This window comes from Somniosus microcephalus, chromosome 11 (genome assembly GCF_052327205.1).
Source record: "Somniosus microcephalus isolate GS21.2 chromosome 11, FLI_Smic_1.0, whole genome shotgun sequence".
Taxonomy (NCBI): domain Eukaryota; kingdom Metazoa; phylum Chordata; class Chondrichthyes; order Squaliformes; family Somniosidae; genus Somniosus; species Somniosus microcephalus.
Genome location: NC_140997.1, coordinates 180528415 through 180599769, shown reverse-complemented (window position 1 = coordinate 180599769; position 71355 = coordinate 180528415). Strand labels below are relative to the sequence as shown.

Genomic DNA, 71355 nt, shown 5'->3' with positions numbered 1-71355 from the left:
CTGAACAAGACTGTGCCCCTGAACTAATCGGTGTGCCTGAACTAGTCTGTGTCCCTGAACTAGTCTGTGTTCCTGAACTAGTCTGTGCCCCAGAACTAGTGTGTGCCCCTGAACAAGTCTGTGTCTCGGAACTAGTCTGTGTCTCGGAACAAGTCTGTGCCCCTGAACTAGTCTGTGTCCCTGAACTAGTCTGTGTCCCTGAACCAGTCTGTGTCCCTGAAATGGTCTATGTCCATGAACTAGTCTGTGCTCCTGAACTAGTCTGTGCCCCTGAACTAGTCTGATCCCCTGAATTAGCCTGTGCCCTGAACTAGCCTGTGACCCTGACCTAGTCTGTGTCCCTGAACCAGTCTTTGCCCCTGAACTAGTCTGTGAACCAGAACTAGTCTGTGCCCCTGAACTAGTCTGTGACCCTAAATTAGTATGTGTCCCTGAACAAGTTTGTGCCCATGAACTAGTCTGTGCCCCTGAACTAGTCTATGCCCATGAACTAGTCTGTGCCGCTGAACTAGTCTCTGTCCCTGAACTAGGTTGTGCCCTGAACTAGTCTCTCTCCCTGAACAAGTCTCTCTCCCTGAACTTGTCTCTCTCCCTGAACTTGTCTGTCTCTCTGAACTAGTCTGTGCCCCTGAACTAGTCTGTGTTCCTGAACTAGTCTGTGTCGCTGAACTAGTCTGTGCTCCTGAACTACTCTGTGTCCCTGAACTAGTCTGTGTCCCTGAACTAGTCTGTGTCCCTGAACTAGTCTGTGCTCCTGAACCAGTCTGTGTCCCTGAACCAGTCTGTGCCACTGAACTAGTCTGTGACCCTGAACTAGTCTGTGACGTTGAACGAGTGTCTGTCCCATAAATAATCTGAGCCCATGAACTAGTCTGTGCCCCTGATCTAGTCTCTCTCCCTGAACTAGTCTCTCTCCCTGAACTAGTCTCTCTCCCTGAACTTGTCTGTCTCTCTGATTCAGTCTGTGCCCCTGAACTAGTCTGTGTTCCTGAACTAGTCTGTGTCCCTGAACTAGTCTGTGTCCCTGAACTAGTCTGTGTCCCTGAACTAGTCTGTGCTCCTGAACCAGTCTGTGTCCCTGAACCAGTCTGTGCCACTCAACTAGTCTGTGACCCTGAACTAGTCTGTGACCTGGAACTAGTGTCTGTCCCATAAATAATCTGAGCCCCTGAACTAGTCTGTGTCTCTGAACTAGCCTATGTCCCTGAACCAGTCTGTGTCCCTGAACTAGTCTGTGTCCCTGAACTAGTCTGTGTCCCTGAACTAGTCTGTGACCCTGAACCACACTGTGCCTCTGAACTAGTCTGTGTCCCAGAACGTGTCTGTGTCCCTGAACTAGTCTGTACCGCTGAACTAGTCTGTGCCACTGAACTAGACTGTGTCCCTGAACTAGCCTGTGTCCCTGAACCAGTCTGTGCCCCTGAACTAGTCTGTGTCCCTGAACTAGTATGTTCCTCTGAACTAGTCTGTGTCCCTGAACTCGTCAGTGCCCCAGAACTAGTCTGTGTCCCTGAACTAGTCTATGCGCATGAACTAGTCTGTGTCCCTGAACAAGACTGTGCCCCTGAACTAATCGGTGTGCCTGAACTAGTCTGTGCCCCAGAACTAGTGTGTGCCCCTGAACTAGTCTGTGTCTCGGAACTAGTCTGTGTCTCGGAACAAGTCTGTGCCCCTGAACTAGTCTGTGTCGCTGAACTAGTCTGTGTCCCTGAACTAGTCTGGGTCCCTGAAATGGTCTATGTCCATGAACTAGTCTGTGCTCCTGAACTAGTCTGTGCCCCTGAACTAGTCTGATCCCCTGAATTAGCCTGTGCCCTGAACGAGCCTGTGACCCTGACCTAGTCTGTGTCCCTGAACCAGTCTTTGCCCCTGAACTTGTCTGTGACCCAGAACTAGTCTGTGTCCCTGAACATGTCTGTGACCCTAAATTAGTCTGTGTCCCTGAACAAGTTTGTGCCCATGAACTAGTCTGTGACCCTGAACTAGTCTATGCCCATGAACTAGTCTGTGCCCCTGATCTAGTCTCTGTCCCTGAACTAGTCTGTGCCCTGAACTAGTCTCTCTCCCTGAACAAGTCTCTCTCCCTGAACTTGTCTCTCTCCCTGAACTTGTCTGTCTCTCTGAACCAGTCTGTGCCCCTGAACTAGTCTGTGTTCCTGAACTAGTCTGTGTCGCTGAACTAGTCTGTGCTCCTGAACTACTCTGTGTCCCTGAACTAGTCTGTGTCCCAGAACTAGTCTGTGCTCCTGAACCAGTCTGTGTCCCTGAACCAGTCTGTGCCACTGAACTAGTCTGTGACCCTGAACTAGTCTGTGACCTTGAACTAGTGTCTGTCCCATAAATAATCTGAGCCCCTGAACTAGTCTGTGCCTCTGAACTAGTCTATGACCCTGAACCAGTCTGTGTCCCTGAACAAGTCTGTGTCCCTGAACTAGTCTGCGTCCCTGAACTAGCCTCTGTCCCTGAACTAGTCTGTGTCCCTGAACTAGTCTGTGTCCCTGAACTACTCCGTGACCCTGAACCAGACTGTGCCTCTGAATTAGTCTGTGTCCCTGAACTAGCGTGTGTCCCTGAACTAGTCTGTACCACTGAACCAGACTGTGCCTCTGAACTAGTCTGTGTCCCTGAACTAGTCTGTGTCCCTGAACTAGTCTGTACCGCTGAACTAGTCTGTGCCCCTGAACTAGCCTGTGTCCCTGAACCAGTCGGTGCCCCTGAACTAGTCTGTGACCCTGAACTAGTCTGTGCTCCTGAACCAGTCTGTGTCCCTGAACCAGTCTGTGCCACTGAACTAGTCTGTGACCCTGAATTAGTCTGTGACTTTGAACTAGTGTCTGTCCCAAAATAATCTGAGTCCCTGAACTAGTCTGTGTCTCTGAACTAGTCTATGTCCCTGAACCAGTCTGTGTCCCTGAACTAGTCTGTGTACCTGAACTAGTCTGTGTCGCTAAACTAGTCTGTGACCCTGAACTAGTCTGTGTCCCTGAACTAGTCTGTGTCCCTGAACTAGTCTGTGTCCCTGAACTAGTCTGTACCGCTGAACTAGTCTGTGCCCCTGAACTAGCCTGTGTCCCTGAACCAGTCTGTGCCCCTGAACTAGTCTGTGACCCTGAACTAGTCTGTGACCTTGAACTAGTGCCTGTCCCTGAAATAGTCTGAACCCCTGAACTACTCTGTATCCCTGAACTCGTCTGTGCCCCAGAACTAGTCTGTGTCCCTGAACTAATCTATGCGCATGAACTAGTCTGTGTCCCTGAACTAGACTGTGCCCCTGAACTAGTCTGTGCACCTGAAATAGTCTGTGTCCCTGAACTACTCTGTGCACCTGAACTAGTCTGTGCACCTGAACTAGTCTGTGCCCCTGAACTAGTGTGTGCCCCTGAACTAGTGTGTGCCCCTGAAATAGTCTGTGTCTCTGAAATATTCCGTGTCTCTGAACTAGTCTGTGCCCCTGAACTAGTCTGTGCCCCTGAACAAGTCTGTGTCTCGGAACTAGTCTGTGTCTCGGAAAAAGTCTGTGCTCCTGAACTAGTCTGTGTCCCTGAACTAGTCTCTCTCCCTGAACTAGTCTCTCTCCCTGAACTAGTCTCTCTCCCTGAACTAGTCTGTGTCTCTGAACTAGTCTATGTCCCTAAACCAGTCTGTGTCCCTGAACTAGTCTGTGCCCCTGAACTAGTCTGTTTCCCTGAACTAGTCTGTGTCCATGAACTAGTCTGTGCTCCTGAACTAGTCTGTGCCCCTGAACTAGTCTGATCCCCTGAATTAGCCTGTGCTCCTGAACCAGCCTGTGTCCCTGAACCAGTCTGTGCCCCTGAACTAGTCTGTGATCCTGAACTAGTCTGTGACCTTGAACCAGTGTCTGTCCCATAAATAATCTGAGCCCCTGAACTAGTCTGTGTCTCTGAACTACTCTATGTCCCTAAACCAGTCTGTGTCCCTGAACTAGTCTGTGTCCCTGAACTAGTCTGTGTCGCTGAACTAGTCTGTGCCCCTGAATGAGTCTGTGTCCCTGAACTAGTCTGTGTCCCTGAACTAGTCTGTACCGCTGAACTAATCTGTGCCCCTGAACCAGTCTGTGTCCCTGAACCAGTCTGTGCCCCTGAACTAGTCTGTGACCCTGAACTAGTCTGTGACCTTGAACTAGTACCTGTCCCTGAAATAGTCTGAACCCCTGAACTACTCTGTGTCCCTGAACTCGTATGTGCCCCAAAACTAGTCTGTGTCCCTGAACTAGTCTATGCGCATGAACTAGTCTGTGTCCCTGAACTTGACTGTGCCCCTGAACTAGTCAGTGTGCCTGAACTAGTCTGTGCCCCTGAACTACTCTGTGTCCCTGAACTAGTCTTTGCACCTGAACTAGTCTATGCCCCTGAACTAGTGTGTGCCCCTGAACTAGTGTGTGCCCCTGAACTAGTCTGTGTCCCTGAACTGGTCTGTGCCCTGAACTAGTCTCTCTCCCTGAACTAGTCTCTCTCCCTGAACTAGTCTCTCTCCCTAAACCAGTCTGTGTCCCTGAACTAGTCTGTGTCCCTGAACTAGTCTGTGGCCCTGAACTAGTCTGTGTCCATGAACTAGTCTGTGCTCCTGAACTAGTCTGTGCCCCTGATCTAGTCTGATCCCCTGAATTAGCCTGTGCTCCTGAACCAGTCTGTGTCCCTGAACCAGTCTGTGCCCCTGAACTAGTCTGTGACCCTGAACTAGTCTGTGACCTTGAACTAGTGTCTGTCCCATAAATAATCTGAGCCCCTGAACTAGTCTGTGTCTCTGAACTACTCTATGCCCCTGAACTAATCTGTGTCCCTGAACTAGTCTGTGTCCCTCAACTAGTCTCTGTCCCTGAACTAGTCTGTGCCCCTGAACGAGTCTGTGTCCTTGAACTAGTCTGTGTCCCTGAACTAGTCTGTACCGCTGAACTAGTCTGTGCCCCTGAACTAGACTGTGTCCCTGAACTAGCCTGTGTCCCTGAACCAGTCTGTGCCCCTGAACTAGTCTGTGTCCCTGAACTAGTCTGTGCCCCTGAATGAGTCTGTGTCCCTGAACTAGTCTGTGTCCCTGAACTAGTCTGTACCGCTGAACTAGTCTGTGCCCCTGAACTAGACTGTGTCCCTGAACTAGCCTGTGTCCCTGAACCAGTCTGTGCCCCTGAACTAGTCTGTGACCCTGAACTAGTCTGTGACCTTGAACTAGTACCTGTCCCTGAAATAGTCTGAACCCCTGAACTACTCTGTGTCCCTGAACTCGTCTGTGCCCCAAAACTAGTCTGTGTCCCTGAACTAGTCTATGCGCATGAACTAGTCTGTGTCCCTGAACTTGACTGTGCCCCTGAACTAGTCGGTGTGCCTGAACTAGTCTGTGCCCCTGAACTAGTCTGTGTCCCTGAACTAGTCTGTGCACCTGAACTAGTCTATGCCCCTGAACTAGTGTGTGCCCCTGAACTAATGTGTGCACCTGAACTAGTCTGTGTCTCTGAAATAGTCTGTGTCTCTGAACTAGTCTGTGCCCCTGAACTAGTCTGTGCCCCTGAACAAGCCTGTGTCTCGGAACTGTTGTGTATGTACCTTTAAGAGAATAACTGGTCTCAGACTGCAGTACCGGCAGTGACCACCCCTGTATAAAAGGCGCTAATGAGCCTCTGTTGTTTTAGTTTCACTATTGACTTCCACCAGTAAAGACTTGTTTTTGTTCAACTCCTGCTGTCCGTGTCTCAATCATTCACGGACATAATACTGGCGATGAGCAGATACGAACCTACCTACAATCTGCACCACCTCCTGGGATCCATTCCTACAGCGAAGTGAGCAGAGGTCGAGGCCAGAAAGAAAAGAAAGTAAGAGGCAGTAGAAACGGTCGTCGACCGTGGGCATCCGCCCTGTGTTGCAGAGTTGAAGATTGCTGGAGAAGCTGTCGGATGCGGGGCCTGGTTCCTGTCGACGGTGCTTCAGCTAATCGGGCTGGTGGCAGGTAGTGCACTGATCTTTCCTGGGCTGCGGCGGTCGCGAACTCGAGCGGGTGGTTTGCAACGGGGCCGAGCAGCGTTGTCGGGAAGAAGAGAGAGAGAGGATGGAGCACACAGGGCGCGGCCGGTGCTACGAAGCCGGGCTGTGTATAGACCCGCGAAGAGGGAGGCAAGAGTCCCACAGGGTTGTTCCACGACGGGAAAATAATTTTAAAAAAAATATTAAACGCGTAAGAAACCGCGAGGAGCTGCAGGTTGGAACGGGAACCACGGAAAGCAGCGCTAACAACAGTGGGGAAGAAGGCAAAGCGCGGGAGGCGCCATTTTGTTAAATCAGGGAAGAAGGCAAAGCGCGGGAGGCGCCATTTTAGATTTGCAAGATGCTGAAGACTGGCTGTATCACTGCCTTTGATAATACAATGGAGGACTGGACCACGTATGTGCAAAGAGTCGAGGTATATTTCGAGGCAAACGAAATAGCGGAGGAGAAAATGGCATCGATATTGTTAAACTTAATGGGCGCTAGAACATACGGCCTATTGCGGGACCTGATTACTCCAGCCAAACCGAAGGCGAAGAGTTTTAACGAAATTGTTGATGTCCTACAGGAACACCTAAACCCTGCACTGCTGTTGATAGCAGAAAGATTTAAATTCCACAGGAGAACTCAGCAAAAAGATGAGAGCAATGCTGAGTATCTTACGGAACTACGCAAGCTATCAAAGCACTGCCAGTTCGGAGCAGGACTGGCAGATACCCTACGGGACAAATTTGTCTGTGGACTCCTGAGTGAAGGAACACAGAAGAAGTTACTCTCAGAGAAAGAGCTGACGCTAGATAAGGCTTTCAGCGTGGCAGTATCGTATGAAGCAGCAGCCAGGGGAGCTGCAGAAATTCAACAAAAACCACAGGAATACGGCACCCACGAAATGACACGGGGATTTGCAAAATGTTATCGCTGCGGCAGAACTAACCATGACCAGATGGACTGCTGGTCCAAAGACAAAATATGCAGGCAATGCGGGAAGATGCGACACATTGCACGAGTTTGCAGGTCTGGGAAGAAGACCTGCGACAACAAAAAGGCTACTAAGGAACCGTACAAGAAAGTACAAAAGATGACGGACAGTAGTTCCGAAGACCAGATGAGCGATAGTGAATCCGGGAACAGGAGACTAAGCTGTCTCAAACTACACAATGTAATCACAAAAGAGGATCACCGAACCATTTGGGTCACCCTCACGATAGCAGGGTCCAAAGTTTAAATGGAATTGGATACAGGATCAGCGCTAACCGTCATGAATCGACGAGACTACGAGCGGCTATTTTCACACATACCCTTGAGAGAGACATCCATCGTCTTGATGACCTATACGGGGCAAAAAGTACACCCCAGAGGAAAAATAAGAGTGCCTGTCGAATACAACGGCAAGAAAACACGGAAATTGTAGCTCTACATACTGCCAAATGGTGGACCACCGTTATTGGGACGGGAATGGATCAGGAAGATAAACTTAGATTGGCACTCCATTCATGCAATGACGGTGGATGGTAAAAAAGATGAAGACGTCACTCCTGGACGATTGTCAACAATCTTAGCTAACACCAAAGAGGTATTTCAACAAGAACTGGGCACGCTTAAAGGCGTAACTGCCTCGATAAAAATAGAAGAGAATGCAGTTCCCAAGTTTTTCAAAGCAAGACCGGTACCATATGCAATTCGCCCAGCCGTCGAGGCAGAGCTGGAGAATCTGGAGAAGGCAGGCGTTTTGTCTAAGGTCGACTTGAGCGAGTGGGCGACACCCATCGTTCCTGTCATGAAGAAAACGTTAAGCAATAAGTCCGGGGAGCCAAGGAAGATTCGCATCTGTGGGGATTTCAAGGTGACGGTGAACCCAGTCCTTCACACAGTACAATATCCTCTTCCAAGGATAGAAGACATCTTCGCCTCACTGTCTGGAGGGAAGCGTTTTACAAAAATTGACCTAGCACAAGCATATTTGCAGATGGAGGTTGAAGAGTCCTCTAGGAAGTATCTCACGATAAACACTCACAAAGGTCTTTACCAGTATCATCGATTGGTATTCGGAGTAGCATCGGCTCCGGCGATATGGCAAAGAGCGATGGAACAAGTCCTGCGAGGGATTCCGGGGACTCAGTGTTACTTGGACGACATCCTTGTGACAGGTGAAGATGACAGTGAACACCTTAACAACCTAGAACAGGTGCTCACTAGACTACGGGAACATGGGCTGCGAGCCAACCGCCCCAAGTGCGAATTTTTTAAGAAACAGATATCGTATTGTGGCCACGTGATTGATGAAGAGGGGTTACATAAGTCCCCTGACAAAATTGAAGCGGTTGTTAAGGCCCCAGCGCCTGAAAATGTGTCGCAACTGAGGTCATTCCTCGGATTGGTGAATTACTATCATAAGTTTTTGCCAAATTTGTCGACAATTCTGCACCCACTGAACGCTCTGCTACGAATGGGGGTAGCATGGAAATGGAGCGATGATTGTAAGCGTGCTTTTCAGAAGAGTAAGGACTTAATCGCTTCAAGGGAAGTATTGGCTCACTACAACCCAGCACTGCCGATCAGACTGGCGTGTGATGCGTCTCCCTACGGCATTGGGGCGGTACTGTCACATAAATTCCTTGATGGTTTAGAGAGGCCGATAGCTTTTGCATCACGCTCGTTAACTTCTGCCGAGCGTAACTACGCCCAGATTGACAGAGAGGCCCTCAGCCTAGTGTGGGGGGTGAAGAAGTTCAATCACTACCTGCACGGTCAAAAATTTACTCTACTAACCAATCATCAACCTCTTGTCTCCATTTTCAACCCTCAGAAGGGCGTACCGATAATGACAGCACAACGGCTGCAGAGATGGTCCCTTTTCCTAGGGGCACACCAATATGACATTGAGTACAAAGGAACTAAACAGCATGGAAATGCTGATGGATTGTCACGCCTACCGTTGCCGACGGTGGAAGAAGAAGACCTTGCAGTGGATCCAATGGAGTTATTCCACTCGACCATAGTCGAATGTCTCCCTGTGACGAATGCAAACATAGAAAAGGAAACACGGAATGACCCGACACTATCACGGGTCTATGATTTAACGGTGAAGGGATGGCCAGCACATGGCGAACCACTGCTGCCAGCATTCTCGCCGAGAAGAGAACAGCTGTCAGTGTGCAGAGGAACCTTGATGTGTGGATCCAGAGTAGTAATTCCACCTAAGTTGACGGATAGAGTGCTCAATGAGCTTCATGAGGGTCATCTGGGTGGGGTAAAAATGAAGAACTTAGCCAGAGCGTTTGTGTGGTGGCCGGGAATCGATAGAGAAATCGAAGAGATGACCAAGAGCTGTGCAGGATGCCAGAAGGTTCAAAACGCCCCACCACAAGCTCCTCTGCATCCATGGGAGTGGCCCTCATCTCCATGGCAAAGGGTGCACATTGATTTTGCTGGTCCCTTCATGGACTCAATGTTTTTAATTGCGGTGGATGCACATTCAAAGTGGCCAGAGGTAATAAAAATGTCCTCAACCACCACGGAAAAAACTATCACTGTTTTACGAACCATATTCACCAGGAATGGGCTGCCTGAACAGATTTGCTCTGACAATGTACCACAGTTTGTGTCTGAAGATTTCCGGAGGTTCTTAAGGAACAATGGTGTTAAGCATTACACATCTGCCCCATATCATCCAGCCACTAATGGATTGGCCGAGAGGTTTGTCCAAACATTCAAGAAGGCTATCAAGGCAATGTGTAATGAAGATATACCCCTACAACACAAGGTGGACAACTTCTTGTTTGCCTACCGGAATGCGACACATGCGGTTACTGTAGTGTATGTGACCGTTCCACCTTTAAGAGAACTATTGTATGTAATCGTCCACCTTTAAGAGAACTATTTTAAGAGTTGCACTACTTTATCTTGGCTGCTGTATACTGTAATACCGGCGGTGACCACACCGGTATATAAGTGCTGTGTAATGATTTATTGGGCAGTTCCGCCCTGACCTTCAACCAGTAAAGTCCTGTTAAAGTTTACTCTTGTGGTCTGTGTAGTAATTCGCAATATAACGCACAGACTTAACAGTTACCAACCAAACTCCAGCCATGATGTTCTTCAATCGAAGATTACGATGCTGCTTGGATTTGGTTAAGCCAAACGTCCGAAGAGATGTGGAGAACAGGCAGTTTCAGAATATGAATGAAAGGCCGACCAGGAGTTTTAAGATAGGTCAACCAGTTTTGGCCCGGGACTACCGCACTGAGAAATGGCAGCCAGGAACGATTTGTACACGACAAGGACCTCTCATGTATACCGTGGACGTTGGGGAGAGCATTGTAAGACGCCATGTTGACCAGATTCTAGAGTCACTGGAAAGCGTCAACTCCACACCACAATCTGATACACCTGGTAATGAAATAGACGTTCCAATTGCAGCTACCGCAGAACCGGTAATATTGGAAGCAGATGAACCAAACAACGACATTGATCCTGACTCAACATTGCCAGAAGAACCTGATACCCCAAAGAGGCGTTATCCAGACAGAATCAGGAAGCCTCCTCAAAGACTGAACTTATAATTGCTTAAACTTAAACAATGTATCTTGCAACAGGAATTGTGATTGTAATTAGTTATCAGTTAGTTGTTAAATGAATGTTATGTACTGTTTATCTAAAAGGGGAGGAATTGTTGTGTATGTACCTTTAAGAGAATAACTGGTCTCAGACTGCAGTACCGGCAGTGACCACCCCTGTATAAAAGGCGCTAGTGAGCCTCTGTTGTTTTAGTTTCACTATTGACTTCCACCAGTAAAGATGTGTTTTTGTTCAACTCCTGCTGTCCGTGTCTCAATCATTCACGGACATAATAGGAACGAGTCTGTGTCTCGGAACAAGTCTGTGCCCCTGAACTAGTCTGTGTCCCTGAACTAGTCTGTAGCCCTGAACTAGTCTGTGACCCTGAACTAGTGTCTGTCCCTGAAATAGTCTGAGCCCCTGAACTACTCTGTGTCCCTGAACCACTCTGTTTCCCTGAACTAGTCTGTTCCCCTGAACTAGTCTGTGTCCCTGAACTCGTCAGTGCCCAGAACTAGTCTGTGTCCCTGAACTAGTCTATGCGCATGAACTAGTCTGTGTCCCTGAACTAGACTGTGCCCCTGAACTAATCGGTGTGCCTGAACTAGTCTGTGTCCCTGAACTAGTCTGTGTTCCTGAACTAGTCTGTGCCCCAGAACTAGTGTGTGCCCCTGAACAAGTCTGTGTCTCGGAACTAGTCTGTGTCTCGGAACAAGTCTGTGCCCCTGAACTAGTCTGTGTCCCTGAACTAGTCTGTGCCCCTGAACTAGTCTGTGTCCCTGAAATGGTCTATGTCCATGAACTAGTCTGTGCTCCTGAACTAGTCTGTGCCCCTGAACTAGTCTGATCCCCTGAATTAGCCTGTGCCCTGAACTAGCCTGTGACCCTGACCTAGTCTGTGTCCCTGAACCAGTCTTTGCCCCTGAACTAGTCTGTGACCCAGAAATAGTCTGTGCCCCTGAACTAGTCTGTGACGCTGAGCTAGTCTGTGTCCCTGAACAAGTCTGTGATCCTAAATTAGTCTGTGTCCCTGAACAAGTTTGTGCCCATGAACTAGTCTGTGCCGCTGAACCAGTCTATGCCCATGAACTAGTCTGTGCCCCTGAACTAGTCTCTGTCCCTGAACTAGTCTGTGCCCTGAACTAGTCTCTCTCCCTGAACAAGTCTCTCTCCCTGAACTAGTCTCTCTCCCTGAACTTGTCTGTCTCTCTGAACCAGTCTGTGCCCCTGAACTTGTCTGTGTTCCTGAACTAGTCTGTGTCGCTGAACTAGTCTCTGCTCCTGAACTGGTCTGTGCTCCTGAAGCAGTATGTGTCCCTGAACCAGTCTGTGCCACCCAACTAGTCTGTGACCCTGAACTAGTCTGTGACTCTGAACTAGTCTATTTCCCTGAACCAGTCTGTGTCCCTGAACTAGTCTGTGTCCCTGAACTAGTCTGTGACCCTGAACCAGACTGTGCCTCTGAACTAGTCTGTGTCCCTGAACTAGTCTGTGTCCCTGAACTAGTCTTTACCGCTGAACTTGTCTGTGCCCCTGAACTAGAATGTGTCCCTCAACTAGGCTGTGTCCCTGAACTAGCCTGTGTCCCTGAACCAGTCTGTTCCCCTGAACTAGTCTGTGACCCTGAACTAGTCTGTGACCTTGAACTAGTGCCTGTCCCTGAAATAGTCTGAACGTCTGAACTACTCTCTATCCCTGAACTCGTCTGTGCCCCAGAACTAGTCTGTGTCCCTGAACAAATCTATGCGCATGAACTAGTCTGTGTCCCTGAACTAGACTGTGCCCCTGAACTAGTCGGTGTGCCTGAACTAGTCTGAGCCCCTGAACTAGTCTGTGCCCCTGAACTAGACTTTGTCCCTGAACTAGCCTGTGTCCCTGAACCAGTCTGTGCCCCTGAACTAGTCTGTGACCCTGAACTAGTCTGTGACCTTGAACGAGTGCCTGTCCCTGAAATAGTCAGAACCCCTGAACTACTCTGTATCCCTGAACTCGTCTGTGCCCCAGAACTAGTCTGTGTCCCTGAACTAATCTATGCGCATGAACTAGTCTGTGTCCCTGAACTAGACTGTGCCCCTGAACTAGTCGGTGTGCCAGAACTAGTCTGTGCCCCTGAACTAGTCTGTGTCCCTGAACTAGTCTGTGCACCTGAACTAGTCTGTGCACCTGAACTAGTCCGTGCCCCTGAACTAGTGTGTGCCCCTGAACTAGTGTGTGCCCCTGAAATAGTCTGTGTCTCTGAAATAGTCTGTGTCTCTGAACTAGTCTGTGCCCCTGAACTTGTCTGTGCCCCTGAACAAGTCTGTGTCTCGGAACTAGTCTGTGTCTCAGAACAGGTCTGTGCCCCTGAACTAGTCTGTGTCCCTGAACTAGTCTGTGTCAATGAACTAGTCTGTGCTCCTGAACTAGTCTGTGCCGCTGAACTGGTCTGTGCCCTGAACTAGTCTCTCTCCCTGAACTAGTCTCTCTCCCTGAAGTAGTCTCTCTCCCTGAACTAGTCTGTGTCTCTGAACTAGTTTATGTCCCTAAACCAGTCTGTGTCCCTGAACTAGTCTGTGCCCCTGAACTAGTCTGTGTCCCTGAACTAGTCTGTGTCCCTGAACTAGTCTGTGTCCATGAACTAGTCTGTGCTCCTGAACTAGTCTGTGCCCCTCAACTAGTCTGATCCCCTGAATTAGCCTGTGCTCCTGAACCAGTCTGTGTCCCTGAACCAGTCTGTGCCCCTGAAATAGTCTGTGCCCCTGAATTAGTCTGTGACCCTGAACTAGTCTGTGACCTTGAACTAGTGTCCGTCCCATAAATAATCTGAGCCCCTGAACTAGTCTGTGTCTCTGAACTACTCTATGTCCCTGAACCAGTCTGTGTCCCTGAACTAGTCTGTGTCCCTGAACTAGTCTGTGTCCCTGAACTAGTCTGTGCCCTGAACGAGTCTGTGTCCCTGAACTAGTCTGTGTCCCTGAACTAGTCTGTACCGCTGAACTAGTCTGTGCCACTGAACTAGACTGTGTCCCTGAACTAGCCTGTGTCCCTGAAGCAGTCTGTGCCCCTGAACTAGTCTGTGTCCCTGAACTAGTCTGTGCCCCTGAATGAGTCTGTGTCCCTGAACTAGTCTGTGTCCCTGAACTAGTCTGTACCGCTGAACTAGTCTGTGCCGCTGAACTAGACTGTGTCCCTGAACTAGCCTGTGTCCCTGAACCAGTCTGTGCCCCTGAATTAGTCTGTGTCCCTGAACTAGTCTATGCGCATGAACTAGTCTGTGTCCCTGAACTTGACTGTGCCCCTGAACTAGTCGGTGTGCCTGAACTAGTCTGTGCCCCTGAACTAGTCTGTGTCCCTGAACTAGTCTGTGCACCTGAACTAGTCCGTGCCCCTGAACTAGTGTGTGCCCCTGAACTAGTGTGTGCCCCTGAAATAGTCTGTGTCTCTGAAATAGTCTGTGTCTCTGAACTAGTCTGTGCCCCTGAACTTGTCTGTGCCCCTGAACAAGTCTGTGTCTCGGAACTAGTCTGTGTCTCAGAACAGGTCTGTGCCCCTGAACTAGTCTGTGTCCCTGAACTAGTCTGTGTCAATGAACTAATCTGTGCTCCTGAACTAGTCTGTGCCGCTGAACTGGTCTGTGCCCTGAACTAGTCTCTCTCCCTGAACTAGTCTCTCTCCCTGAAGTAGTCTCTCTCCCTGAACTAGTCTGTGTCTCTGAACTAGTTTATGTCCCTAAACCAGTCTGTGTCCCTGAACTAGTCTGTGCCCCTGAACTAGTCTGTGTCCCTGAACTAGTCTGTGTCCCTGAACTAGTCTGTGTCCATGAACTAGTCTGTGCTCCTGAACTAGTCTGTGCCCCTCAACTAGTCTGATCCCCTGAATTAGCCTGTGCTCCTGAACCAGTCTGTGTCCCTGAACCAGTCTGTGCCCCTGAACTAGTCTGTGCCCCTGAACTAGTCTGTGACCCTGAACTAGTCTGTGACCTTGAACTAGTGTCCGTCCCATAAATAATCTGAGCCCCTGAACTAGTCTGTGTCTCTGAACTACTCTATGTCCCTGAACCAGTCTGTGTCCCTGAACTAGTCTGTGTCCCTGAACTTGTCTGTGTCCCTGAACTAGTCTGTGCCCTGAACGAGTCTGTGTCCCTGAACTAGTCTGTGTCCCTGAACTAGTCTGTACCGCTGAACTAGTCTGTGCCCCTGAACTAGACTGTGTCCCTGAACTAGCCTGTGTCCCTGAACCAGTCTGTGCCCCTGAACTAGTCTGTGTCCTTGAACTAGTCTGTGCCCCTGAATGAGTCTGTGTCCCTGAACTAGTCTGTGTCCCTGAACTAGTCTGTACCGCTGAACTAGTCTGTGCCGCTGAACTAGACTGTGTCCCTGAACTAGCCTGTGTCCCTGAACCAGTCTGTGCCCCTGAACTAGTCTGTGTCCCTGAACTAGTCTATGCGCATGAACTAGTCTGTGTCCCTGAACTTGACTGTGCCCCTGAACTAGTCGGTGTGCCTGAACTAGTCTGTGCCCCTGAACTAGTCTGTGTCCCTGAACTAGTCTGTGCACCTGAACTAGTCTATGCCCCTGAACTAGTGTGTGCCCCTGAACTAGTGTGTGCCCCTGAACTAGTCTGTGTCTCTGAACTAGTCTGTGCCCCTGAACTAGTCTGTGCCCCTGAACAAGCCTGTGTCTCGGAACTGTTGTGTATGTACCTTTAAGAGAATAACTGGTCTCAGACTGCAGTACCTGCAGTGACCACCCCTGTATAAAAGGCGCTAATGAGCCTCTGTTGTTTTAGTTTCACTATTGACTTCCACCAGTAAAGACTTGTTTTTGTTCAACTCCTGCTGTCTGTGTCTCAATCATTCACGGACATAATACTGGCGACGAGCAGATACGAACCTACCTACAATCTGCACCACCTCCTGGGATCCATTCCTACAGCGAAGTGAGCAGAGGTCGAGGCCAGAAAGAAAAGAAAGTAAGAGGCAGTAGAAACGGTCGTTGACCGTGGGCATCCGCCCTGTGTTGCAGAGTTGAAGATTGCTGGAGAAGCTGTCGGATGCGGGGCCTGGTTCCTGTCGACGGTGCTTCAGCTAATCGGGCTGGTGGCAGGTAGTGCACTGATCTTTCCTGGGCTGCGGCGGTCGCGAACTCGAGCGGGTGGTTTGCAACGGGGCCGAGCAGCGTTGTCGGGAAGAAGAGAGAGAGAGGATGGAGCACACAGGGCGCGGCCGGTGCTACGAAGCCGGGCTGCGTATAGACCCGCGAAGAGGGAGGCAAGAGTCCCACAGGGTTGTTCCACGACGGGAAAATAATTTTTTTTAAAATATTAAACGCGTAAGAAACCGCGAGGAGCTGCAGGTTGCAACGGGAACCACGGAAAGCAGCGCTAACAACAGCGGGGAAGAAGGCAAAGCATGGGAGGCACCATTTTGTTAAATCGGGGAAGATGGCAAAGCGCGGGAGGCGCCATTTTAGATTTGCAAGATGCCGAAGACTGGCTGTATCAATGCTTTTGATAATACAATAGAGGACTGGACCACATATGTGGAAAGAGTCGAGGTATATTTCGAGGCAAACGAAATAGCGGAGGAGAAAATGGCATCGATATTGTTAAACTTAATGGGCACTAGAACGTACGGCTTATTGCGGGACCTGATTACTCCAGCCAAACCGAAGGCGAAGAGTTTTAACGAAATTGTTGATGTCCTACAGGAACACCTAAACCCTGCACCGCTGTTGATAGCAGAAAGATTTAAATTCCACAGGAGAACTCAGCACAAAGATGATAGCAATGCTGAGTATCTTACGGAACTACGCAAGCTATCAAAGCACTGCCATTTTGGAGCAGGACTGGCAGATACCCTACGGGACAAATTTGTCTGTGGACTCCTGAGTGAAGGAACACAGAAGAAGTTACTCTCAGAGAAAGAGCTGACGCTAGATAAGGCTGTCAGCGTGGCAGTATCGTATGAAGCAGCAGCCAGGGGAGCTGCAGAAATTCAACAAAAACCACAGGAATACAGCACCCACGAAATGACACGGGGATTTGCAAAATATTATCGCTGCGGTAGAACTAACCATGACCAGAAGGACTGCTGGTCCAAAGACAAAATATGCAGGCAATGCGGGAAGATGCGACACATTGCACGAGTTTGCAGGTCTGGGAAGAAGACCTGCGACAACAAAAAGGCTACTAAGGAACCGTACAAGAAAGTACAAAAGATGACGGACAGTAGTTCCGAAGACCAGATGAGCGATAGTGAATCCGGGAACAGGAGACTAAGCTGTCTCAAACTTCACAATGTAATCGCAAAAGAGGATCACCGAACCATTTGGGTCACCCTCACGATAGCAGGGTCCCAAGTTAAAATGGAATTGGATACAGGATCAGCGCTAACCGTCATGAATCGACGCGACTACGAGCGGCTATTTTCACACATACCCTTGAGAGAGACATCCATCGTCTTGACGATGTATACGGGGCAAAAAGTATACCCCAGAGGAAAAATAAGGGTGCCTGTCGAATACAACGGCAAGAAAATACAGAAATTGTAGCTCTACATACTGCCAAATGGTGGACCACCGTTATTGGGACGGGAATGGATCAGGAAGATAAACTTAGATTGGCACTCCATTCATGCAATGACGGTGGATGGTAAAAAAGATGAAGACGTCACTCCTGGACGATTGTCAACAATCTTAGCTAACACCAAAGAGGTATTTCAACAAGAACTGGGCACGCTTAAAGGCGTAGCCGCCTCGATAAAAATAGAAGAGAATGCAGTTCCCAAGTTTTTCAAAGCAAGACCGGTACCATATGCAATTCGCCCAGCCGTCGAGGCAGAGCTGGAGAATCTGGAGAAGGCAGGCGTGTTGTCTAAGGTCGACTGGAGTGAGTGGGCGACACCCATCGTTCCTGTCATGAAGAAAACGTTAAGCAATAAGTCCGGGGAGCCAAGGAAGATTCGCATCTGTGGGGATTTCAAGGTGACGGTGAACCCAGTCCTTCACACAGTACAATATCCTCTTCCAAGCGTAGAAGACATCTTCGCCTCACTGTCTGGAGGGAAGTGTTTTACAAAAATTGACCTAGCACAAGCATATTTGCAGATGGAGGTTGAAGAGTCCTCTCGGAAGTATCTCACGATAAACACTCACAAAGGTCTTTACTAGTATCATCGATTGGTATTCGGAGTAGCATCGGCTCCGGCGATATGGCAAAGAGCGATGGAACAAGTCCTGCGAGGGATTCCGGGGACTCAGTGTTACTTGGACGACATCCTTGTGACAGGTGAAGATGACAGTGAACACCTTAACAACCTAGAACAGGTGCTCACTGGACTACGGGAACATGGGCTGCGAGCCAACCGCCCCAAGTGCGAATTTTTTAAGAAACAGATATCGTATTGTGGCCACGTGATTGATGAAGAGGGGTTATATAAGTCCCCTGACAAAATTGAAGCAGTTGTTAAGGCCCCAGCGCCTGAAAATGTGTCGCAACTGAGGTCATTCCTCGGATTGGTGAATTACTATCGTAAGTTTTTGCCGAATTTGCCGACAACTCTGCACCCACTGAACGCCCTGCTACGAACGGGGGTAGCATGGAAATGGAGCGATGATTGTAAGCGTGCTTTTCAGAAGAGTAAGGACTTAATCACTTCAAGGGAAGTATTGGCTCACTACAACCCAGCACTGCCGATCAGACTGGCGTGTGATGCGTCTCCCTACGGCATTGGGGCGGTACTGTCACATAAATTCCTTGATGGTTTAGAGAGGCCGATATCTTTTGCGTCACGCTCGTTAACTTCTGCCGAGCGTAACTACGCCCAGATTGACAGAGAGGCCCTCAGCCTAGTGTGGGGGGTGAAGAAGTTCAATCGCTACCTGCACGGTCAAAAATTTACTCTACTAACCGATCATCAACCTCTTGTCTCCATTTTCAACCCTCAGAAGGGCGTACCGATAATGACAGCACAACGGCTGCAGAGATGGTCCCTTTTCCTAGGGGCACACCAATATGACATTGAGTACAAAGGGACTAAACAGCATGGAAATGCTGATGGATTGTCACGCCTACCGTTGCCGATGGTGGAAGAAGAAGACCTTGCAGTGGATCCAATGGAGTTATTCCACTCGACCATAGTCGAATGTCTCCCTGTGACGAATGCAAACATAGAAAAGGAAACACAGAATGACCCGACACTATCACGGGTCTATGATTTAATGGTGAAGGGATGGCCAGCACATGGCGAACCACTGCTGCCAGCATTCTCGCCGAGAAGAGAACAGCTGTCAGTGTGCAGGGGAACCTTGATGTGTGGATCCAGAGTAGTAATTCCACCTAAGTTGACGGATAGAGTGCTCAATGAGCTTCATGAGGGTCATTTGGGTGGGGTAAAAATGAAGAACTTAGCCAGAGCATTTGTGTGGTGGCCGGGAATTGATAGAGAAATCGAAGAGATGACCAAGAGCTGTGCAGGATACCAGAAGGTTCAAAACGCCCCACCACAAGCTCCTCTGCATCCATGGGAGTGGCCCTCATCTCCATGGCAAAGGGTGCACATTGATTTTGCTGGTCCCTTCATGGACTCGATGTTTTTAATTGCGGTGGATGCACATACAAATAGGCCAGAGGTAATAAAAATGTCCTCAACCACCACGGAAAAAACTATCACTGTTTTACGAACCATATTCGCCAGGGATGGGCTGCCTGAACAGATTTGCTCTGACAATGGACCACAGTTTGTGTCTGAAGATTTCCGGAGGTTCTTAAGGAACAATGGTGTTAAGCATTACACATCTGCCCCATATCATCCAGCCACTAATGGATTGGCCGAGAGGTTTGTCCAAACATTCAAGAAGGCTATCAAGGCAATGTGTAATGAAGATATACCCCTACAACTCAAGGTGCACAACTTCTTGTTTGCCTACCGGAATGCGACACATGCGGTTACCAACCAAACTCCAGCCATGATGTTCTTCAATCGAAGACTACGATGCCGCTTGGATTTGGTTAAGCCAAACATCCGAAGAGATGTGGAGAACAGGCAGTTTCAGAATATGAATGAAAGGCCAACCAGGAGTTTTAAGATAGGTCAACCAGTTTTGGCCCGGGACTACCGCACTGAGAAATGGCAGCCAGGAACGATTTGTACACGACAAGGACCTCTCATGTATACCGTGGACGTTGGGGAGAGCATTGTAAGACGCCATGCTGACCAGATTCTAGAGTCACTGGAAAGCGTCAACTCCACACCACAATCTGATACACCTGGTAATGAAATCGACGTTCCAATTGCAGCTACCGCAGAACCGGTAATATTAGAAGCAGATGAACCAAACAACGACATTGATCCCAACTCAACATTGCCAGAAGAACCTGATACCCCAAAGAGGCGTTATCCAGACAGAATCAGGAAGCCTCCTCAAAGACTGAACTTATAATTGCTTAAACTTAACCAATGTATCTTGCAACAGTAATTGTGATTGTAATTAGTTATCATTTAGTTGTTAAATGAATGTTATGTACTGTTTATATAAAAGGGGAGGAATTGTTGTGTATGTACCTTTAAGAGAATACCTGGTCTCAGACTGCAGTACCGGCAGTGACCACCCCTGTATAAAAGGTGCTAGTGAGCCTCTGTTGTTTTAGTTTCACTATTGACTTCCACCAGTAAAGACGTGTTTTTGTTCAACTCCTGCTGCCTGTGTCTCAATCATTCACGGACATAATAGGAACTAGTCTGTGTCTCGGAACAAGTCTGTGCCCCTGAACTAGTCTGTGTCCCTGAACTAGTCTGTAGCCCTGAACTAGTCTGTGACCCTGAACTAGTGTCTGTCCCTGAAATAGTCTGAGCCCCTAAACTAATCTGTGTCCCTGAAACACTCTGTTTCCCTGAACTAGTATGTTCCCCTGAACTAGTCTGTGTCCCTGAACTCGTCAGTGCCCCACAACTAGCCTGTGTCCCTGAACTAGTCGATGCGCATGAACTACTCTGTGTCCCTGAACTAGACTGTGCCCCTGAACTAATCGGTGTACCTGAACTAGTCTGTGTCCCTGAACTAGTCTGTGTTCCTGAACTAGTCTGTGCCCCAGAACTAGTGTGTGCCCCTGAACTAGTCTGTGCCTCAGAACTAGTCTGTGTCTCGGAACAAGTCTGTGCCCCTGAACTAGTCTGTGTCCCTGAACTAGTCTGTGTCCCTGAACTAGTCTGTGTCCCTGAAATGGTCCATGTCCATGAACTAGTCTGTGCCCCTGAACTAGTCTGTGCCCCTGAACTAGTCTGATCCCCTGAATAAGCCTGTGCCCTGAACTAGCCTGTGACCCTGACCTAGTCTGTGTCCCTGAACCAGTTTGTGACCATAAATTAGTCTGTGTCCCTGAACAAGTCTGTGCCCATGAACTAGTCTGTGCCCCTGAACTACTCTGCGTCCCTGAACTAGTCTCTCTCCCTGAACAAGTCTCTCTCCCTGAACTAGTCTCTCTCCCTGAACTTGTCTGTCTCTCTGAACCAGTCTGTGCCCCTGAACTAGTCTGTGTTCCTGAACTAGTCTGTGTCGCTGAACTAGTCTGTGCTCCTGAACTACTCTGTGTCCCTGAACTAGTCTGTGTCCCTGAACTAGTCTGTGTCACTGAACTAGTCTGTGCTCCTGAACCAGTCTGTGTCCCTGAACCAGTCTGTGCCACTCAACTAGTCTGTGACCTGAACTAGTCTGTGACCTTGAACGAGCGTCTGTCCCATAAATAATCTGAGCCCCTGAACTAGTCTGTGTCTCTGAAGTAGTCTATGTCCCTGAACCAGTCTATGTCCCTGAACTAGTCTGTGTCCCTGAACTAGTCTGTGTCCCTGAACTAGTCTGTGACCCTGAACCAGACTGTGCCTCTGAACTAGTCTGTGTCCCTGAACTAGTCTGTGTCCCTGAACTAGTCTGTACTGCTGAACTAGTCTGTGCCCCTGAACTAGACTGTGTCCCTGAACTAGAGTGTGTCCCTGAACTAGCCTGTCTCCCTGAACCAGTCTATGCCCCTGCACTAGTCTGTGACCCTGAACTAGTCTGTGACCTTGAACCAGTGCCTGTCCCTGAAATAGTCTGAACCCCTGAACTACTCTGTATCCCTGAACTCGTCTGTGCCCCAGAACTAGTCTGTGTCCCTGAACTAGTCTATGCGCATGAACTAGTCTGTGTCCCTGAACTAGACTGTGCCCCTGAACTAATCGGTGTACCTGAACTAGTCTGTGTCCCTGAACTAGTCTGTGCCCCAGAACTAGTGTGTGCCCCTGAACTAGTCTGTGCCTCAGAACTAGTCTGTGTCTCGGAACAAGTCTGTGCCCCTGAACTAGTCTGTGTCCCTGAACTAGACTGTGTCCCTGAACTAGTCTGTGTCCCTGAAATGGTCTATGTCCATGAACTAGTCTGTGCTCCTGAACTATTCTGTGCCCCTGAACTAGTCTGATCCCCTGAATAAGCCTGTGCCCTGAACTAGCCTGTAACCCTGACCTAGTCTGTGTCCCTGAACCAGTCTGTGCCCCTGAACTAGTCTGTGACCCAGAACTAGTCTGTGCCATTGAACTAGTCTGTGACCCTGAGCTAGTCTGTGTCCCTGAACAAGTCTGTGACCCTAAATTAGTCTGTGTCCCTGAACAAGTCTGTGCCCATAAACTAGGCTGTGCCCCTGAACGAGTCTCTGCCCATGAACTAGTCCGTGCCCCTGAACTAGTCTCTGTCCCTGAACTAGTCTTTGCCCTGAACTAGTCTCTCTCCCTGAACAAGTCTCTCTCCCTGAACTAGTCTCTCTCCCTGAACTTGTCTGTCTCTCTGAACCAGTCTGTGCCCCTGAACTAGTCTGTGTTCCTGAACTAGTCTGTGTCGCTGAAATAGTCTGTGCTCCTGAACTACTCTGTGTCCCTGAACTAGTCTGTGTCCCTGAACTAGTCTGTGTCCCTGAACTAGTCTGTGCTCCTGAACCAGTCTGTGTCCCTGAACCAGTCTGTGCCACTCAACTAGTCTGTGACCCTGAATTAGTCTGTGACCTTAAACTAGCGTCTGTCCCATAAATAATCTGAGCCCCTGAACTAGTCTGTGCCTCTGAACTAGACTATGTCCCTGAACCAGTCTGTGTCCCTGAACTAGTCTGTGTCCCTGAACTAGTCTGTGTCCCTGAACTAGTCTGTGACCCTGAACCAGACTGTGCCTCTGAACTAGTCTGTGTCCCTGAACTAGTCTGTACCGCTGAACTAGTCTCTGCCCCTGAACTAGACTGTGTCCCTGAACTAGACTGTGTACCTGAACCAGCCTGTGCCCCTGAACTAGTCTGTGACCCTGAACTAGTCTGTGACCTTGAACTAGTGCCTGTCCCTGAAATAGTCTGAACCCCTGAACTACTCTGTATCCCTGAACTCGTCAGTGCCCCAGAACTAGTCTGTGTCCCTGAACTAATCTATGCGCATGAACTAGTCTGTGTCCCTGAACTAGACTGTGCCCCTGAACTAGTCGGTGTGCCTGAACTAGTCTGTGCCCCTGAACTAGTCTGTGTCCCTGAACTAGTCTGTGCACCTGAACTAGTCTGCGCACCTTAACTAGTCTGTGCCCCTGAACTAGTGTGTGCCCCTGAACTAGTCTGTGCCCCTGAACTAGTCTGTCTCTCTGAAATAGTCTGTGTCTCTGAACTAGTCTGTGCCCCTGAACTTGTCTGTGCCCCTGAACAAGTCTGTGTCTCGGAACTAGTCTGTGTCTCGGAACAAGTCTGTGCCCCTGAACTAGTCTGTGCCCCTGAACTAGTCTGTGTCCCTGAACTAGTCTGTGTCAATGAACTAGTCTGTGCTCCTGAACTAGTCTGTGCCCCTGAACTGGTCTGTGCCCTGAACTAGTCTCTCTCCCTGAACTAGTCTCTCTCCCTGAACTAGTCTCTCTCCCTGAACTAGTCTGTGTCTCTGAACTAGTATATGTCCCTAAACCAGTCTGTGTCCCTGAACTAGTCTGTGCCCCTGAACTAGTCTGTGTCCCTGAATTAGTCTGATCCCCTGAATTTGCCTGTGCTCCTGAACCAGCCTGTGTCCCTGAACCAGTCTGTGCCCCTGAACTAGTCTGTGACCCTGAACTAGTCTGTTACCTTGAACTAGTGTCTGTCCCATAAATAATATGAGCCCCTGAACTAGTCTGTGTCTCTGAACTACTCTATGTCCCTGAACCAGTCTGTGTCCCTGAACTAGTCTGTGTCCCTGAACTAGTCTGTGTCCCTGAACTAGTCTGTGCCCCTGAATGAGTCTCTGTCCCTGAACAAGTCTTTGCCCTGAACTAGTCTCTCTCCCTGAACAAGTCTCTCTCCCTGAACTAGTCTCTCTCCCTGAACTTGTCTGTCTCTCTGAACCAGTCTGGGTCCCTGAACTAGTCTGTGTCCCTGAACTAGTCTGTGTCCCTGAACTAGTCTGTGCTCCTGAACCAGTCTGTGTCCCTGAACCGTCTGTGCCACTCAACAAGTCTGTGACCCTGAACTAGTCTGTGACCCTGAACCAGACTGTGCCTCTGAACTAGTCTGTGTCCCTGAACTAGTCTGTGTCCCTGAACTAGTCTGTACCGCTGAACTAGTCTCTGCCCCTGAACTAGACTGTGTCCCTGAACGAGACTGTCTACCTGAACTAGCCTGTGTCCCTGAACCAGCCTGTGCCCCTGAACTAGTCTGTGACCCTGAATAACAACAGAAAATGCTGGAAAAACTCAGCAGGTCAGGCAACATCTGTGGAGAGAAATTTGAGTTGACGTTTCGGGTTTGACCCTTCTTCAAAACTAGTCTGTGACCCTGAACTAGTCTGTGACCTTGAACTAGTGCCTGTCCCTGAAATAGTCTGAACCCCTGAACTACTCTGTATCCCTGAACTCGTCTGTGCCCCAGAACTAGTCTGTGTCCCTGAACTAATCTATGCGCATGAACTAGTCTGTTCCCCTGAACTAGACTGTGCCCCTGAACGAGTCGGTGTGCCTCAACTAGTCTGTGCCCCTGAACTAGTCTGTGTCCCTGAACTAGTCTGTGCACCTGAACTAGTCTGCGCACCTTAACTAGTCTGTGCCCCTGAACTAGTGTGTGCCCCTGAACTAGTCTGTGCCCCTGAACTAGTCTGTCTCTCTGAAATAGTCTGTCTCTCTGAACTAGTCTGTGCCCCTGAACTTGTCTGTGCCCCTGAACAAGTCTGTGTCTCGGAACTAGTCTGTGTCTCGGAACAAGTCTGTGCCCCTGAAGTAGTCTGTGCCCCTGAACTAGTCTGTGTCCCTGAACTACTCTGTGTCAATGAACTAGTCTGTGCTCCTGAACTAGTCTGTGCCCCTGAACTGGTCTGTGCCCTGAACTAGTCTCTCTCCCTGAACTAGTCTCTCTCCCTGAACTAGTCTCTCTCCCTGAACTAGTCTGTGTCTCTGAACTAGTATATGTCCCTAAACCAGTCTGTGTCCCTGAACTATTCTGTGCCCCTGAACTAGTCTGTGTCCCTGAACTAGTCTGTGTCCCTGAACTAGTCTGTGTCCATGAACTAGTCTGTGCTCCTGAACTAGTCTGTGCCCCTGAATTAGTCTGATCCCCTGAATTAGCCTGTGCTCCTGAACCAGCCTGTGTCCCTGAACCAGTCTGTGCCCCTGAACTAGTCTGTGACCCTGAACTAGTCTGTGACCTTGAACTAGTGTCTGTCCCATAAATAATCTGAGCCCCTGAACTAGTCTGTGTCTCTGAACTAGTCTATGTCCCTGAACCAGTCTGTGTCCCTGAACTAGTCTGTACCGCTGAACTAGTCTGTGCCCCTGAACTAGACTGTGTCCCTGAACTAGAGTGTGTCCCTGAACTAGCCTGTGCCCCTGAACCAGTCTATGCCCCTGCACTAGTCTGTGACCCTGAACTAGTCTGTGACCTTGAACCAGTGCCTGTCCCTGAAATCATCTGAACCCCTGAACTACTCTGTATCCCTGAACTCGTCTGCGCCCCAGAACTAGTCTGTGTCCCTGAACTAATCTATGCGCATGAACTAGTCTGTGTCCCTGAACTAGACTGTGCCCCTGAACTAATCGGTGCACCTGAACTAGTCTGTGTCCCTGAACTAGTCTGTGTTCCTGAACTAGTCTGTGCCCCAGAACTAGTGTGTGCCCCTGAACTAGTCTGTGCCTCAGAACTAGTCTGTGTCTCGGAACAAGTCTGTGCCCCTGAACTAGTCTGTGTCCCTGAACTAGTCTGTGTCCCTGAAGTAGTTTGTGTCCCTGAAATGGTCTATGTCCATGAACTAGTCTGTGCTCCTGAACTATTCTGTGCCCCTGAACTAGTCTGATCCCCTGATTAAGCCTGTGCCCTGAACTAGCCTGTGACCCTGACCTAGTCTGTGTCCCTGAACCAGTCTGTGCCCCTGAATTAATCTGTGACCCAGAACTAGTCTGTGCCGTTGAACTAGTCTGTGACCCTGAGCTAGTCTGTGTCCCTGAACAAGTCTGTGACCCTAAATTAGCCTGTGTCCCTGAACAAGTCTGTGCCCATGAACTAGTCTGTGCCCCTGAACTAGTCTATGCCCATGAACTAGTCTGTGCCCCTGAACTAGTCTCTGTCCCTGAACTAGTCTTTGCCCTGAACTAGTCTCTCTCCCTGAACAAGTCTCTCTCCCTGAACTAGTCTCTCTCCCTGAACTTGTCTCTCTCTCTGAACCAGTCTGTGCCCCTGAACTAGTCTGTGTTCCTGAACTAGTCTGTGTCGCTGAAATAGTCTGTGCTCCTGAACTAATCTGTGTCCCTGAACTAGTCTGTGTCCCTGAACTAGGCTGTGTCCCTGAACTAGTCTGTGCTCCTGAACCAGTCTGTGTCCCTGAACCAGTCTGTGCCACTCAACTAGTCTGTGACCCTGAACTAGTCTGTGACCTTGAACTAGCGTCTGTCCCATAAATAATCTGAGCCCCTGAACTAGTCTGTGTCTCTGAACTAGTCTATGTCCCTGAACCAGTCTGTGTCCCTGAACTAGTCTGTGTCCCTGAACTAGTCTGTGTCCCTGAACTAGTCTGTGTCCCTGAGCTAGTCTGTGACCCTGAACCAGACTGTGCCTCTGAACTAGTCTGTGTCCCTGAACTAGTCTGTACCGCTGAACTAGTCTCTGCCCCTGAACTAGACTGTGTCCCTGAACTAGACTGTGTACCTGAACTAGCCTGTGTCCCTGAACCGGCCTGTGCCCCTGAACTAGTCTGTGACCCTGAACTAGTATGTGACCTTGAACTAGTGCCTGTCCCTGAAATAGTCTGAACCCCTGAACTACTCTGTATCCCTGAACTCGTCTGTGCCCCAGAACTAGTCTGTGTCCCTGAACTAATCTATGCGCATGAACTAGTCTGTGTCCCTGAACTAGACTGTGCCCCTGAACTAGTCAGTGTGCCTGAACTAGTCTGTGCCCCTGAACTAGTCTGTGTCCCTGAACTAGTCTGTGCACCTGAACTAGTCTGCGCACCTTAACTAGTCTGTGCCCCTGAACTAGTGTGTGCCCCTGAACTAGTCTGTGCCCATGAACTAGTCTGTGTCTCTGAAATAGTCTGTGTCTCTGAACTAGTCTGTGCCCCTGAACTTGTCAGTGCCCCTGAACAAGTCTGTGTCTCGGAACTAGTCTGTGTCTCGGAACAAGTCTGTGCCCCTGAACTAGTCTGTGCCCCTGAACTAGTCTGTGTCCCTGAACTAGTCTGTGTCAATGAACTAGTCTGTGCTCCTGAACTAGTCTGTGCACCTGAACTGGTCTGTGCCCTGAACTAGTCTCTCTCCCTGAACTAGTCTCTCTCCCTGAACTAGTCTCTCTCCCTGAACTAGTCTGTGTCTCTGAACTAGTCTATGTCCCTGAAGCAGTCTGTGTCCCTGAACTAGTCTGTGTCCCTGAACTAGTCTGTGTCCCTGAACTAGTCTGTGACCCTGAACCAGACTGTGCCTCTGAACTAGTCTGTGTCCCTGAACTAGTCTGTGTCCCTGAACTAGTCTGTACCGCTGAACTAGTCTCTGCCCCTGAACTAGACTGTGTCCCTGAACTAGACTGTGTCCCTGAACTAGCCTGTGTCCCGGAACCAGCCTGTGCCCCTGAACTAGTCTGTGACCCTGAACTAGTCTGTGACCTTGAACTAGTGCCTGTCCCTGAAATAGTCTGAACCCCTGAACTACTCTGTATCCCTGAACTCGTCTGTGCCCCAGAACTAGTCTGTGTCCCTGAACTAATCTATGCGCAAGAACTAGTCTGTGTCCCTGAACTAGACTGTGCCCCTGAACTAGTCGGTGTGCCTGAACTAGTCTGTGCCCCTGAACTAGTCTTTGTCCCTGAACGAGTCTGTGCACCTGAACTAGTCTGTGCACCTGAACTAGTCTGTGTCCCTGAGCTAGTCGGTGTGCCTGAACTAGTCTGTGCCCCTGAACTAGTCTGTGTCCCTGAACTAGTCTGTGCACCTGAACTAGTTTGCGCACCTTAACTAGTCTGTGCCCCTGAATTAGTGTGTGCCCCTGAACTAGTCTGTGCCCCTGAACTAGTCTGTGTCTCTTAAATAGTCTGTGTCTCTGAACTAGTCTGTGCCCCTGAACTTGTCAGTGCCCCTGAACAAGTCTGTGTCTCGGAACTAGTCTGTGTCGCGGAACAAGTCTGTGCCCCTGAACTAGTCTGTGCCCCTGAACTAGTCTGTGTCCCTGAACTAGTCTGTGTCAATGAACTAGTCTGTGCTCCTGAACTAGTCTGTGCCCCTGAACTGGTCTGTGCCCTGAACTAGTCTCTCTCCCTGAACTAGTCTCTCTCCCTGAACTAGTCTCTCTCCCTGAACTAGTCTGTGTCTCTGAACTAGTATATGTCCCTAAACCAGTCTGTGTCCCTGAACTAGTCTGTGTCCCTGAACTAGTCTGTGTCCCTGAACTAGTCTGTGACCTTGAACTAGTGTCTGTCCCATAAATAATCTGAGCCCCTGAACTAGTCTGTGTCCCTAAAGCAGTCTGTGTCCCTGAACTAGTCTGTGTCCCTGAACTAGTCTGTGTCCCTGAACTAGTCTGTACCGCTGAACTAGTCTCTGCCCCTGAACTAGACTGTGTCCCTGAACTAGACTGTGTCCCTGAACTAGCCTGTGTCCCGGAACCTGCCTGTGCCCCTGAACTAGTCTGTGACCCTGAACTAGTCTGTGACCTTGAACTAGTGCCTGTCCCTGAAATAGTCTGAACCCCTGAACTACTCTGTATCCCTGAACTCGTCTGTGCCCCAGAACTAGTCTGTGTCCCTGAACTAATCTATGCGCATGAACTAGTCTGTGTCCCTGAACTAGACTGTGCCCCTGAACTAGTCGGTGTGCCTGAACTAGTCTGTGCCCCTGAACTAGTCTTTGTCCCTGAACGAGTCTGTGCACCTGAACTAGTCTGTGCACCTGAACTAGTCTGTGTCCCTGAGCTAGTCGGTGTGCCTGAACTAGTCTGTGCCCCTGAACTAGTCTGTGTCCCTGAACTAGTCTGTGCACCTGAACTAGTTTGCGCACCTTAACTAGTCTGTGCCCCTGAACTAGTCTGTGTCTCTTAAATAGTCTGTGTCTCTGAACTAGTCTGTGCCCCTGAACTTGTCAGTGCCCCTGAACAAGTCTGTGTCTCGGAACTAGTCTGTGTCGCGGAACAAGTCTGTGCCCCTGAACTAGTCTGTGCCCCTGAACTAGTCTGTGTCCCTGAACTAGTCTGTGTCAATGAACTAGTCTGTGCTCCTGAACTAGTCTGTGCCCCTGAACTGGTCTGTGCCCTGAACTAGTCTCTCTCCCTGAACTAGTCTCTCTCCCTGAACTAGTCTCTCTCCCTGAACTAGTCTGTGTCTCTGAACTAGTATATGTCCCTAAACCAGTCTGTGTCCCTGAACTAGTCTGTGTCCCTGAACTAGTCTGTGTCCCTGAACTAGTCTGTGACCTTGAACTAGTGTCTGTCCCATAAATAATCTGAGCCCCTGAACTAGTCTGTGTCTCTGAACTACTCTATGTCCCTGAACCAGTCTGTGTCCCTGAACTAGCCTGTGTCCCTGAACTAGTCTGTGTCCCTGAACTAGTCTGTGCCCCTGAACGAGTCTGTGTCCCTGAACTAGTCTGTGTCCCTGAACTAGTCTGTACCGCTGAACTAGTCTGTGCCCCTGAACTAGACTGTGTCCCTAAACTAGCCTGTGCCCCTGAACTAGTCTGTGTCCCTGAACTAGTCTGTGCCCCTGAACGAGTATGTGTCCCTGAACTAGTCTGTGTCCCTGAACTAGTCTGTACCGCTGAACTAGTCTGTGCCCCTGAACTAGACTGTGTCCCTGAACTAGCCTGTGTCCCTGAACCAGTCTGTGCCCCTGAACTAGTCTGTGACCCTGAACTAGTCTGTGACCTTGAACTAGTACCTGTCCCTGAAATAGTCTGAACCCCTGAACTACTCTGTGTCCCTGAACTAGTCTGTGTCCCTGAACTAGTCTGTACCGCTGAACTAGTCTGTGCCCCTGAACTAGACTGTGTCCCGAAACTAGCCTGTGTCCCTGAACCAGCCTGTGCCCCTGAACTAGTCTTTGTCCCTGAACTAGTCTGTGCCCCTGAACGAGTCTGTGTCCCTGAACTAGTCTGTGTCCCTGAACTAGTCTATGCGCATGAACTAGTCTGTGTCCCTGAACTTGACTGTGCCCCTGAACTAGTCGGTGTGCCTGAACTAGTCTGTGCCCCTGAACTAGTCTGTGACCCTGAACTAGTCTGTGACCTTGAACTAGTGCCTGTCCCTGAAATAGTCTGAACCCCTGAACTACTCTGTATCCCTGAACTCGTCTGTGCCCCAGAACTAGTCTGTGTCCCTGAACTAATCTATGCGCATGAACTAGTCTGTGTCCCTGAACTTGACTGTGCCCCTGAACTAGTCGGTGTGCCTGAACTAGTCTGTGCCCCTGAACTAGTCTGTGACCCTGAACTAGTCTGTGACCTTGAACGAGTCTATGCCCCTGAACTAGTGTGTGCCCCTGAACTAGTGAGTGCCCCTGAACTAGTCTGTGCCCCTGAACTAGTCTGTGCCCCTGAACAAGCCTGTGTCTCGGAACTGTTGTGTATGTACCTTTAAGAGAATAACTGGTCTCAGACTGCAGTACCGGCAGTGACCACCCCTGTATAAAAGGCGCTAGTGAGCCTCTGTTGTTTTAGTTTCACTATTGACTTCCACCAGTAAAGACGTGTTTTTGTTCAACTCCTGCTGTCCGTGTCTCAATCATTCACGGACATAATAGGAACTAGTCTGTGTCTCGGAACATGTCTGTGCCCCTGAACTAGTCTGTGTCCCTGAACTAGTCTGTAGCCCTGAACCAGTCTGTGACCCGGAACTAGTGTCTGTCCCTGAAATAGTCTGAGCCCCTGAACTACTCTGTGTCCCTGAACCACTCTGTTTCCCTGAACTAGTCTGTTCCCCTGAACTAGTCTGTGTCCCTGAACTCGTCACTGCCCCAGAACTAGTCTGTGTCCCTGAACTAGACTGTGCCCCTGAACTAATCGGTGTGCCTGAAATAGTCTGTGTCCCTGAACTAGTCTGTGTTCCTGAACTAGTCTGTGTCCCTGAACTAGTCTGTGTCCATGAACTATGTCTATGCTACTGAACTAGTCTGTGCCCCTGAAAAAGTCTGATCCCCTGAATTAGCCTGTGCTCCTGAACACGTCTGTGTCCCTGAACCAGTCTGTGCCCCTGAACTACTCTGTGACCCTGAACTAGTCTGTGACCTTGAACTTGTGTCTGTCCCATCAATAATCTGAGCCCCTGAACTAGTCTGTGTCTCTGAACTAGTCTATGTCCCTGAACTAGTCTGTGTCCCTGAACTAGTCTGTGACCCTGATCCAGACTGCGCCTCTGAACTAGTCTGTGTCCCTGAACTAGTCTGTGCCCCTGAACGAGTCTGTGTCCCTGAACTAGTCTGTGTCCCTGAACTAGTCTGTACCGCTGAGCTAGTCTGTGCCCCTGAACTAGACTGTGTCCCTGAACTAGCCTGTATCTCTGAACCAGTCTGTGCCCTTGAACTAGTCTGTGACCCTGAACTAGTCTGTGACCTTGAACTAGTATCTGTCCCTGAAATAGTCTGAACCCCTGAACTACTCTGTGTCCCTGAACTCGTCTGTGCCCCAAAACTAGTCTGTGTCCCTGAACTAGTCTGCGCGCATGAACTAGTTGGTGTGCCTGAACTAGTCTGTGCCCTTGAACTAGTCTGTGTCCCTGAACTAGTCTGTGCACCTCAACTAGTCTATGCCCCTGAACTAGTGTGTGCCCCTGAACTAGTGTGTGCCCCTGAACTAGTCTGTGTCTCTGAAATAGCCTGTGTCTCTGAACTAGTCTGTGCCCCTGAACTAGTCTGTGCCCCTGAACAAGTCTGTGTCTCGGACCTAGTCTGTGTCTCGGAACAAGTCTGTGCCCCTGAACTAGTCTGTGTTCCTGAACTAGTCTGTGTCGCTGAACTAGTCTGTGCTCCTGAACTACTCTGTGTCCCTGAAATAGTCTGTGTCCCTGAACCAGTCTATGCCACTGAACTAGTCTGTGACCCTGAACTAGTCTGTGACCTTAAACTAGAGTCTGTCCCATAAATAATCTGAGCCCCTGAACTAGTCTGTGTCTCTCAACTAGTCTATTTCCCTGAACCAGTCTGTGTCCCTGAACTAGTCTGTGTCCCTGAACTAGTCTGTGTCCCTGAACTAGTCTGTGACCCTGCACCAGACTGTGCCTCTGAACTAGTCTGTGTCCCTGAACTAGGCTGTGTCCCTGAACTAGTCTGTTTGCTGAACTAGTCTGTGCCCCTGAACTAGACTGTGTCCCTGAACTAGACTGTGTCCCTGAACTGGCCTGTGTCCCTGAACCAGTCTGTGCCCCTGAACTAGTCTGTGACCCTGAACTTGTCTGTGACCTTGAACTAGTGCCTGTCCCTGAAATAGTCTGAACCCCTGAACTACTCTGTATCCCTGAACTCGTCTGTGCCCCAGAAGTAGTCTGTGTCCCTGAACTAATCTATGCGCATGAACTAGTCTGTGTCCCTGAACTAGTCTGTGTCCCTGAACTAGTCTGTGTCAATGAACTAGTCTGTGCTCCTGAACTAGTCTATGCCCCTGAACTAGTCTGATCCCCTGAATTAGCCTGTGCCCTGAACTAGCCTGTGACCCTGAACCAGTCTGTTCCCCTGAACTAGTCTGTGACCCAGAACTAGTCTGTGACCCTGAACCAGTCTGTGCCCCTGAACCAGTCTGTGACTGCACTGGCCGCGCTAGACGTGTTCCTATCTAGTTATCCAGCCAGTTAAACACTTATTCAAAAATAATTCTTCGTGAAATGGTTGCTGTTTTGAAGCTTTAGTTGAACAAATTTGTGAAACTGTAAACAAAGTCAAAGTATGTTTTGTACATAACTGAGTACTATACATTCGATATTACATAATATATAAACATATTTACAACAGTAGAATAGACTAATTGTATAACTAACTAACATTTGGACTAACTTCTATAACTATCAAATATTAACCTTTTATAAACATAGTGTTATCAAAATATTACTCTGACAATGTTGCTATTATGCTAAGGAACAAAGATACACACAGATGTTGCGCTTGGCCTAATATATGAAATCAGATTACATTGGATTGTAAAACCCTTATGGAATCCTCCATTACTGCCAGGTTCTTCCTGGAATTCTACTTCCTGTGTTACACAGTAAGAAATGAACAAAGGTCAAATGACCTCACACAGGAAGAAAGATCAGATGACCTTTCCAGCATACAAACTGTTAACACAATCACCACCACCAGAGGGTGCTATCTGCACACAAAAAATGTTCCCTGCATGTAAAAAGTCCATTGGTCCAGAACAGTGACACAGAACTAGTCTGTGTCCCTGAACTAGTCTGTGTCCCTGACCTAGTCTCTGCCCCTGAACTAGTCTGTGTCCCTGAACTAGTCTGTGCCCCAGAACTAGTGTGTGCCCCTGAACAAATCTGTGTCCCTGAACTAGTCTATGCCCCAGAACTAGTTTGTGCCCCAGGACTACTCTGTGCCCATGAAGTAGCCTGTGCCCCTGAACTAGTCTGTGCCCCTGAAATGGTCTGTGCCCTGAACTAGTCTCTCTCCCTGAACTAGTCTCTCTCCCTGAACTAGTCTCTCTCCCTGAACTAGTCTGTGTCTCTGAACTAGTCTATGTCCCTAAACCAATCTGTGTCCCTGAACTAGTCTGTGTCCCTGAACTAGTCTGTGTCCCTGAACTAGTCTGTGTCCATGAACTAGTCTGTGGTCCTGAACTAGTCTGTGCCCCTGAACTAGTCTGATCCCCTGAATTAGCCTGTGCTCCTGAACCAGTCTGTGTCCCTGAACCAGTCTGTGCCCCTGAACTAGTCTGTGACCCTGAACTAGTCTGTGACCTTGAACTAGTGTCTGTCCCATAAATAATCTGAGCCCCTGAACTAGTCTGTGTCTCTGAACTAATCTGTGTCCCTGAACTAGTCTGTGAACCTGAACCAGACTGTGCCTCTGAACTAGTCTGGGTCCCTGAACTAGCCTGTGCCCCTGAACGAGTCTGTGTCCCTGAACTAGTCTGTGTCCCTGAACTAGTCTGTGCCGCTGAACTAATCTGTGCCCCTGAACTAGTCTGTGACCTTGAACTAGTATCTGTCCTTGAAATAGTCTGAACCCCTGAACTACTCTGTGTCCCTGAACACGTCTGTGCCCCAGAACTAGTCTGTGTCCCTGAACTAGTCTATGCGCATGAACTAGTTTGTGTCCCTGAACGAGACTGTGCCGCTGAACTAGTCGGTGTGCCTGAACTAGTCTGTGCCCCTGAACTAGTCTGTGTCCCTGAACTAGTCTGTGCACCTGAACTAGTCTGTGCCCCTGAACTAGTGTGTGCCCCTGAACTAGTGTGTGCCCCTGAACTAGTCTGTATCTCTGAAATAGTCTGTGTCTCTGAACTAGTCTGTGCCCCTGAACTAGTCTGTGCCCCTGAACAAGTCTGTGCTCCTGAACTAGTCTGTGCCCCTGAACTACTCCGATCCCCTGAATTAGCCTGTGCCCTGAACAAGCCTGTGTCCCTGAAACAGTCTGTTCCCCTGAACTAGTCTGTGACCCAGAACTAGTCTGTGACCCAGAATCAGTCTGTGCCCCTGAACCAGTCTGTGACCCAGAACTAGTCTGTGTCCCTGAACTAGTCTGTGTCCCTGACCTAGTCTCTGCACCTGAACTAGTCTGTGTCCCTGAACCAGTCTGTGCCCCAGAACTAGTGTGCCCCTGAACCAATCTGTGTCCCTGAACTAGTCTATGCCCCAGAGCTAGTTTGTGCCCCAGAACTACTCTGTGCCCATGAACTAGCCTGTGCCCCTGAACTAGTCTGTGCCCCTGAACTGATAGGTGCCCTGAACTAGTCTCTCTCCCTGAACTAGTCTCTCTCCCAGAACTAGTCCCTCTCTCTGAACTAGTCTGTGTCTCTGAACTAGTCTATGTCCCGAAACCAGTCTGTGTCCCTGAACTAGTCTGTGTCCCTGAATTAGTCTGTGTCCCTGAACTACTCTGTGTCCCTGAACTAGTCTGTGTCCATGAACTAGTCTGTGTCCATGAACTAGTCTGTGCTCCTGAACTAGTCTGTGCCCTTGAACTAGTCTGATCCCCTGAATTAGCCTGTGCCCTGAACTAGCCTGTGACCCTGAACCAGTCTGTGCCCCTGAACCAATCTGTGACCCAGAACTAGTCTGTGTCCCTGAACTAGTCTGTGTCCCTGACCTAGTCTCTGCCCCTGAACTAGTCTGTGTCCCTGAACTATTCTGTGCCCCAGAACTGGTGTGTGCCCATGAACTAGTCTGTGCCCCTGAACTAACCTGTGCCCCTGAACTCGTCAGTGCCCTGAACTAGTCTCTCTACCTGAACTAGTCTCTCTCCCTGAACTAGTCTGTGTCTCTGAACTAGTATATGTCCCTAAACCAGTCTGTGTCCCTGAACTAGTCTCTGCCCCTGAACTAGTCTATGTCCCTGAACTAGTCTGTTCCCCAGAACTAGTGTTTGCCCCTGAACAAATCTGTGTCCCTGAACTAGCCTATGCCCCAGAACTAGTTTGTGCCCCAGAACTACTCTGTGCCCATGAACTAGTCTGTGCCCCTGAACTAGTCTGTGCCCCTGAACTCGTCAGTGCCCTGAACTAGTCTCTCTCCCTGAACTAGTCTCTCTACCTGAACTAGTCTCTCTCCCTGAACTAGTCTGTGTCTCTGAACTAGTCTATGTCTCTAAACCAGTCTGTGTCCCTGAACTAGTCTGTGTCCCTGAACCAGTCTGTGTCCCTGAACTAGTCTGTGCCCCAGAACTAGTCTATGCGCATGAACTAGTCTGTGTCCCTGAACTAGACTGTGCCCCTGAACTAGTCGGTGTTCCTGAACTAGTCTGTGCCCCTGAATTAGTCTGTGTCCCTGAATTGGTCTGTGCCCCTGAACTAGTCTGTGTCCCTGAATTGGTCTGTGCCCTGTAATGATATCAGCAAATAGTGATGTTATCTGCCTGTTTGATTATCATGCCATACCAGCATAATTGCATGTATTGATTGCTTGTGCCTGACCAGCAGAGGGCATGTGACCGAGACAAGCAAGGCAGTTTGGTTACACCATGATGTCAGAAGTGATTGAAAGAGATGAAGAGGAAAAATCTGAAGTTAAATCAGCTCTCCACAAATTAGCAAGCCAAAAGAGAACATCGTTGCTTACCATTGGAGAATAGATAACGAAGTGAAAAAATGGAAGGTTTACACCCACCGGCGACGCTTCAGTTGACAGGTAATGCGGCTGAAAATTGGAGGAGATTCAAACAACGTGTGGGGTTGTATTTAGCGGCAATCGGAGCTGACGAGGAAAGTAATAAAAAGAAATCGTCACTGTTCTTACATGTCGTGGGTGATGAAGCGCTGAAGGTGTATAATAACTTCACATTCACTGCTGATGGAGACAAAATGAAGCTAGCTAAATAATGGAACAGTTTGAGGCCTACTGCATACCTAAAAGTAAAGTGACGTTTGAGAGGCACAGATTTTTCACATGTGTACAGAAAACGGGTGAGACTATTGATCAGTATGTGACTGAACTGAGAAACAGAAGCAAATCGTGTGAATTTGGGGGACTGACAGGCTCGCTGATAAAAGACAGACTGGTGTGTGGTATTCCGGATAATGGTCTAAGGGAAAGACTGCTAAGAGAGCAAGATCTAGACCTGGGAAAAGCCATAGCACTGTGTAGGGCTACAGAGACTGTGAAGTTGCAGGCAAAGGAGCTGTTTAGTGACAATAGCTGCAACGTGGATGCAGTGAGAATGAACGGACATAAACCGTTTAACAAAAAGAGCGCCAATGTGAAAAAAGAGGCGTGGCCAGCGAACGAAAATGAAAGGGACAATCGAAAGTCATGTAGTCGCTGCGGTACACAGCATCCACCAAAAAAGTGTCCAGCATATGGCAAAACATGCAATAGTTGCAACAAGAACAACCATTATGCCCGTTGCTGCTGGAACCAAGCGCAACAAAGCAAGGTCCATACAGTAGATGAAAGTGAGATAGAGGAGTTCTATGTAGATGTTGTGTCTGAAAACAAAAAAGAAGAAAGAGACTGGATGTTGACACTAAAAGTGAATGACATACACATTCCATTTAAATTGGATACTGGAGCACAAGTTAATGTGATATCACAGACTGATTTTAAGAAAATTAGGCCCAGACCAAAGATACATGGAATAAAAGTGAAAGTGACAGGATACACAGGTACTGATATACCAGTGAAAGGAAGATGCATTGTCAAAGTAACACACAAGGACAGAGAGCACACGCTAGCATTAATCATGGTGCCAAAGGATGTGCAAGCCATACTAGGTTTAAAAGCCTGTGAGAGACAGAACCTGGTAAAGAGAGTCCTCGTTGTGGAAAGCGAAGGAGAGACAGTCTATGATGAACTGAATGTTGCGTACACACCGGGTAAGCTGATGTATACAGCAGACACGTTGTCCAGAGCTGTTGACCCAGGAGAGCCCGCAAACACAGTGAAAAGACTGATGTACAAGGCAAAAGACAGTGGAACTGACTTCTACCAGAGCATGCTTGTATACCGCACAACGCCGCTCGAGTGTGGTATGTCACCAGCCCAACTCCTTATGGGACGTATGCTAAGGTCAAACCTACCCATCCCGGAGAACCTCCTGAAAAAAAAGAGGGGGAGAAAGTGAGGAACTTCAAAGAACAACAGAAAGAAAAGCAAAAGTACTACTATGACAGAGGAACACAAAACCTACCTGAACTCCACACTGGTGACCAAGTAAGGTTCAAAGACAAAACAAACACATGGACTCAGAAGGGAACTGTCCTGAGTGAAGTTCAACCAAGATCATACACCATTCAGACAGATGAGGGTGCTGTTCTGAGAAGAAATCGTCGAGATCTTCTCATGGGACCAGACACAGCAGGTCAAGAGACTGATACTGTTGAACAACCTGATCACACAGATGAGAGCCAATCATCTGAGGCAACAACTCAGATTCAAGGACAATCAATCAGAAAATCCTCAAGACACGTGAAGCCTCCTGAGAGACTCATTGAGCAAATTTAAGGACTATTGTTATAGAAGGAAGTAAGGTTATCTTATTCTTTCTTCAAGTTCTAGTGTATTGACATATTTCATGTGAACACAAAAAGCAAGGTTAAAAAACCTTGATCATGATAATGATAATGTAAGTTCATTAAGTGTTACAGTTAAAATGCAGATTAATACAAAGAAAACATGTTGTTAGTTAAAAGTAAAATACTTTTGTTTTAAGAAAGGGAGATGTAATGATATCAACAAATAGTGATGCTATTTGCCTGTTTGATTATCATGCCTTACCAGCATAATTGCATGTATTGATTGCTTGTGCCTCACCAGCAGAGGGCATGTGACCGAGACAAGCAAGGCAGTTTGGTTTAGTTTCAGTTTCGTTCTAGATGCATCACTAGCATCGTGTCTCCTGTAAAGCTCTATATAGAGTTGAACAGATTTTAGATTAAAAGACATTCTCTTTCATAAATGTCTTGTCATTGAACCAACAAAGAAATCAATACATGCCCCTGAACTAGTCTGTGCCCCTGAATTAGTCTGTGTCCATGAACTAGTCTCTGTCCCTGAACTAGTCTCTGTCCCTGAACTAGTCTCTGTCCCTGAACTAGTATCTTTCCCTGAACTAGTCCCTGTCCCTGAACTAGTCTCTTTCCCTGAACTAGTCTGTGCCCCTGAACTAGTCTGTGCCCCTGAACTAGTCTGTGCACCTGAACGAGTCTGTGCCCCTGAACTAGTGTGTGCCCCTGAACTAGTCTGTGTCTCTGAACTAGTCTGTATCTCTGAAATATTCTGTGCCCCTGAACTAGTCTGATCCCCTGAATTAGCCTCTGCCCTGAACTAGCCAGTGACCCTGAACCAGTCTGCTCCCTGAACTAGTCTGTGACCCAGAACTAGTCTGTGACCCTGAACCAGTCTGTGCCCCTGAATCAGTCTGTGACCCAGAACTAGTCTGTGTCCCTGACCTAGTCTCTGCCCCTGAACTAGTCTATGTCCCTGAACTAGTCTGTTCCCCAGAACTAGTGTGTGCCCCTGAACAAATCTGTGTCCCTGAACTAGTCTATGCCCCAGAACTAGTTTGTGCCCCAGAACTACTCTGTGCCCATGAACTAGTCTGTGCCCCTGAACTAGTCTGTGCCCCTGAACTTGTCTGTGCCCTGAACTAGCCTCTCTCCCTGAACTAGTCTCTCTCCCTGAACTAGTCTCTCTCCCTGAACTAGTCTGTGTCTCTGAACTAGTCATGTCCCTAAACCAGTCTGTGTCCCTGAACTAGTCTGTGTCCCTGAACCAGTCTGTGTCCCTGAACTAGTCTGTGCCCCAGAACTAGTCTATGCGCATGAACTAGCCTGTGTCCCTGAACTAGACTGTGCCCCTGAACTAGTCGGTGTGCCTGAACTAGTCTGTGCCCCAGAACTAGTGTGTGCCTCTGAACTAGCCTGTGCCCCTGAACTAGTCTGTGCCCCTGAACTAGTCTGTGTCTCAGAACTAGTCTGTGACCCAGAACTAGTCTGTATCCCTGAACCAGTATGTGCCCCTGAACTAGTCTGTGACCCAGAACTAGTCTGTGTCACTGAACTAGTCTGTGTCCCTGACCTAGCATCTGCCCCTGCACTAGTCTGTGTCCCTGATCTAGTCTGTGCCCCAGAACTAGTGTGTGCCCCTGAACTAGTCTGTGCCCCACAACTAGTCTGTGTCCCTGAACTGGTCTGTGCTCCTGAACCAGTCTGTGTCCCTGAACCAGTCTGTGCCCCTGAACTAGCCTGTGACCCTGAACTAGTGTCTGTCCCTGAACTAGTCTGTGCCCCTGAACTAGTAGTCTCTGCCCCTGGACTAGTCTGTGCCCCAGAACTGGTGTGTGACCCTGAACTAGTCTCTCTCCCTGAACTAGTCTGTGCCCCTGAACTAGTCTGTGCCCCTGAACTAGTCTGTGCCCCTGAATTAGTCTGTGCCCCTGAACTAGTCTGTGCCCCTGAAATCATCTGTGCCCCTGAATTAGTCTATGTCCCTGATCTAGTCTGTGTCCCTTGATGTGCCATCAATAACTCAAGGACAAGAAGTTAAAGGATTCAACTGAAGGCTTTTAATCGCTAAGAACATTGCACGTCATTCCACATCGGATTCGTCTGGCAGAATGACTCATACAGCTCTTGAGACCTTTATATGACAAAAGACAGGGGCGGAGCCAATACACACAATAGGGGGAAAGGGGGCGGTACACACAATACAATGCAGGTAAAACACAGGGGCTGATGAAGACATATATTTCATCACATTCACCCCTTCTACAGATTTAGTCTGTCCGGGGGTGTGATAGTCCTTCCTGAACGTCGCAACAGTACCTCGGGTTCCGACCGGGAGTCCGTGGTGCCCTCCTGGGCATACCCATGTGCTGGGGGTGTTGCAGGTACTTCTGGGGGTGGTGAGGATACCTCTGGGGATGGTGGAGGTTCTTCTGGGGATGGTGAGGATGGGTCGTCGTCGCTTCCTGCCGAGGCGAGGTCCTTTATGGACACGGTGTCCTCACGCCCATCAGCATGCTTGACGTACGCGTACTGTGGGTTTGCGTGGAGTAGGTGTACTGCCTCCACGAGGGGATCCGTTTTGTGGCCCCTCACATGCTTCCGTAATAGGACTGTCCCTGGGGTGGAGAGCCACAAAGTTAGGGACACTCCCGAGGTTGATTTGCGGGGAAAAACAAACATCTTCTCGTGAGGAGTGGCATTAGTAGCAGTACACAGTAGCGACCATATCGAGTGGAGTACGTCTGGGAGGACCTCTTGCCAGCGGGAGGTAGGGAGGCCTTTAGACCTTAGTGCTAAGGTGACCGCCTTCCACACCGTCGCGTTCTCCCTCTCCACTTGTCCATTACCCCGGGGGTTATAACTAGTGGTCCGACTCGTGGCTATCCCCTTCGACAGCAGGTATTGGCGCAGTTTGTCACTCATGAACGACGCCCCCCTGTCAGTGTGGATGTAGTTCGGCATGCCGAACGTGCAAAACAGGCTGCCGAGGCATTTGATGACCGTGGCACTGGTCATGTCTGGGCAGGGGTAGGCGAATGGGAAGCGGGAGTACTCGTCCACAATGTTGAGAAAGTACACATTGCGGTCGGTGGAGGGGAGTGGTCCCTTGAAATCTAAGCTCAGGCGCTCGAATGGCCGTGTAGCTTTGATCAGGTGGGCTCGGTCGGGCCTGTAAAAACGGGGCTTGCATTCCGCACAGGTGCGGCAGTCCCTGGTCATAGACCGGACCTCCTCGATGGAATAGGGCAGGTTACGGGATTTTATAAAGTGAAATAGCCGGGTGACCCCCGGGTGGCAGAGGCCATTGTGGAGGCCCTGTAGCCTGTCCCCCTGGATGCTGGCACACATCCCTCATGATAGGGCATCGGGGGATTCGTTGAGGGCCCCTGGCCTATATATTATGTCGTACTCAAATGTGGAGAGTTCGATCCGCCACCTGAGAATTTTGTCGTTCTTGATCTTCCCCCTCTGTTTGTTGTTAAACATGAAGGCTACCGACCGCTGGTCGGTAAGCAGGGTGAAGCGTTTGCCGGCTAGGTAGTGCCTCCAGTGCCGCACTGCCTCCACTATGGCCTGGGCCTCCTTCTCTACCGAGGAGTGCCTGATCTCGGGCCCTTGGAGGGTTCTTGAGAAAAAGGCTACGGGCCGCCCATCCTGGTTGAGGGTGGCTGCTAAAGCGAAGTCGGACGCATCGATTTCGACCCGGAAAGGGATGTTTTCGTCCACTGCCCACAGCGCGGCCTTCTCAATGTCATGTTTAATGCTGTTGAAGGCGGCGTGGGCCTCGGCCGTGAGCGGGAAGGACGTTGATTTCAGGAGGGGACGGGCCTTGTCGGAATAATTGGGGATCCATTGGGCGTAATAGGAGAAAAACCCCAGGCACCTTTTCAGGGCCTTGGGAGTGTTTGGTAGGGGTAGCTCCCGTAGGGGGCGCAATCGGTCAGGGTCCGGACCGATTTCCCCGTTTTCCACCACGCAGCCCAGGATACAGAGGCGCGTGGTGCTAAAGACACACTTATCCTCGTTGTAGGTGAGATTGAGTCTGAGGGCGGTTTTCAGAAATCTCGCGAGGTTCGAGTCGTGGTCTTGCTGGTCGTGGCCACAGATGGTGACGTTGTCTAGGTATGGATAGGTGGCTGTTAACTGGTTCTCATCGACCATGCGGTCCATCTCCCGCTGGAAGACCGAGACCCCATTCGTTACCCCAAAGGGGACTCTGAGGAAGTGGTAGAGGCGTCCGTTCGCCTCGAAGGCGGTGTATGGACGGTCCTCCGGCCTAATGGGGAGCTGGTGGTATGCCGATTTTAGGTCGATGGTGGAAAACACCCGGTATTGCGCAATTTGGTTAACCATATCCGCTATGCGGGGCAGAGGGTAGGCGTCTAGCTGGGTGTATAGATTAACCGTCTGGCTATAATCTATCACCATCCGCTTCTTTTCGCTACCCTTAACTACTACTACCTGGGCGCGCCACGGGCTGGTACTGCATTCGATGATACCCTCCCGCTTGAGTCTTTCTACTTCAGACGCAATGAACCGTCTGTCCTCCCAGCTGTACCGCCTACTCTTGGTCGCTATGGGTCAACAGTTGGGTGCGAGGTTGGCGAACAGAGAGGGCGGCTTGACCTTCAGGGTAGCCAGACCGCACACTGTGGGGGGCGGCTGGGACCCACCGTAGGTAAGCGTGATACTTCGGTGGTGGCACTGGAAGTCCAGACCCAAGATCACGCTCACACAGAGATCTGGCATTATCAACAGTTTAAAATCTCTGTAATCAGTGCCTTTTACCGACAACATAACCGCGCAGAAACCTGTAATTTTTGAGGTATGAGTCTTATCAGCCATGGCGATTTTGCCCTGTGTAGGGACTATCGTTAGTGAAAGTCGTTTTACCAGGCTAGGATGAATAAAGCTTTCGGTGCTCCCGCAGTCAATCAAGCATTTAACCTTGTTCCTGTTTACCTCTATGTCCATCATCGATCTAGACAACGGATGCGGCCTGGATTGATCCACTGTGATTGAGGCCACCAGTGGGTCCTGGGGGTCCATGTAGTCGGGACAAGATGGTGGACTCCATGAGGGTGGACAAGATGGTGCCCAAGATGGCCGCCCCCACGGCGCGCACGCGGCGGTGGCGGAGTTGGAGGCGGGGTTCCCTCTGCAGACTTTACTGAAATGTCCTTTCTTCCCGCATTTAAAACAGGTGGTGCCCTTCGCTGGGCACAAATGCCTGGAGTGTTTGTCCTGGCCGCAGAAGTAGCATTTCGGGCCCCGATGTGTCGCGGCAGTAGTGGGGCTCCTGGGTGGAGGCTGGGGTTCCGACGGTGTTGGGCTGGCCTGAGACCTGGGAGGTGAAGATGGCTTCCAAGATGGCAGCCCCCACGGCGCGCACGAGGCCGAGTGGGCCGCGTGGCCTGAGGAACAGGATTCAGAGTTCCTCTGGGCCATATCCAGCGATCGCGCTATGCCCATAGCCTGTTTTAAGTCCAGTCCCTCCTTTTCAAACAGTTTCTGCCGAATGTAATTTGAACTGAGGCCCGCAATAAAGGAGTCTCGGATCAGCTCCTCCGTGTACACGGTGGCAGACACGGCCTTACAGTTACAGTCTCTGCCCAGTACTTTTAGGCTTAGCGTGAAGTCCTCTAGTGACTCACCATGCCGCTGCGTGCGAGTAGTCAGAAGATGCCTGGCGTACACCTCGTTTATTGGCCGCACATAGTGGGCCTTCAGAATGGTGCAGGCATCCTCCTAGCTGGTGGCATCTCGGATGAGAGGGGAGACCCGATGACTCACCCGGTTTCGCAGGATTCCCAGTTTCACGTCTCCGGTGGCGGTCGCAGCTGCTGTGGCGGTGGCTGAGGTTTCGATGAAAAATTCAAAGCATTGGAACCAGTGTCCGAACTGTGTGGCTGCGTCTGTGGCATGGGGGTCCAGATCCAAGCGCTCTGGTTTCAGGAGTCGATCCATCTTGGTGTTTTAGCGATTAAAATTGATGTGCCATCAATAACTCAAGGACAAGAAGTTAAAGGATTCAACCGAAGGCTTTTAATCGCTAAGAACATTGCACGTCATTCCACATCGGATTCGTCTGGCAGAATGACTCATACAGCTCTTGAGACCTTTATATGACAAAAGACAGGGGCGGAGCCAATACACACAATAGGGGGAAAGGGGGCGGTACACACAATACAATGCAGGTAAAACACAGGGGCTGATGAAGACATATATTTCATCACATCCCTGAACTAGTGTGTGCCCCTGAACTAGTCTGTGCCCCTGAATTAGTCTGTATCCCTGAACTAGTCTCTGTCCCTGAACTAGTCTCTTTCCCTGAACTAGCCTGTGCTCCTGAATTAGTCTGTGTCACTGAACTAGTCTGTACCCCTGAACTAGCCTGTGCCTCTGAACTAGTCTCTGCCTCTGAAATAGTCTGATCCCCTGAATTAGCCAGTGCCCTGAACTAGCCTGTGACCCTGAACCAGACTGTGCCTCTGAACTAGTCTGTGTCCCTGAACTAGTCTGTGCCCCTGAACTAGTCTGTGTCCCTGAACTAGTCTGTGTCCCTGAACCAGTCTGTGCCGCTGAACCAGTCTGTGACCCTGAACTAGTCTGTGACCCTGAACTAGTGTCTGTCCCTGAAATAGTCTGAACCCCTGAACTACTCTGTGTCCCTGAACTCATCTGTGCCCCAGAACTAGTCTGTGTCCCTGAACTAGTCTATGCGCATGAACTAGTCTGTGTCCCTGAACTAGACTGTGCCCCTGAACTAGTCGGTGTGCCTGAACTAGTCTGTGCCCCTAAACTAGTCTGTGTCCCTGAACTAGTCTGTACCCCTGAACTAGTCTGTGCCCCAGAACTAATGTGTGCCCCTGAACTAGTCTGTGTCTCAGAACTAGTCTGTGTCTCGGAACTAGTCTGTGCCCCTGAACTAGTCTGTGCCCCTGAACTAGTCTGTGTCCCTGAACTAATCTATGTCCATGAACTAATCTGTGCTCCTGAACTAGTCTGTGTCCCTGAACTAGTCTATGTCCATGAACTAGTCTGTGCCCCTGAACTAGTCTGATCACCTGAATTAGCCTGTGCTCTGAACTAGCCTGTGACTCTGAACTAATCTGTGTCCCTGAACCAGTCTGTGCCCCTGAACTAGTCTGTGACCCAGAACTAGTCTGTGACTGTCGAGGAAATTAATTATCAGACGGAGACTTCGAGGTTCGCTTTAGGAATTTATTACGTGATATCACGGAGAGTCTGCAGCAGTCCCTACTGCCCACCAGCACTCTAAATTACTAATGTACAGCGCTCATAGTTATACAGCAAGGTAAACAACTTCAGGTGATTAGCTTACATTACATTTCAACATAAGATTTCATAGGTTCCATTGTTCTCAAGAAACAGATTAACATGTTCACATTTTATCACCAGATGTCCTAAGCCAAAAGGTCAGCTTGACTTCATTATGGCAGTCAGCAGTTCTTTTAGTTTTAACTAGTTTAGTGTCCTTTGTTCAATTAGTAAAGTGGTCAAGTATCCCAGCATGCCTTAATGTTTAATACGTTTTCTCCCACAATTCCCTCCTTGTTGATCTTTACTGATCAACACTGCTTTACGGCATTGTATTCAGTTCGTTTTCATAGGGAGGATAATATCCCTTTGGGAAAGGACGCATTTTTAGACAATCTTCTTCATCATAGTCATCCTGGTTTGCTCTTTTTCTTTCCTTTCTCTCTAGTACTTTCGTAGCTCTTTTTACAGATGCTACTGATTCTACTGTTTGCGCTAGCAGATATCTCACTCTTATCCACATTATACAAATTAATATAAATAAAACTCCTGTCACTACACAAAATATAACCATCGGGTGAACAAACAATTCCAGCACTGCGGATGCTTTAGGTGACCACCCTTTAAACACATCCCACCAGAGGTGTACCGTCAAATCTGTTATTTGCGTAGCTATTTGAATCAAACCTTGCTCATCATAATCCATCACTGCTTTTAAATGGTGCAGATCTCTTCCTCTTTTCGCTAAGGCTTCTGCTATCTTTGCATTGTTTTTCAAAAATTTCGTCAGATTAGCCAAATTAACTGTAGGGGGGGCATTTTCTATCCCCAATACAGTTCTTCTTTGCATTACCGTAGCCCATTTTCCCAACTGATATGTCTTGTTGGTATGTGGGTCAAACACAGTATAAACATCTTTTATGCAAGTGTTTAAAGGGGGCCTTTTCAAAATCCCGTCTACATATATAGGCCAGGCACTGCTAATACACAGATAGTTCTGGCCTATCTCATGCAAGGTAGTATCATTACAAGGTTTCAAATTCCAAATACATGTACCTCTACTATGTTGCAATGAGCAAGGTTCATATATAGGGGTATGCAATGGGCATACTTTTCCAAACGGCCAATCTTGGCAATCCGAGGCATCGTGGGTCTTATTCCCCTGATCTATCCATTTACCATGAAATTCAGGATACCAAAAGTTTTCTCCAAACAGTTGGGGCAATACCAAGAACTGACACCAGGTTTTGGCTTTTGTCACATTTACCACTTTCATTGTAAAATTACATCCCTTAAGGTCACATTTAGTATATCTTCGATCAGGTTTTACTTCTAGATTATTTCCTTCAAATCCGAAAATTCTCATCCAACTAGGAGCATGTCCTGACATAGCGATTCGCTCTAGCTCAGCCCTCAGTGACTGCTTGGTAATTTCTTTAAACATACATTGAGTATGATTATTGACTTTCTCTTGTCCCTTTGCAACATTCTCTTGTTCCTTTTCTACCTTATTTACTTGCTTCCAACTCATTGTATCTGATATCCACTGTGTTAACATCGCTGCTGTCAGTCCATTGTCCCAAGCATTTCTTAATTTTATAGCATCTCCTGTCAGCCCTCCTACTTGCTGTATTTTATTCTGCAATGTTTCAATATCTATTGCATTAAGGGCTCCCATACCAGTTCCTACTCCTCCCAAGACCGTTGCTAAGTCCCTTCTCCTTCTCCCGATCCTAACTCTCTTATTCAATTTGGCTTGTATAGTAGTAATATTACATCCAGTATCTTTTTTATCCTCATATTGTACCTGTACTGTCAAATTTAGAGTATATGGGGAGATCAAGACCGGGGTACAGGTAGAATGCAATCTTTGCAAATGGTCCATAGGACTTTCTATCTGTTTCGTTTTCTTTGCGAAGAATGTTTCCCCATACCAGTGAGGTCTTCCTTCTATAAGAGTTGCATTTATGCATCCGTACGCCTGACCGTCTTTCAAATATATCGGTTGTTCCATGTCTCCGGTTCTTGTGTCATTTTTATACCATTTCCATAATTTAGTATAATTGTTTAGTATGTCAGTGTCATTCTCTATCCTACAACTTATGTTCACTCCTTTTTCCCATTTTATACTTAGAGTTATATTAGATCCTTGGCTAAATACTATTTTATCCATCCCAGATTTCATTTCGAACATCCCACAGGCTTCGCAATTAATCGTCCAATTAGCAATTACACAAATGGTGCCATTGTTACAAGTGTAAGTTCCCTGCGATTGGTTACTGTCTCTCGCCTTCCATCCTAACTGGCCTGCCCATTCTGTTTTTTCAGTAGGCAGGATGGTCCAGGCAGCTGTCCTTATTGCACATAGGCCGATTATTATTATCTGGTTTAACATATTTCCTGATTTATCCTAGAAATCTTTAAATTATCCTAATTATTGTTATACAGCATTAAATATAAACATATATAGCAATCCGAAAGTAATCAGTCCTTCAATGGAGTGCCAAATTATGGTGGGCACGGATCTTTTCCCGTTTCTGAAGTGGTGTCTGGTGCAGTATGTTTATACTCCACCTCCGGTGTTTCCTCCGGATGATGCAACTTGCACCTTGTAGCGTGTACCCAATCAGGTTTTTCTTTCAATTTGAGAGCTGTTCGAGTTGTAAGCAGCACCAAATATGGTCCTTTCCACCTAGGAGAAAAAGATTCTTTATTTAGCACTTTCACATAAACTTGATCTCCGGGTTTAAAGGGGTGCATGTTTCCTTCTGTGGGGCGCGTCTGGGCCTGTCTCACTTTCTCATGTATTCTTCCTGCTGTTTCACACATGGCCTGAGCATATTTTAATGATTTTTCATCATTCCAAATTAATGCCACCTTCTCTGGAGTCATGGGTGGGCGTGTGCCTGTTGTCATAGGCCAGCCCATCAAGATCTCATGTGGTGTCAGACCTGTGTTTCTATTTTTCTGATTTCTCAGGGCATACATTACTACTGGCACGGCATCCGACCATTGCAACCCATTTTGCTGGCATACTTTGGTTAGGGCGGCCTTGATTTCCCCATTCACTCTTTCCACTATTCCTGAGGATTGTGGCTGGTAAGGTATGTGCAATTTCCATTGAAATCCAAGGGCTTCAGTTAAGTTTTTTATCAGTTTGCTGTTGAAATGAGTTCCTCTGTCACTGTTTATTCCCATAGGTATTCCAAATCTAGGTATTATTTCTTTTAGCAGAATGCTTACTACTGTTCTGGCATCATCCCTCCTAGTGGGGTATGCCTCTACCCATCTGGAGAACATATCTACTATTACCAGTATGTACTTAAATCCTTTTACTGCGAGCATATGTACAAAATCTATCTGTAGATTCTCAAAGGGCAGCTCTGGTTGGGGTAGGTGATCAAAATTTGCGGGCGATTTCCCTCTATTGTTCTGCTGACATACTAAACACGTTCTGGCAACTTTTTCAATTGTTACCGTTATTCCTGGTGCATACCATTGTTGGGACAATGCATGTGCCATCCCGCCTTTGCCCATGTGAGCCTGTCCATGTGCCAGGCGAGACAGGGGCAAAAACAAGCTTCGTGGGCAAACCACTCGGCCATCAGGATGCATCCATATATCATGATCTTGATAGCAATCTGCCTTACTCCAAGTACGTTTTTCTTGGACTGTTGCCTGACTTTGGGCCTGTCGTAGTAGATCAGCATCAATGCTACTAGGAAGTTCTGGAGGAAAGTTACTAACGGTATTTTTGGCGGCTTGAAGCTGTGGGGCCTGCCTCAGTGCGACCTCTTTAGCCGCACTATCAGCAAACCTATTTCCACACGAGACTTCATCACCTGCCATGGTGTGGGCCTCACATTTTAGTACTGCAATTTTACTTGGCAACTGAATAGCCTCCAACAAATTTAACACCATTTGCGCATGCTTAATAGATTTTCCTGAGGATGTAATAAAACCTCTGTTTTTCCATAATTGTCCAAAATCATGCGCTACCCCAAATGCATAACGGGAGTCAGTATAGATATTGACGCTTTGATCTTTAGCCAAAATACAGGCTCTGGTTAATGCATATAGTTCAGCTGCTTGTGCAGGTGTGCCAGGTGGCAACGCATAAGCTTCCAATAATTCATGAGGAGTCACCACCGCATAACCTGCTAATAGTTGATCATCACTAGGTCGATGCGAAGAACCATCTGTGAAGAGGATCAAGTCAGGATTATCAATAGGATCACTTAGTAAATCTGGCCTGGGTGTAGTGGTGGCTTCAACAGTTAACAAGCAGTCGTGTTCTGGTTCACCTGGATGTTCAGTTGGTATTGGCACAAAGGTCGCCGGGTTGACAGCTGGTGATCGCCGGTAGGTGTAATTAGAGTGTGACAAGAGGATTATCTCATACCCAGTCCTTCTTGCCGCCGTAAAGTGCTGAGTAGCTGCTGAATTTAATAATAGCAGCACTGCATGGGGAACAATTACCACACAAGGGTGATCAAGCACAATAGGGATGGATTTTTCCACTATTGTGGCGGTTGCAGCAACGGCTCGTAAGCAGGCTGGCATGCCTCTCACTACGGCTGGTAAGGCTACAGAGTAATATGCTACAGGCCTTTTTCCTCCCCCATGCTCTTGTGCCAGTACTCCTGTTGCAAAGCCTTCTCTTTCATTGACGTATAACTGAAAAGGCTTATTATACTTAGGTAGTCCTAACGTGGGAGCACTGACCATAGCTTTTTTAAGATCACTGAATGCCTTATCTCGTTCTGGCGTCCATTCGACTATGGGGGGCTCTGTCTGCAGCGTAGCTGATCGTAAGACTGCATCCATTTCTCTGTCGTCATATATCCATTGTCTACAATAACCCACCATTCCCAGAAACGACAAAATGTCCTTCTTTGTTCGCGGGATCAGCACTTTATCCACTGCTCTTATTCTTTCCAGTCCCAATCTTCGCTGTCCATACTCCAACTGAAAACCCAAATACTGGACGGATGTTTGGCAAAACTGCAACTTCTCGGAGGACACCCTGTGTCCCCTGCTAGCCAGATGCTGGAGCAATTTTATAGTATCTTCTTGGCAGTCTGGCCCCATTCGGGAGGCAACCAAAAGGTCATCTGCGTACTGGATTAAGGTGGACTGATCCGATAACTGACATTCCTCCAAGTCATTTTTAACCGCTGCCGCATACACCGCAGGACTTTCAGTATACCCCTGGGGCAACCTGGTCCAGGTATATTGCTGATTTTTATAAGTAAAGGCAAACAGATATTGACTGTCCTTATACAGTGGTATGGAGAAGAAAGCAGAACACAAATCGATAACCGAAAAGGTAGTTGCATCAGCTGGTATAGAGGAGAGGATGATGTTGGTATCTGGCACCAAGGGAGCAATGGGAATGACTATTTTATTGATCGCCCGGAGATCTTGCACAAAACGCCAGTCATTTGGTCTTCCTACTTTCAGGATGGGCAAAATAGGAGTATTGCAGGGGCTCTGTGTTTTGACTAAAACCCCTTGCGGCAGTAAAGAATGTATTACCGCTGCTATTCCTTCCTCGGCCTCTGGGGCCAGGCGGTACTGCTTTAGACAGGGCAAAACAGCATTCTTCTGTAGCTGGACCCTATGTTCAGGTGCCGAATGCACCTTTCCCACATGATTCTTGTGCTTTGCCCATAATTCAGAAGGTACTTTAGTCAATGCCCATGGTAACAATTGCGGATTTTCCTTAGGGGGCTGCTGTCTTTCAAAAATAGTATCCCATTCTTTTCTTAACCAGCGAATTTTTCCCTCTGTTCCATTAAAGAATTCTATCTCCAACTTTCCAGCTTGAATTGGCAACGTGATGGAATAGACTGGCTTGTGGTGTTGTATTCTTTTTATCATCTCCCCCACTTCCTTCGCCTTAGCCTGGGCTCTGACTGCTATAGTCAGGTGGGGTTCGGATGTGTGATGCATCCTAAATCTTTCTTTTTGTTCGTGTGTAAGGTGAACCAACATTCCCAGGCCTTTATCTCCAAAGAATAAATAAGGTGAAATCTGCAGCAATTCTGGCTGGTTTAAGTATGAGCAAACCAATTCTTGATAATTGGGTGTTTCTTTATGCGTGTGCCATGCCGTACAATGGGTCCGTTTCTTTTCTCTTCTGGTTTCAATTAGATATTGTAAATACTGCCCCTGAGGATCTTCCAATTCCTGCAAGGCTTGGTATACATTTTTTACCAATTGGCAATAAGGATTGCTATTCAGCTGCCAGCAGTACAAAATGGGGGCTCCTTCTACTTGCTTTTCCTCTATCATTAAATTCATTAGCTGATGAGTTTGTATTTGAGGCAGTTCCATGAACATGCCGTCTCGAGTGCAGTATATAACTGCTCCCAATTTACATAAAGCCTGTCTTCCCAACATAGGGAGAGGGGCGGTCTGAGAAATTATGAGGGTGTCTGTGATGGATTGCCCGTGCACTTGAATTTCGGTAGGTTTGGAGAGGGGTTCTAACATAGGGATACCGGCTACTCCCATGCTTACAACGTTAAATTGACTGGCGGGTATACCCACGGAGGGGGGTACAGAGGACATTGTTGCACCGGTATCGACCAGAAGGTCCGAATGGCTATTTCCTATTTTAACTGTAGCCATAGGCTGTTCTCTCATGGATTTGGACAATCTGATCACAGCCGCCTGTACCACCGCTTCTCCGTGGCACCCCTATGTGGATGGATTAGGGTTACTGAAAGAAAAGGAAGTTCCTTCTGCCCCTGGAGCTGGATACCCTCCTTGTTGGGCGTATCCCTGCTGTGGCCTTGGGGGGCATCGGCAATCTCTAGCCCAATGTCCTCTTTTCCCACAGTTCCTACATTCATCCTGTGATCTATCTCTCATTTGCCATTGTCCTCTTCCCCTTCCTCTGCCTCTACCATAACCTCCTCTTCCTGCAAATCCTCTTCTATTCTGTTGGAAATATTGTCCCGCTGTTTTTGGCTTTTGCTCTTTCGACTGAGTAAAGAGTCCTTCCCTATCCATATTTACCAGAGCAGTAACTACGTCCACCCAGGGCTGAGTCTGCCAATTTAGATTAATCATTTTAAAGGCTTGAGCTTGAAAGGGTAACATGCAGTTTAGCAGTGTTTGTACTGCCAAAGGTCCATTGTCTGCTAACGGAACTCCCACATGTTCCTCCCACTTGCTTTTAAATCGAGCTACAAAATCAGGAATTGTCTCCTCCTTTCTTTGCAGACATTGAGTAACTTCTCCTATGTCACTATGCTTCTTGGCTCCTCTCATTATAGCCTCTTTACCTCTATGTTCTAACCAGTGAGCAAAAGACTCATTTCCCTGGTCCAGTTGTACATCATCTTGTCGCCAATCTCCATTTTCTCCCGGGGGAACAGCAAATCCGTCCCTTAGGGTCGACCATGAGGACCCATACGCACATTTTAGCAGCATTAGCACACCCCCAGGAAGAGGGCTGTAAATGGTACATATTTGTTCTAGCCAATTATGAAAGGCAGTGGGCTTCTTTAAGGGGTCTGGTGCCTCGGCTATCATAGCTCTAGCTTCCGCTGGGGACCATGGTTTTAACACTGCCACCTCTCCTATCATGACCCGAGGAAGTTGATGGGTAGTAGTGTCAGGTTGTGTTTGTGACCTAGTTGTAGGTCCGTCACGTGAGGGTAGGTCCTGTACATTACTACCAGGCAGTGCAGCAGCTCCTGCTCCGAGTGCCTCTGCTGGAGGAGGAGGTTCAATTACGGGTTCATCTGCGGGTGGGGATGGATTGTATGGAGGCAGCGCCGGAAATCGCGCCGGTTGCTGTCTTAGAGCAGCCGCTATCATTAGTAAATTATTTAACTCTTCCCCCATCTCAACCGGATCTCCCGCTGGGGTTCGGGGATACATTCCCACAACAGGAGCCTTAGGCAGCACCTCTTCCTTTTTCTGACTAGCCTCTGCCTCTTCCTGTTTCCCCTTCTTCTTTGGGGGTTGGTGTCTTTTTGCTACTTCCATCCACCTAGCAAAGCACCATAACATATAGGGGGTGTCCCACTCAGGATCCCCTCCTTCATTTCTAGTAATTTCTTCCCATTCTTTTATTAAAGGTATTTTAAAACTTCCCCCATAAGGCCAATCTCCACCCGACCATCCATACAGATCACTACTAAAAGTTACCGCATACCGATCGTCTCCTGTTTCTTTTATTACAGTATCGGCTGGCGATCCCGGTGGAACGATGGGATCTCCTACCTTTTTTCGATGTTGCACGTGCTTTTTTATTCTGTCATTCATTCTTTTACATATCTTGATTTTACAATTTGCAGCCTCCTGTTCTACCTTGCCTCGGGCTCCTTTCTTGGCAGGCTCGGACGAATCCGCTCGATTGCCGTTATTTCCCATCTTCTCCTTACTCCTGTAACTTAGTTTTAAACTTACTGGTTATACAACCGTGGGTTATTTTATATACACAAAATACAATGAGCGCTCACCAGTTTTTCCGTCCGCGAGTCTCGAAGTCAACCCTTTATTTTCTTTGTAGCTACTTAATTCGGTGCCATAGTCTTTTCTCTCTTCTCAGCAATCTTGCCTCAGCCTGACGGGCTTCTTGGCTCAGCATGAGTCACCAGCCGGATAACTAGGCAACCGCGCGCCATCCCCCTTTCAGCTGGGACGCGCTAGGTGCTCTCCCCCTTTCAGCTGGGAGGCACCGGGCACTTTCCTTTTATTTTTAGGAGAGTCCCTTTTTAAATTTCCTTTGTCTAATTGGAGCCTAAGCGGGCCAAGTGATATACAAGGTCGACACTATACCCAACTTAGACCTTCTTAGTTCTTTTAGATCCCGTTCTTAGGGATCCTGCACGACTACGCCAAATTCTGTCGAGGAAATTAATTATCAGACGGAGACTTCGAGGTTCGCTTTAGGAATTTATTACGTGATATCACGGAGAGTCTGCAGCAGTCCCTACTGCCCACCAGCACTCTAAATTACTAATGTACAGCGCTCATAGTTATACAGCAAGGTAAACAACTTCAGGTGATTAGCTTACATTACATTTCAACATAAGGTTTCATACGTTCCATTGTTCTCAAGAAACAGATTAACATGTTCACATTTTATCACCAGAGGTCCTAAGCCAAAAGGTCAGCTTGACTTCATTATGGCAGTCAGCAGTTCTTTTAGTTTTAACTAGTTTAGTGTCCACTGTTCAATTAGTAAAGTGGTCAAGTATCCCAGCATGCCTTAATGTTTAATACGTTTTCTCCCACAGTGACCCAGAACTAGTCTGTGTCCCTGAACCAGTCTGTGCCCCTGAACTAGTCTGCGACCCAGAACTAGTCTGTGACCCAGAACTAGACTGTGACCCTGAGCTAGTCTGTGTCCCTGACCTAGTCTCTGCCCCTGGACTAGTCTGTGTCCCTGAACTAGTCTGTGCCCCAGAACTAGTGTGTGCCCATGAACTAGTCTGTGTCCCTGAACTAGTCTGTGTCCCTGACCTAGTCTCTGCCCCTGGACTAGTCTGTGTCCCTGAACTAGTCTGTGCCCGAGAACTAGTGTGTGCCCCAGAACTACTCTGTGCCCATGAACTAGTCTGTGAACCTGAACTAGTCTGTGCCCTGAACTAGTCTCTCTCCCTGAACTAGTCTCTCTCCCTGAACTTGTCTGTGTCTCTGAACCAGTCTGTGCCCCTGAACTAGTCTGTGTTCCTGAACTAGTCTGTGTCCCTGAACTATTGATTTCTTTGTGGGTTCAATGACGAGACATTCATGAAAGAGAATGAGTTTTAATCTAAAGTCTGTTCAACTCTTTATACAGCTTTTCAGGAGACACGCTGCTAGTGATGCATTTAGAATGAAACTGAAACTAAAACCAAACTGCCTTGCTTGTCTCGGTCACATGCCCCCTGCTGGTCAGGCACAAGTAATCAATACATGCAATTATGCTGGTAAGGCATGATAATCAAACAGGCAAATAGCATCACTATTTGCTGATATCATTACATCTCCCTTTCTTAAAACAAAAGTATTTTACTTTTAACTAACAACATGTTTTCTTTGTATTAATCTGCATTTTAACTGTAACACTTAATTAACTTACATTAACATTATCATTATCAAGGTTTTTTAACCTTGCTTTTTGTGTTCACATGAAATATGTCAATACACTAGAACTTGAAGAAAGAATAAGATAACATTACTTCCTTCTATAACAATAGTCCTTAAATTTGCTCAATGAGTCTCTCAGGAGGCTTCACGTGTCTTGAGGATTTTCTGATTGATTGTCCTTGAATCTGAGTTGTTGCCTCAGATGATGTTTTCTCAGCTGTGTGATCAGGTTGTTCAACAGTATCAGTCTCTTGACCTGCTGTGGCTGGTCCCATGAGAAGATCTCGACGATTTCTTCTCAGAACAGCTCCCTCATCTGTCTGAATGGTGTATGATCTTGGTTGAACTTCACTCAGGACAGTTCCCTTCTGAGTCCATGTGTTTGTTTTGTCTTTGAACCTTACTTGGTCACCAGTGTGGAGTTCAGGTAGGTTTTGTGTTCCTCTGTCATAGTAGTACTTTTGCTTTTCTTTCTGTTCTTTGAACTTCCTCACTTTCTCCCCCTCTTTTGTTTTCAGGAGTTCTCCGGGATGGGTAGGTTTGACCTTAGCCGACGTCCCATAAGGAGTTGGGCTGGTGACATACCACACTCGAGCGGCGTTGTGCGGTATACAAGCATGCTCTGGTAGAAGTCAGTTCCACTGTCTTTTGCCTTGTACATCAGTCTTTTCACTGTGTTTGCGGGCTCTCCTGGGTCAACAGCTCTGGACAATGTGTCTGCTGTATACATCAGCTTACCCGGTGTGTACGCAACATTCAGTTCATCATAGACTGTCTCTTCTTCGCTTTCCACAACGAGGGCTCTCTTTACCAGGTTCAGTCTCTCACAGGCTTTTAAACCTAGTATGGCTTGCACATCCTTTGGCACCACAATTAATGCTAGCGTGTGCTCTCTGTCCTTGTGTGTTACTTTGACAATGCATCTTCCTTTCACTGGTATATCAGTACCTGAGTATCCTGTCACTTTCACTTTTATTCCATGTATCTTTGGTCTGGGTCTAATTTTCTTAAAATCAGTCTCTGAAATCACATTAACTTGTGCTCCAGTATCCAATTTAAATGGAATGTGTATGTCATTCACTTTTAGTGTCAACATCCAGTCTCTTTCTTCTTTTTTGTTTTCAGACACAACATCTACATAGAACTCCTCTATCTCGCTTTGTTGCGCTTGGTTCTTACAGCAACGGGCATAATGGTTGTTCTTGTTGCAACTATTGCATTTTTTACCATATGCTGGACACTTTTTTGGTGTATGCTGTGTACCGCATCGACGACATGACTTTCGATTGACCCTTTCATCTTCGTTCGCTGGCCACGCCTCTTTTTTCACATTGGCGCTCTTTTTGTTAAACGGTTTGTATCCGTTCTTTCTCACTGCATCCACGTTGCAGCTATTGTCACTGAACAGCTCCTTTGCCTGCAACTTCACAGTCTCTGTAACCCTACACAGTGCTATGGCTTTTCCCAGGTCTAGATCTTGCTCTCTTAGCAGTCTTTCCCTTAGACCATTATTCGGAATACCACACACCAGTCTGTCTTTTATCAGCGAGTCTGTCAGTCCCCCAAATTCACATGTTTTGCTTCGGTTTCTCAGTTCAGTCACATACTGATCAATAGTCTCGCCCGTTTTCTGTACACATGTGAAAAATCTGTGCCTCTCAAATGTCACGTTACACTTAGGTATGCAGTAGGCCTCAAACTGTTCCATTATTTTATCTAGCTTCATTTTGTCTGCATCAGTAGCGAATGTGAAATTATTATACACCTCCAGCGCTTCATCACCCACGACATGTAAGAACACTGACGATTTCTTATTATCACTTTTCTCATCAGCTCCGATTGCCGCTAAATACAACTCTACACGTTGATTGAATCTCCTCCAATTTTCAGCCACATTACCTGTCAACTGAAGCATCGCCGGTGGGTGTAAACCTTCCATTTTTTCACTTCGTTAGCTATTCTCCAATGGTAAGCAACGATGTTCTCTTTTGGCTTGCTAATTTGTGGAGAGCTGATTTAACTTCTGATTTTTTCTCTTCATCTCTTTTAATCACTTCTGACACCATGTATTGATTTCTTTGTGGGTTCAATGACGAGACATTCATGAAAGAGAATGGGTTTTAATCTAAAGTCTGTTCAACTCTTTATACAGCTTTTCAGGAGACACGATGCTAGTGATGCATCTAGAATGAAACTGAAACTAAAACCAAACTGCCTTGCTTGTCTCGGTCACATGCCCTCTGCTGGTCAGGCACAAGTAATCAATACATGCAATTATGCTGGTAAGGCATGATAATCAAACAGGCAAATAACATCACTATTTGCTGATATCATTACATCCCTGAACTAGTCTGTGACCCTGAACTAGTCTGTGACCCTGAACTAGTGTCTGTCCCTGAAATAATCTGAGCCCCTGAACTAGTCTATGTCTCTGAACTCGTCTGTGTCCCTGAACTAGTCTGTGCCCCAGAACTAATCTGTGTCTCTGAACTAGTCTGTGTCTCTGAACTAGTCTGCGCCCCTGAACTAGTAGTCTGTGCCCCTGAACTAGTGGTCTGTGCCCCTGGACTAGTCTGTGTCCCTGAACTAGTCTGTGCCCCAGAACTAGTGTGTGCCCCAGAACTAGTGTGCGCCCCTGAACTAGTCTCTGTCTCTGAACTAGTCTGTGCCCCTGAACTAGTCTGTGTCTCGGAACTAGTCTGTGCCCCTGAACTAGTCTGTGTCCCTGAACTAGTCTGTGTCCATGAACTAGTCTGTGCTCCTGAACTAGTCTGTGTCCCTGAACTAGTCTGTGCCCCTTAACTAGTCTGTGTCCCTGAACTAGTCTGTGCCTCTGAACTAGTCTGTGCCCCTGAACTAGTCTGATCCCCTGAATTAGCCTGTGCCCTGAGCTAGCCTGTGACCCTGAACTAGCCTGTGACCCTGAACCAGTCTGTGCCTCTGAACTAGTCTGTGCCTCTGAACTAGACTGTGCTACTGAACTAGTCTGTGCCTCTGAACTAGCCTGTGCCCTTGAACCTGTCTGTGCCCCTGAACTAGCCTGGGGCCCTGAACTACTTTGTGCTCCTAAACTCTCTACAACTGGTAACAATGTTTTCCATAATCAGTCAATATGTCTACATCCACAGAATAATAATTCTTTTAGCAATGTTTGGAGAGAGAATGCCATAAGAGGATTTATGCACTGTCAAAAATTCAATTAAGTTAATAATTTAAATGCATTAAAAATTCTCACAAAATTAAATGATTTTAAACGTTCCTGGTGTTGTTTTGTGCTACAAATCTATTACATTAAAATTCTCATAATTTCTCATAAAAATGTTTTGCAATATTATAACTGAACAGTCTGACAACATAATAACTTTTCTCTCTTGAACTAGTTTCTGAAAGTTTGTGCATCATGTCACAAAGTTATTCTACATGAGCTCGTCAAAGTACGGAATTATCATACGAGGAAATGTGACCTATTTTCCATGACAGTAGTAAGGCTGATGATCTCTGGGGAAAAGAATCCTTCTCCTCATCCTCACTGCTTTATGGACCACTGGGATGTTTACACTGCCCACACCCCCAATACAGTACTGTGGTTTTCAAAATATGACAGAAAAATAATGCCAATCAATATCACCATAAGGGAAGATTCATGTTGTGGACTCATCTCAATGGAAACTGTAATGAAGCTGTCAGAACCTATTTTACTTGTCACTTTGAACAGCCGTCAAAAAAGAAGGGCCTCATATTGCCTTTATTTGAATTAAGCTGTAACTCTGGCCCGTATTTTCCGATCCCTACGGGTGTGTACGAGGTGTGTACACATCCGTAGGGACCTCGCAAGTGCCAGTTTCAGGCATGCGAAGCGCATGCGCTGAAAACCAGCATTTCTGACCTGTCAAGTATCCTCATAAGGCTTGCTTTTACCAGCATAAGAATTTAAAAAAGTAAAAAAAAATTTTTTTTCACTCATTTATCATTTATAATTTTAAAATACTTTATAAAAAAGCAAGTTTAATTTTAGCCCCGTAAAAAACTAAATTAAATTTTTATTTAAAATATTTAATATAATGTAATTTTAACTAATTTTTAAAACGTGATTTAATTTTTTTTTTAATGTTTTGATGTGTTTTTTCAGTGATCCCCATTCATACTTTCGACAGGTCTAAGCTGTCAAAAGTATGAAGGGCGATTCCCTTCTTCCATTGGTTCCCCATGGCTCACGTGATCCCAGGGACGCTTGCGAACCGCATGCGCCCCGGGATACCTGGGCCCTGCGCATTTCGTCGTGGAGAAGCCCAGGAGCGGAAATGGCTGGACCTGCGGAGCCCTCAGGTAAGTCCGTAGATTTTTTTCCAGATCGGAGGCCTCCGCACGCAGGAAGCCTCCGATCGGAAAATACGGGCCAATGTTCTAATAAAGAATGCCAGCACCATATCCTGTATAAAAGCAAGAACATATACCAGAACTGTACAATCTGTTCCCCCAATTTCTTTCTGACATGCAGAAATTTGCACTGTAGAAAAAAAAATATTATAGAGTTGCTTCTTGTTAAAATTTGGGAGAAAAGTATTACAATAGGTTTCCACCTGTTTGACATGTCACCATCTGTTCTGTTGGGTTTGTTCATTAATAATTGCTTCAGAATTTCTCTGCAGAAGTTCCCTGCTCATTAGAAGACATAGCAACGAGGACCCCCTCATGGCAATGGCTAAAAATGTTGCTGAAAATCAGCAGATGTTCTCCACCAAGCAGCTGGCAGCCAATTGAATGCTTTGTCAGCTGATCCCACTCTTCATTGATCTTTGACCTAGCAACCACAGGTGGGGTGTGGGCGGCATCTTGAGTAATGCAAGTGATTTAGCAATGTGCCAAGAACTTAGCTAATACATATTACACAACACATTATGTAGCATACTTTGCTTCGAGCGTAAAGCTAAGATAGCTTCCTAGCTAGAAAGCTCTTTGTATTCTGAGATAAACAATTGCTCCTTTTGTGTCTGGTCGAACAATCCTTACCAATAGAGCTAAAGCTCTGTTCATGTATTAGACCCTCTCAGATCTCACGATCCAAAATTCATCCATGTCCTCAGGATGTCTTTTACTTCTTATCCCATATTCCTTTTAATTTGTAACTCAAATGTGTTAATGGCATGGCTCTAAGAGCTGGTACACTTTATTCTTTTCTCAACATTATTTCCGTCCAATTTTCTACCTTCACCCCTCCATTACTAACAGTGAGGACTCTTGCAGGGATATAGTTTCACAGATACTGATGGTCCTTCTGTATTTGTCCAAATAGCTGTTCTTCATGTGTGGATTTCAATTTCCAACAGTGATTAATGAATTTCAATCAAAAGCAGGGACTCTGGTTGATATTTTCCCCTCTCTACCACCAGGACACCAATGCCAATCATAGTGTCCCACCACCATGCTTGTTGATATCAGCTAATGGAGTGAAGCTGAGATCTTCCTACTCTGTATGACAGTAACACTTTACATGGTGCATTAACCCATTGACCCATTGGAGGAGTTCATCCATACAGGTTGAAGGGACAGAGGGCTAGAAATTCATTATAGTCCAGGAATGGGCGGTATCATTAGAAAAGCTGGAGAATTAGTGTCAGGCGCTAATGCTTTAGACTGCATGCAAAGTTCATTCTCACTGCTCAAAGAAATGATTGGAGTGCTAATTCAAGTCTTTAATCTCATTGGTGTTACACTCAAAGGGTGGACCAATAACAGGTGCAGTCTAATCACAAGTCATGATTGCCACAGGCTTTCCCCAGTTCTTAAAGGGGAAGTTCATTGATGCTGTAGAATCTCATTCTCAACATTGCTGGCTGTGCAGCTGCCTCAGCAAGCAACAGCAGGTCGAGGAGAAGGAGCCAAAGGACTGAAGCAGCTGTACTCATGGCAGATCCACGTCCCAGGGAGAGAGCCCGCAGATTCAGCGATCAAGCATTGGAGACGTTGGTGTTTGCTGTGGAGGGACGGAGGGCGGTGCTGTACCCGGCAAGTGGCAGGAGTCACTCGCCACAAGTCTTCTGCGCCATGTGGAGGGAGGTAGCCCATCAGGTCTCGGGCAGCACTGTGTTACCCTGGACTCACACACAATGCAGGAAGAAATTTAACGACCTAACGTGGGTGGCCAGGGTGAGTGAATGCTTCAACAAATGCTACATACCACCATCTGAGCCACAACCTTCACACACTGCCCAAAGCACCACACCCCCAGCACTCACCCACCAACAATCTCTACCTAGCAACACTCACATCTCACACCTTACACACAATGAGAGCTATTCAACTATGGCAGGCACATCACCCAAACAACAGAAAATGCTGGAAACACTCAGCAGGTCAGGCAGCATCGTGGAGAGAGAAACAGTGTTAATGTTTCAGGTCGATGACCCTTCGTCATCACATTGCTCCACACTCATTCACACACTTTCCTTTCTCTTGCAGGCCAAGGTGGCTCACCACAGGAGGGAGCAGCAGCACACAGGCGGGGGACAAGCCGATACCCAACCACTGTCTGCACTGGAGAATAGAGTGCTGCAGATTATTGGGCACTAGGTGATGGGCACCATGGCCACCGGTGACGTTGACCCCCTTGGGGACAACAACGGTAGGCTCATCGTCTCGCAACCCACTTCCCCCTCACCCCACAAGCATTTCGCACCTTCCAGCTAATCATGCTGTATGCATGCATTTCTCCCTTCCTGCCCCCCTCCCCTCACCTTAACCCGACTCTTGGGCCTTTATGCTTTCAGATAATCACTAAGCACCTGAGCAGCCTGTCCCTGAGGGCACCATAGAGAGCGAGGCAGGAGAAGAGGAGGAGGAGGAAGAACACACTGCATAACTGCATGTCTCACCTGCAGGTACCAGCTCCGATACTGGCACTACGCATTCTTTAGAGGCTAGTATAGTAGCAGGATGTGCACAGGGTGAGGCAACTGGGACAAGTGGGCTGCAGCAAGGTCATGGGGAAAGGGTAGCTCGGGGGCCTGGTCCCCGGAGGGCAAGTTCTGCTGCAGAGGACTCCGATGAGGACCTTGACTAGAAGAAGGGTGATGGGCATGCACACGGAGATGATAGGTGCAATGGCAAGGGGGCCTAAGAATCTCTCGGCAATGAAAAGGAGCATGGAGGAGTCCGCCTCAAACATTGCACAAGTCTCTGTGCACACCATGGAGCCCATCATTTCCAGTCTGCAAAGGATGGTAGACTCCCAGAGAGATCATGGCAACCCAGACCTGATGCTGCGTGTGATGGGCAATCTGGCAGCTTCCATTGCAGCACAGGTGGAAGCGACGCAATGTCTTAGTGCTGTAATGCAGTCTATGCTTGGCATGCAATCTTAAACTGCTCTCATGCAGTCTCAGCAAGCTCTGACTGCTGCCATCATGGCTGGGTCTACCACCGTTGACCGGGACATTCACGGTGTCGCAGCAGGCCAGCAATCTGTGCTGCAACAGATTGGTAGTGATGTTGAGGTGCTGCCCCAGGGGAGTGGCAGTGGGTCAGTGGAGCAGGAACCTGCTGTCCTCTCTCAGGATGACAGCATTCCTGCTCCCACCACTGGCACTCCACTATTGCCCTTGTCGCTGCCCGTCATCCAACCAGCCCAGACTGCTGCCCATGCTGAGTTGATGCAGTCTACAGCCGAGCCTTCCAGGCCCAGAGAAGGTTGAGGGCGTCCTGCAAGGCCATCTGAAGTCTCCCGCACGGACACACAGCCGCCTTCCACCAGCCCTGCTGCAGCCACTGGGCCAAAACTTTGTAGGAGCTGTAGAGTAGGCAAATGCACAGTAACGAGAGTCATTAAGGGATTGCACAAGGGTGAATACTTAATACTTTTGTTGTAAATATGTGCTCACTGATTATTGTTACATTTACTTTGCATTCTTTTGTGGTGTGTCTCATTTCAGCTTTGCGCTGTGATATGGACTGTGACAGGGATAGAATGATGGGGATGTGGTGAGCAACGGGGATCTTGGGTTTAATTCATTTGAACTGCAGTCTGATGAGGCGGTCATGGACCGCCCTTCCAGAAGGCCGATTGAGTGGCTGCCTCCTCCCTCGCTCCTGTTCCTCCTCCTCCTTGTCGTCCTCCTCGTCTTCCTCTCCCTCCTCCATGGGGAATCCTGCTATCCTGGAAAAGCTACGTGCACGCTTGTCCTGCTTCTGTCTGGTGATGGGGAAGGGAATGTAATCCCTTCTCCTACTATAGAGAGCCCCTGTGACCTCCCAGATGCAGCAATTGATGGCAAACTGCGAGATGTTAGCTATGTGCAACATCCCCACTGACACCTGGGAATCCCTGGCCCAAGACCGCACAAAGTGGAGGAGAAGCACCTCGAGTCTCTTCGCCGGGAGCAAGTGGAAGCCAAGTGCAAACATCGGAAGGAGCGCACGGCAACCCAAGCACCCCACCCACCCGCCCCTTCAACCACTGTCTGCCCCACCTGTGACAAAGACTGTAGGTCCCGCATTGGACTCATCAGTCACCTGAGAACTCATTTTTAGTGTGGAAGTAAGTCATGTAATGTAACCAAGTGTAGCACTTTGATTTTGTTAAGAATAAATGTAGCTACTTTTTAGTTGCAACAACAGTCCTGATACTAAATAACCTTGAAATAATGGAATGACACTGTTGCACTACGTGAAACTGACAAGAAAGCACTGAAACTCCACTAACCTACAGCTGCAACTCATTACTTATGATCCCTTTAAATAGCATCCCTGGAGCAGGCTTCCTGTTACTTCACGCCAGCTCTCCCTGTCACTGTTTCCACCAAGCGCTAAGGTAGGTGGTGCCAATCAATTTCGTAGATCGGGCAGCCAGTGAGCACTAACTAGAGGCGCTAAGGTATTGAATTTCTCCCCCAGAGTCTCAGTTTTGCTTTGATACTTGCATTTTTTATGTGCATTATAGCATAAACCTATCAGTGACTTATTTTTAAACCTGTCCATAACAGCTCCCTCTGGAATTAACTTCAGGAAACCTTTAAAAGCTTGAATGAACAGGTTTAAATCTGAAATGTTAATTTGTTAACATTGAAGTTGGTTAGTCACTAGTTGGCTCTCGAAACAGTTTAAGTCTGGTTCACAATCTACGAAGAAACTCTAATAAAGTATTTCAAGTTGCCCAAGTGGATTTATAGTCATTTATGTTCTACAGCAACTGAAACAGAAGAATAGATAGCCAGTATATACGGTAGATCTCTGCAAGCTATGCCCTATGTTTCTGTTGTGTGCTACCATTTCAGCCAAATATGAACTTATTCCAAAATATCACTTTCTGTAGCTCCTGCCCATCTTTAGTGGCAAGAAATGCACAGAAGCAGATAAATGACTGTCTGGTCAAGGGTGAGTTTATTTTGCGTGACTGAATAAAGAGCAGGAAAGCAGAACCAAATCCTTCGAGAATAGCAGAAACATTATTGCTATGCCTCAATGTTAAAATAGGACATAGCTTGGACTTTCTAGTATGAAAGAAAAGCATTAAAGGCTGAACCAAGGAGGGATAGCGAGATTTGAAATTACTTTTTAGAGCACAGCTTTATTACCGAAATCAAAATGAAGATATTAATATATATTCTATTTGAAGATTGTCCAAAAGTTCCAATCAATTGTAACTCGTGTTGAGGAAGTTAATGATATAAACTAGTCAGCTGTCAGTAGTGCCGATGCAGAGGTCTGCTGGTTTGAAAGAGGGATTTATTTTAAATGCTGGGTGTAGGACAAGGCAAGGCAGCTATTGCTGGAAAATACATTTGGGGTTGGACTATTTGCTGGCTTGAGCTGAAATCAGTTGTAGGCTAAGGCAAAAACAGGAAATGCTCAGCAGGTCAGGCAGCACCTGTGGAGAGAGAAACAAAGTTAACATTTCAGGTCGCTGACTTTTCATCAGAACTCTGACGAAAGGCCATCGACCAGAAACGTTGGGCGAAATATTTACCTGGTGACACACTGGGAGCTGGGGCAGGGGGCCGGTAGTGCAGGGGAAACCCGTAAGTAGCTGCAGCGCATCTGTCAGTGCATTCCGGGTTTTCCAACCAATTAACTTGATGATAACAACAACTTGTATCTATATAGCATCTTTAACATAGTAAAATGTCCCAAGGCGCTTCACAGGAGCGCTATAAAACAAAATTTGACACTGAGAAATGTGAGGAGGTATTAGGGCAGACAACCAAAAGCTTTGTCAAAGAGGTAGGTTTTAAGGAGCGTCTTAAAGGAAGAAAGAGAGGTGGAGAGGTTTAGGTAGGGAATTCCAGAGCTTAGGGCCTTGGTAGCTGAAGGCGCGATCATCAATGGTGGAGTGATTAAAATCTGGGATACTCAAGAGGCCAGAATTAGAGGAGTGCAGATATCTTAGAGGGATGACATGCACGGGTCTATTTCAGCTGAGGTAGTTAAAGGAACATAGCAAACATGAAGGATTGTAGAGGTGGGAGAAAGATAGATAGCTGCATACAATGGAGTCTCAAAATTCCAAAGCTGGCCCTTGCTTTAGTGATGGCTCCCTGGACCTCGTGCTGCGAGGTGTAAGGGCCCACAGGGGGATCTTATTCCCTGCCGATGGAAGGAAGAAACCAGCCTCATTGAAGAAGAAGGCATGGCTGGAGATAGCAGAGGAGGTTAGCAGCAGGAGTTTGGTGCCACACTCCTGGTAACAGTGCAGGAAACAATTTAATGACCTCATAAGGGCAGAAAAGATGAGTGCAATAACACATTCAACTACATCCTGATGTGTGTGTCACCTCAAGCCCCTCACTTCGATGTCCCAAGTCTATTCCTGAACATCACTCCTCACACCAAAGTACCTTGAAGAGACACCTATCCCTCTCTGTCTATGCATTTCCTCACACCCCCATCTGACCATCCACCACTGACACTCACCATCATCTTAATGCAATGTCACGCCTCTCCCCATAGTCACCGTCAACAGATGTGGTCCATCCATCCATTCCACTCATTCCATGACTCTCACACAAAGGTCTCTTGTTTCCCTCCTTGCAGGAGAAGAGAGCACCGAACACCAGGGAGAGGCAGAAAAATGGAGGTGGCCCTCCAGTCATTGCCACGCTCACAGCTGCAGAGGAGGATGCACTTGAGATAAGTGGAGAGCCGACGTGCCTGGCAGTGGGAAATGGAGAGATGGGGAGCTCCCAGCTACCTGGTGAAGAATTAAATATCACACAGCCACATGGCATACAACAGTCACTCATTTTGACTTGATGTCAGCAACCAGTGAAATATGATCATGTGCATAATGTTAATTTAAAACATTCTTACTATAATAGTTCTAATTCATGTCAAGTGTCCCACAGGCGGTGGAGCCGGAGAAGAAAGACGACTCCTCAGAGGAGGTCGCTGACTCTGAGGGTGCAACATCACAGGACGCATGCACCAGCGCAGATACACACATGTCAGTGGGACCATCAAGACAGATAGCTGTGTTGTCACCTGGTGTCTCACAGATCACATATGAGCAAGAGCAGATGATGGAGACAGGGACAACAGTAAAGAGTCCTCATCTGAGGGTGCAGGATGCTTCAAGTTCTGCTCAGCTTGATGCAGATGCTGAACCTTGGGGGCCGTTGACAGAGGATGATTCTGGAGGAGCAGCAAAATATGCGTGAGGCTCTGGCAGGATTTCCAGCCGCAATGTGCACACTTACAGAAAGAATGAAGCCCATCTCAAGCTTGACTGGCATGATTTCCCAGGTCGTAGCTATGATGCGTTCGTCCATGGAAAGAGGACCACTTGCATGGAGCATCAAATGCGGCAGTCAAACAAGTTCATGCTTGCCCTCACCAATGGCTTGCACACTCTGAATGCCACCTTAACTAGGATGGATCAAAACCTAGCTTTGGCCATTCAGCGTCCCACTGATGTGCAGCAAAGTGCTCTCCAGCTCATTGTTAGCAGGAAAGTGTGGCTGGGCCATGAGAGGGATGATGGCAAAAGGGGACAAAGAAGTGGGGACTCTGCTCAAAGCGCTTCCACTTCTCAACTGGTACAGGTGGAGCAGTCTTTGGCGGGGCTCTCACGGGCTCCAAAACCAAGAGGACATCGGCCAAGAGCATCTCAGCAGTCAGACCAGGGATGTAAGCAGCCTGCCTATACCTCTGCTGATGCAACAGGGGTTGCAAGTCATAGGAGTTATAGGAAAAGGAAAATGAAAGATGATTATTAGTAGCACAAGGGTGTGCACATGGGTGTGTTAGACATCTCACAATAATAAGTTATTGTATAAATTTCGATCTGCATATAAAATTATTTCTTTGCACCAATTTCTAATCTGGCAACTGGCCTTCTCAGTTCTGATGAATGGTAAGATAAGACTTAAATCTGAGCAATGGGGGTCTGTGAAAGGGATGCTTTGTTGATTGCAGGACCGCTTTGTGTTGGGGGAGGTGGGGGAAAGTGTGTTCAGCATGTGGCTGCCAGATGAGTACAGTGGTCCAACCTAACTAAATCTGGCCATGATGAGTCCATCCTGGGCAGCAATGTGCACCACTGCTGGTGCTGTTGATGCTGGTGCTCAGCTTGGTCCTTATCTGAGGTCCAAAGTGAAACAGCATAAGCGGCACCCATGCTGATCTGATATATGACAGATTTAAAGTGGCGATTAGATGCATAAACCTCCAAAGTAGTGAGAGTCACCTTCAATGTAGTAGGAACTACCTCCAAAGTTGTAGAAATCACCTGCAAAGTACTGAAAGCAAACACTCAGAACAAGTTCTGTGAGCAAAAGCCTTTCACTTAAGGCAAGGAAGCAGGTATGAGGTCTCAGTACTTATGCAATTTGTTGCCTGTCATTTGTTCAGCCCCTTCAATTGCCATTGTTCTCTCATCTTGCTTTCACAGACGAGGTCCAGGAACCCAGGTAACCCATGGATCCACAGTGAAAGTTGAAAATGCCTGTTAATAAACCTGTTAACTACCTCTTGATTGGTAACCCACCTCTTCTGAGGGGGTTTCTCGCACACTGCCGAACATGCTCCAGTGAAATGCAGAAGTTGGCGGGTTGAAGCCAGCTTCCTGATGCGCTGTCAATTTCAGTGCTTTTTACTACCCACCCTCTCCAAAACCCACTCACTCTTGGATGTTAAAATTCCCCCCCCCCCCCCCTGTTAACTCTCTTTCTTTCTCCACAGATGCTGCTTGACCTGCTGAGTATTTCTAGCATTTTCTGTTTTTATTTCAGATTTCTAGCATCCGCAGTATTTTGCTTTTGTAGGCTGAGCTATTGGCTGAGTAATATCCAATATGACAGCAAGAAAGTGATGCTAAATTATGTCAACTATCCAGAGTTTAAATCCAAAGTTAAGTGATGCAGGTCATTTTCTACTAACTAGTGTTAGTTTCACAAATGATATGAGGTTTGACAATTCAATGCAGTCCCCAATAGAGAGAAAGCAATGCAACAAACTCCTATGGAACTCAAAATATCACAACAGTCTGAAGTGTTAGAAGTATTTTAAGGAGGTAAAGACTGTGGCTTGTTATAATAGATTCAAGTTGAACAGTAATAGATTATTGATTTAATGATTGATAATGTTTTCATTTATAGTTCTCTTTGACAGGTACTTGAAAAGAATACCAATCTTATGACAAAGCAAACCTATTAGTGCTGTTCACTGTCTGAAATATGTTGTCATTTCTTAGCCTTCAGATATTTGTTTCTGTCAGCAATATTAAACTAGAGAAATTGCTCTCTTCTCATTTCATAATACATTATATGAGAGCTTTTATGGGTAGCTTTGCACAATTTAATTCATCTTGAAGTATAGATTTTTATCATTCAAACTGCAATAAGTGCATTTTCACAGTTCTAAATCCTGAGATAACCTCTAAATACGCAGGTCTGAATAAACTAAAATAAATGTTACATTGCTTAGATCTGCAGATAAATATAACCCTTAAAAACAAATGAAGCTTTGACTGTAGCATCAATCGTAAATGTGTGATCTGCTTAATGATCTACATTCCCAGTTCTCTCCGCGGCATTCATAGAGCCAGTTTATAGTCAGTGAAAATGCTGTTGAACTGTCAACATGAACAATATTCAAAGGGTTAATGTTTTAGCATAAGTATTAATTATAAATGTCCCCATTATCCTGACCTATGGTGAATAACAATCATAGTAAAACAAATAGTTTTAGTACAAATGTATATTGCACAATAACCAACTTGCTCACTCCAACTGAGAGCAACAGCACATGATACATTTATATATTGTAAATATTATTTAAAAGGAAGCAAAATGGAGTCAAATGAAACTATTTCTTGTATTGCATGTGTTCAATAAATATTCCATTACATTGTTTTTCCAGTTCATATTATTCATTCTGAACAGGTCCAGCATTGATTTCCCACTCACCATCTGGCCAGAAGACTGATACATTGGAAATCAAATCCAGAACAAAACACCACCAACCCATGGAAATGCTTTTGGTACCAGACCAGTTCCCATATCTAAGGGTATCCAGTGACCAACACAGTCAGATTTCTTTCCAACACCTCTGCCCCTCTTATAGGCTCTGAATATGGATTGCTTTTTTCAAAATCTTTCTGTAGAGTTTGAGCTCGTGACATAATTGGAGGCTTAAGCTATGAAAATTTAACTCTTTCACAAGCAGAAATCTTTTACCACTTGGCTACTATATAAATATTTAATTCAGATTTTTAAAAATAAACACTCTAGGCAGAAATCATGAAGAAATGCATAAGATGAACTATGGGAATACCTTCACCACACGGACTGCAGCAGTTCACGGAGGCAGTTCATCACCACCTTCTCAAGGGCAATTAGGGATGGGCAATAAATGCTGGCCTTGCCAGTGACGCCCACATCCCCAGGACTAATTTTTTTTTTTAATTAAGCAACTGAACCACTAAACCTTTCATGCAGGGTTGCCCATGTACCTCCACATGGTCCTAACTGAAAACATATTTGGATAAGTGTGGCTAACTTATAAACTATGGAGAAAATAATTTCATGCTATAACATTAGGGTGTTGAATAGAAGCTGTGACTTTGTGTTGTGAGCTGAATTTTGTTTCTCTATGTTCCTATGCTTCAAAAGCTAAAAAGTATTGATTTTTGCATTATTTTCTGCACATTTGATCCTATCGCTAAAGGTCTATATTAAGGTTTAAATTAACGATAAGTTTTTTGTACATTCAAAAATCAAAGATGCATCTGAAAATATGCATTTTAGTTCGTTCCCCTGCAGTAACACAACAAAAGCATAATTTCACCTAAAGTAACAATTTAGGTGCTTCTCAATTATTATAATACAACAACGAATCAGGAATGTCAAAATGGCACAAGTGTTCCAATCTCTTCAATCATACCTAGATGTGGCAATGTGTGAGTTTACTAAAATTACAGGTAGTCGGATCAATGAATCACAATTACAGTTACTGTGCAAAAGAGGATAAATTAATTTTAAATAATAGCTAAATAGATTATTTTTATGTTGTAATAAATTTTGATGTACCACTTGGACTTGTAAGGAGATGATTTCTACCTTAGATTTTATTTAACCAAATAGAGACACGTGCTCCTAGTATACAACAATAAACTAAAAATGAACAAAAGCTTTTATATGATCCTAAATTTTAACTTTATTCATGCTTTAAATGTACGACATAGTAAGGTATCAAATAATAAAAATTAATGCCTCTGGAAATGCAGGATAACTTGGTCAATACATTAATCAGATCTTATGCTGCAACATTCCAACTGAGTTTCAGTTGCTGTCTGCAGAATTTTCCTTCCTTCCCTCATCCAGTGGTTAATTTGAACACCTTCTACCTCTGAACAATGTTTTTATATCTTATTAGTAG

General features: G+C 47.4%; 2 protein-coding genes across 2 annotated transcripts; both read right to left on the bottom strand.

Annotated features, from left to right (window-relative positions):
• Nucleotides 1–45314: 45314 nt before the first annotated feature.
• Nucleotides 45315–49399, bottom strand: LOC147111034 (uncharacterized). The gene has a single exon (XM_086001475.1). It carries the CDS (start codon nucleotides 47786–47788, stop codon nucleotides 45716–45718), a length of 2073 nt encoding a protein of 690 aa, XP_085857601.1. The 5' UTR covers nucleotides 47789–49399; the 3' UTR covers nucleotides 45315–45715.
• A 154-nt stretch (nucleotides 49400–49553) lies between these two features.
• LOC147111033 (uncharacterized) lies at nucleotides 49554–53784 on the bottom strand. The gene is made up of 2 exons (XM_085999995.1): nucleotides 53143–53784; nucleotides 49554–49592 (listed from the first exon to the last, which is right to left on the bottom strand). Exons 1-2 carry the CDS (start codon nucleotides 53782–53784, stop codon nucleotides 49554–49556), a joined length of 681 nt encoding a protein of 226 aa, XP_085856121.1.
• Nucleotides 53785–71355: the final 17571 nt, after the last annotated feature.

Excerpts from the sequence above, each read along its gene's own strand:
- LOC147111034 (XM_086001475.1), bottom strand. The coding sequence starts at position 47,788 with ATGTTAAACCAGATAATAATAATCGGCCTATGTGCAATAAGGACAGCT.
- LOC147111033 (XM_085999995.1), bottom strand. The coding sequence starts at position 53,784 with ATGGGAAATAACGGCAATCGAGCGGATTCGTCCGAGCCTGCCAAGAAA. Across the intron at positions 49,593-53,142 it reads CCCCACCCGCAGATGAACCC|ATGGTTCTTCGCATCGACCT; the intron begins GTAATTGAACCT and ends TCCTCTTCACAG.